We start from the raw sequence: 67,210 nt of genomic DNA, 5'->3' as shown, positions 1-67,210 counted from the left end.
CAAGGAATCTACTTTGTCAAGTGAAGAAGTCCCTATATCCTATAGTACCCTCAAATTGAAGCTTGAACGTAAATCTTAACCTCGTCACTGAAACATAAAATATAGATCAAAGTGACCAACTGGCGTGGCTGCTGACCTACTCTTCAAACCAAATTACAGGCAAGCGTAGAAGTCCCCACACCTAAAGTATCCTTAGACAAGCGCTAGGACATTAAAGTTTTACCTTCTCACTGAAGCATAAAAAGTAGGTCACAGTCACCTTCTTTAACCTGGATTCTTGATCTCATATATGCATCTGAATAGAGTTTCTAAAGAAGCTTTGACATGAACTTCAACCTGGTCACTGATGCATAAAATCGAGGTCAAAATGACCTTCTTTTGCTTGAATGCTCACCTACTCAACGACGCAAATTCATGCAAGATTAGAAGACCTACATCATATGGCATATTATCTAGAGGCTCATACAAGCATGTAATGACAACTAGTACGAACAAGATTTCACGATCACAACTGATGGTCGTACTACTAGGCAAGCTGGAGCTTGAAGCTCAGATAACATCCATCTACTTTTTACTTTTTCACGCTATATTTTTTCCGCAGGTTGACTGGTACACAACTAAAAAACCAAACCGTGTCCAAAATAATAATAATAAAAAAGACAACACAAACGAAGGTTCACAAAACAACACAAAAAACAAAAAATTGAGTGACACGAATTCCACCACTAGTAGCACGATTTCAGTCTGAAACGGTCATTTTGGTCTGATCACATCTTGATTGACTGGATTTACCGCTAGAGGAAATCGTCGAGACTTTTTAGACCGTTTAAGACTCCGTTACGATCGATAGTCACATCAGGTAAATCAGTCCGTTAAGGCATGTCAAGATTATCAAGACTGAATCTCCTAGCGAGCTGTTCAGATCCGTTACGACAGTGTCAGACCGAAACAGACCATGGATACAAAATTACGTTAAGATGTTGTCAGACCGTGTTTAGTCGTGTTCAGATTTTATTAATTTGGACAGAAAACGGGTAAAACTTTCCCAGTGTTTATCAGGGGTTGCTCCCCTTTTAAGAATAAAATTAAAATTAAAAAGAAGACGGTTTATGTTAACTGAAAGTCTGCCATGTTTTAATTAAATAAAGAAAATAATCAATTCTAATTCATACCTCTTCCTATTTAATTATTTAACATTTTCTATATTAAAAAAAACCATAAGTGGTTCAAAGTCATACTGCTGCGCAAACCGTGGTGAATTGAGTTTAAAATCAACAGATTGCCGAAATTATATTTAATAATTATTCATTGCATATACACATCAAAAACTTTATATTTAATGGTTTACAAGTGATTGTAAATAAATATTTATGCAATTACAGACTGGTGCCGTGGGGGAAAATGTGTCAACTTGACGTTACAGATAATTTGTATACCCTTAAAAATTACGGATGTAGGGATTAACACTTGAAAACGTAATCTAAATATGTTTATCTAAATATGTTTAATTTATCAAATTGTTGATGTTACTTTTCTTTAATATTGTAAATAATATGCATTATCATTTAACTTTTCATGTTTTCTATATAAATTTCATTTAAGTTATTGTAAACTTAAGACAGGGAAAAACTATAACAGTACTATGTATGTCTTTTGTCGTTTTCTGTTTATTGTCATAGCATTGTCCGTTCATTTTTGTCAGACTTGTGCGTTTGATTTCCATATTTTTTTTATTGTGTCTATAATCCAAAAACCATTTATAACTTTCTTTCATACCAGATTTAGAGGCGTTCGTTAAAAAATAAAGGTTAAATATTATTGCAAAAGTCAGTGAATTATTGAAAATATGACGTTCCGAAAACACAAGTCGCTATATTAAATGCTTGTAAATCTCCATTACACGTGGTGCGCTTTTATTCAAATACCTTTCTGTTACATAAAAAAAGTGTAAAAACAGTTATTGAAATCCAGCTGAAAAAAAGGGAAAACGAATAGTGTCTATCTAACTTATTTTTCAAATCTATCGAATTCACAAATAAATCTCTAACCATCAACGCTTGCAATTTGTTTTTACTGACAGGTATCTGCTGGCATTCGATTGGATATCAGTTTTATGTAGGCGTAACAATTCATCACACTTATCCAATCAGCTGTCTTGTGTGCGATCTCATAAGGTCCACATAGTTTAGTTTTTTATACATGTAATGGTAGCGATAAAAAATATTCGTGCAGAATATACATATACTATGAAACAAACAATATCCTGTCCAAAAATGACTTACGTGACACCATATTATACCAAATAACTATTTAAAAACTGAGACAGCATACATACATGTATAAACTATTATCATTCATAACAATTACTATTTAAAAGTGAAATATTTTACTATTATTATCATGGTCCTAGCAATTTAAAAAAAAATATTATAAAAGGACGTTGTTGCAATGGTGTGACAGGGACTTTACGGTGCGTCTAAAAACAACCTTGGCCGCCGTGGTGCACTAAGGTCTCGAAACTGCACTAAGACCATGATGGAACACTATAGCGAACTTATATACTTATGAAATGACCATGTGTGGAAAAGAGATCTTACTATACACTGTACGGACATTTAGACTTATTCACTAGCTGTGATATACAGCAAAAGATTTAGCAAGGATAGCAAGGATACAAAAATTACGATTTTAATAATGCTAGAAATTAAAAGGAAAGTGTACGGAATTCGCAAAAAAAAAACGTATTTTAGAATCACGAAATAATTGAAATCGAATTTAGATCAGATGTGTGATCGTTGGAATCTATTAAGTCTGTTTAAAATATCGATCTCTTTATAATTATCTTGTTTAGATCGAAATTAATGAGGTTCATAATATCATATATATATGTAAGTATATATTAGTATTGAATTGGTCTATACTCATGCAAATAACCCTTTCAATAAAAATACTTATAAACTGATTTTAAAGTAATCAAACGGAACACATACTACAGGAGATGTGGGATATATTTCAATTTGACAGCAACCAAACGACAAAAAAACATAGATGAATCAAGAGCGCATGTTTAGTCTTCAACAAGAAACAGGTGTCTATGCAAAAGGTCACGGTCTGAATGATCAATCGTCATAAGTTTGTATAAAATTTGTAAATACAATAAATAAAAACAATTATATGAAATAGTCTTAACAACTTAATATCCATTATTTATTTACACAAGTTCGAATGATCTAAATAATCTACATTGTTTTTATCGTTAGAGACACGTTTGTAAAGCTCATTTTCTGTTCTCTTAATTTTTTTTACGGTCTTCTCTTTTTTCATTTATAACCCACAAAAGTTGATCAACCTTTCATTCTGACAGCGTGAAAGACCAGAACCAAGGTAACACACTAATATAAGTTTTCACAAACCGGTAATTTCTTCGCCCAGGGATATGAATTTGACATTTAAAGTCCCTCAACAGCTTTACAATACCCGGCCGTGTCACTTCCGCGTATATTGTAGATGGAACGGATAATATACACAATGAATTTCATACACCAGAAATACTAATACAGGGGAATTTTACCTTTTTGGAGGACTCCGAAGAGGTGGTGCATTGCATGTGCGCTAATTTTGAACAAAAATTCAAATTTTTATTTGGGCTACGTCTAAACACCGGTAATGACCTCCTTCGTGCACTCAGGACATACAATGTGCACTCAGGATTCTTCATATTCATCCTATTTGCACACGGGACGGGATGGGTGAATATATTCATTACACGCTGCTTATTTAAGAGTATAATAGATTTTTTTTTATATAAGATGACCGATAGTGCTGTCTCAATTCAGAGATTGAACATTAAAAAACATGATTAAGTATGTATATAGTACAGAATAGTATAGAACGTGAAAGCGAATCGTTTGATATAAAATTTGCAGCAATTATCCAGTATAAAATGTCTGTCTATCTATAGCTACATCCAACGCTTTACATGTCATGATATAATGATATTCGTCAACTCTCAATCATTTTTTACAGCCTTTTTTATCATAATATAACTTCTATAATAACTTTATGGAATTATATAAAAGGGAATTTAACGTATGAATTTTTCAAATTGTTGAAGGCCGTACGTGACTATATATGTTAATTTCTGTTTCAGTAAAGTTAATCTCTTTTCGTGCTTTTAGAGAGTTGTCTCTTTGGCAATCGTACCATATCTCGATTTTTTTTTTATTTTTTTTTTATATATTTAAAGTTAGACTTCAACCCCCCCCCCCCCCCCCCCCCCCCCCATTTTTCATGAAACTCTTCATAGATTTATAATAGATAGCTTACATATAACATATGTTTCGATAGCTAATATAGATCTTATTTTAGTTTAAAAACTTTACGAATGCTCAGATTAAACGTGTTGCCGCATGATTCGAAGTGATCAGACTATCGCTAGGCCATTTCACCTCAAAATATATAAAAATATCGTTGCATCGCTAAAACTTTGAATCTTTTTTGACAAAACTATTAGAATTTAAGGCTGCCCTGCTTTTATAATAACTGTTATCTTGTTATCATTTCAATGAATATCAAGTAATATTTGTCGATGAACGGTTGTTGAGTTAATGCACGGTATTGTGATTTTTTTCACAATTGAATTTATAGAACCTTTTGTTAAGATTCATTGTCCTATGTATCAAATTAAAATAGCTTTCTATTATCAGTTCTTTGGCGTTGCAACACCACTGCATGGTCATCCAATGAAAAAAGGAAAGTCATAATATTTATTTTATTAATAATATAATCTTTTATTCGTAAGCAATACAACTTACAGAAAATAATTATTACAAATATTCAATTACATCAGTGAAATATATTTTATAAGTAAGTATACCCATTTATATAACAGTACAGCAAAGTATAATCAAATATAACACATTTTCAAATGAATTTAATTTTGTGCCTTCACAGTCAAAAATCAAAATTTCCCTTTAATTGTTAAGTTGCTTTACATAATGAACAGATACTGGTGAGCACCCAGCCACTTTAAAAGGGGTCACAACCGAGCATCAAAAAAAGGGACGAACTATATGTCCCTATTCAAATGCATTGATCGTCTAAAAAGTCTAAGATTCGACGGTTTTCTTCAACAATATGGTTTGATAAATTTCTTTCGAAAACTCATTATACTTTTCACATACTAAAATAAAATGATATTCATCTCCAAATACTTGTTTATCACACATATTACAAAATTTTTGATATCTCTCAATATTATAAAATCGACAAGTTTCTATATTCAAACGGTGAGCAGATGTATGCGGTATTTTCAAATAAATGATTCTATAAATATAATTTTAATACAGCATGATCTAAATAAAATTGTTGGGGTCAAATACATCTATGCAACAAACATTTAGGCGAGTCTTCAAAAAATTAGTTCATTTCACTATTAAAGCTACCGTTTAATCTATCTTTGAATTCAATTAATAACAAATTCACATTTTTTACACCCTGATGTAACCGTACTTTTAAAGCGTAGTCATCCGTATCAATAAATTGTTTAATATCAAAATTGAAGTGCATGAGTATTATTAACGTCTGGGATGAGTGTGAGAAATCTCTGTTGATGGGAATAAACAAAATTTAACTGAATTTGTATTATTCAAATTAATGAAAAGGCAAGCTAGTGTGTGTTTAAAATGATATTGTTGGAATGGATTTATAACATGAAAAATGTGTGTAACCGATTTAACGTTGACTTGGACTGCGAATTTGAAAATAATATATTTGTGAAATCACATTCTACAAGATGACATATTTTGTAAGTACTTTAAAATTTGATTCTAATAATTCTAATACTAGTATCTTTGACATGCATTTTATAGCTGACTATGCGGTATGGGCTTTGCTCAATGTTGACGGCCGTACGGTGACATATAGTTGTAAATGTCTGTGTCATTTTGGTCTCTTGTGGACAGTTGTCTCATTCGCAATCATACCACATCTTCTCTTTTATATTTATATAGCTATTACTTAAAACTGTCATATATGTACATGTTCCAGGCTCGTGCCGCTGAAAGAGGTCTCCTTTCAAGTTTGAAAATATGTTAATAGGTCGGAAAAACTATCAGAAATATATATGATAAAAAAAAATCAGTAAAGTTCCCAATTCTCTTTTTGTGAACTTTCTTGCTATTCCCGAGTGTGTTTTAATCGAAGAATTTTCTCTCTAATGACACTATGGTTATGTTAACCAGGATTGCAATTTAATATTTACGGAAGACTTGCGTTTCGTCTTAAAAAAAAGGCTCATTAGAATAGTGCGCTCGAATAAAAAAAATTAAAAAAAGGCAAAATAAAGTACGAAGTTGAAGAGAATTGAGGACCAACATACCTAAAAGTTTTCCCAATTTCATCCTCCGTAAGGTTATCTATTCCTGAGATAAAAAGCCTTAGTGTTTCAAAAATACAAAATTTTGTTAACTATAAATTTATAATTATGAACATATCAATGATAACTCTTCCATCCTTCAATAGCAAACCACATAAAACCTAAACAATTCAAGTGCACTTATAAATTAAATGATGAAATGATGTAAAGCAAGACTTTAGTTAGCGTGCTTGCTTTGGTTTTTTTTTATTGTACAATCATTATGATAACACCAAATTTAATTCAAATATAATAATTATATAAATACAGGTTAAACTATGCCGATACATATTGTTTAAAGATGTCAATCTTATTAACAAAATTTGTATAAACAATTATACAAACAAAGCAAGCAAGTAAACCAAAGTTTTGCTTTACATGCATTAGGAAACTAGCTGTAACGCCTTAATTTAGCCGACTTGCTCAAACAATAGATAAAGTAAGAGACGGATTTGATAAAATTTAACATATGGAGGAAAGTTTGGGTTTAAAACACTCTAAATAAATTCAAAAGAAATTTCATTTATTTCAAATGTATTCCATTTAATTTCTTATAAATCGTATAGGGATCTTTATCCTTGTTTTTTTATCCATTTCGATATCCTTGTATTTTTTTTATCCATTTCCATGACACTTCACCACTAATTACGTACATCTTGATATAGATTGAATCGTTGGTTTTCCCGTTAAAAGGTTTTACACTGGGGCCCTTTATAACTTGCTGTTCGGTGTCAGCCAAGACTCCATGTTGAAGACCGTATTTTGACTTATTTTTATTATATACTATTATAAATTGTGACTCGGATGGAGAGTTGTCTCATTGTCACATACGACATCTTATCTATCTATGGCTCAAACCGAAACAAAACGGGACAAAAAGGGATAAAAACACACTTTTTTGATATATTTATAATGGGCTTAATATGAGTCAGAAAAGAGTAGAATAGTGAGTCGCGTTGGGGTATAAGCGTGACGCTGAATTGCCGATTGTTTTTGTAAGCGTGACACGTGAAAGTTAAATGATTATGTCGTGAAAACGAGAAATAAAGTATAGCAGGACACGGAAAATTTCAAAAAATCAGAACTGCATAGTGTAAGCGGGATACGGGAATCTGACAAAGCAGTAAGCGGGATCAGGTATCAGACCCCCCCCCCCCCCCCCCCAATGATACCCCAGAATAAGATATTTATTTATCTTCATCATATTGTTACAGTCATGCCTTCAATAACAAATGTATCCCATGCATGCATTTTCATATTTTTGGTCTTCAAATTTATAGACAAAAATCCTTATGGATATTTGGGGTTCTCTGACATGCTGAATCTAACCGTGTATCCAGTTTAGGGATCTTTTGCCAAGTTACCGAAATAGCCCACATAGAGGTCCAAAGGGTCTAAGATCATCAAACATGAATTGTAGCATGCATGTCGTTTACAATTACCCAAATGTGCATTGTTTGACCTCTGTGGTACTGAGTATCTACTCGCGGATTTAGAAATTTTCATAAGTAGGGCCCAATAACTGCCTAAGAGGGGGCCCGCTCCAGTGATTCTATAAAAGTAACCAAATGTTTTCCCAAAAAGGGGGCAACCCCCTGCCTCCCTAAATCCCCCCGTCGAAATTTACGAACATATATGCTTTTCAAGTGTGAAAACCATCAACAAAATTTATACATAATCGGGAATGTCTTTAACAGAATAGTCTCACACCGTAACTATATCGGGCCCAACTATATATAATACTTTAGCTATTTGACCAACAATGTATAAAAAAAAGAACGAATTTAATGTCATCTTTCCCTATTGTTTAATGTTATAAGTCTGTTTCAACTGGCAAGAATACCCATAAAGCGGACAAGCAGTTTGTTCTTTAAATTGCTGTCATTTAATATCAAGAAAGAAAATAAATCCCGAAATTGATTTGAAACTTTGATACTCTATAGTTTTCCTGGAAAATATTCACATCCCTTAGGGATTATTAGTGTACGTCTAGTTGCGTACATATAACATGTATGTCGGAACAATTGTGATGATGACGAATTTCTTCCTTTATTCGAGAACAATCTAATTGATATATAAATGTCCATAAATGAGCCAAAGAAAGTTTTATATCGACCTGTATTTAAATCTCTTCTTCTTTTGGTATACAATAGTCTTTCGACATTTGATGATTACATACTGTTGGCATACGTGGACTAGTCTACTACATGTAACAAAACTTTTACCCCAATTCACACAAAATGTATGTTTCTTTCTTATGTACAATGTATACATGTATATATTTGAATTTGCGCTATAGTTCCGTAACATTTTATCCTGGCGTATATACGAATGGTCGACAAGTGCGTACATTTTTTTTAATCAAAATTTCTGGTATAATCTGATCTGTCCTTCACCATTGACAAAAAAATATGTATATAGATTTTTATTTCATCAAATCTGTTGTTTATTTTTAGGTATTATCTATATTTTTATAAATAATTTTCTTTACATCAGAAATGTTATTCATAAACAAGCGTATGAGTTTAGTAATGACTAGTATATATAATATCACTTTCGGACACACAAGATAGAGATACATTTATACGAATGTAGGAAAAAAAGTCACAGGAAAAAAAGTCACGGAAAAAAGTCACAATATATATTTTTTTGCATGAAATAGTCATAGGGTCTGCACATACATGTATTAACAGGAGAAACATTCCCAATTTGTATTTTTTTTCTTATGGAAATGGTCATAAGGCCGCACATATATATGGATACATTAGCGAAACATTCCCAATAGATATTTGTTTGGAAATAGACATTTGTTAATTCATTTTATACGACTAGCTTTGGAAATTTAGATATAAATTGCAAATCATTTAAATGGAACATGTTCATGCTGGTGTACTAGATTGATACATGTTTTCAAGGATTTGTTGTAATAATTTTTGTTTTATATCTCTTAGAGATGTGAGTTTAACAGCAACAATTTCCCTTTAATGAAAATTCCCAATCATCACAATAAAAAGGGTGAAACAGCTTGTATACTTTGAGCTTTCGAACTAAACGGTAACCCCAACCCCCAACATAGAATGGTTCAAATTTTGAGTTGGAGCCGTTAGACTGCTCTATAATTTGATATAATTTGTCTCGGTGGATCCAGGGGGGTTCCGGGGGTTGGACCCCCTTTTTTTGGCCGATCAATGCATTTGAATAGAGCATATACTTGGACCCCCCCCCCTTTTACTCTGGGTTGGGACCCCCTTTTTTAAAATGGCTGAATCCGCGCCTGATTGCAGTACACTGCACTGTGAGTATTTGTTAGATAATCACGCGCGATTTTATCATTTAAAGGAAATGCTTCACGAAATAACTAAGATCAGTTTTTGTGTAGTAACACAAAGAAGAAAAGATTGGGCTGCCTCTCTTCAATTGTGTCTAGTTACCAAAGTAAAATCAAAATCATAATTCTCTGACAATGCACCTGGTGATATATTGTATATGTCATTCCAACACTTACACTTGTTCTTTTATTTGTGTGGTTATTTAATGAACATTTTAATTCAAAGCTTGGTCAGTTGGATGTGCATCCTTCATTTTCCAGTACTCCAGAATTTCTACATACATATCACAGTAAGTAATTAAAGTTGTGTGTTTAACGTCAATGCGAAAGCAAAAAATCCATAATTTTTTTTAGAGGGCACATATGTTTCTTTCGTCTGACAGCAGGTATACACCACAGTTATCGTAAATTATAAAAACATATATAAAAAAAATCGAAAAGAAACCATTATTTTTTTTAACACAAAACAGAGAAAAGAACTGATAAGTGCGGGGAATCCATGCGCCTTTCCTCCCTGATGTTTCGATATTTTAAAAAATATTTATTCTTTTATCCATGTTAACACGTGAAAACTACACCAGTGAGTTCCATATATGTCATAAACTTACAGCTGGTCCTGAATATGCATGAAATATTTGCCACTGGACTTTAAACAACCAACAATCAATCACACTACAACTTATAGTATATATAGTTGTGAAATACAAAATGTATATTATAATTATACAATTAGCCAAATAAATAGAATACAATGATACACACTACTTTATATACTAAGTAACTGACATAATTTAAAGGAATAATCTCTAAACTATACAAGTAGAGAAGCGAAAAGTTTCTTTTGAATAGTAAACAAACTTCCGAACAGTAGATGTTTTTTAATGATTTTCCCTACGGCGCTCAAATATTTTGCATGGTCTTTTAGTGTTTAGACATATGACATTGTAAGAACCTTTAACGTATAATAGATTCAAATTCGTTATTTTGTTCAATATAAGAAAAACAAAGACATGTATATTAAAAACTGACGGTCAGACATCACTATTTAAATACGTGTATACACATATTCATTAGTTCTTTATTAACGTTTAGCCCTACGACACCTTTTAATTAATAATGATGATGAGAGTAATTGTAAAATATAATAGGCATGTCATTTCTTACGTTATGGATCATTGATTTTGTTACCTGTTGACCCGGTTGATTACTAGCACGTGCCATTGAACTCGACCATTTTAACTAACACAGATTTTTTTTCAAAATTAACGCCATACATATATACTAAGTTCTATATACATAGTATATGAATTAGAAAATAAATTTTATAAGGATACAACATTGTTTGAATGAACCATTTTATACGGTGATACTTTAACACGGTACCGACAGAGACTGAATGGAGTATCGTGATCAGCTTTCGGGATCCGGAAAGTCTTTTTTTTTTGAATTTCCGGATGTCGAGAATATTTTTTTTCCAAGTTTAATAGAGTAATTCGCACGAAAAAAACATAAAAAAGCAACAGCTTCCGCGGTAAACTATGACATATATCAACAAATAACGAATTAAAGCAACTGTAATACATAAAACAAAAATATGCATGTGTTAATTTGCCTCCGTTGCATTTCTGTGGATTGTCTCAATGGCAATCATACCCCATTTCCTTAACTTTTTAAGGTAACGTTTAGGATTTTCCGTTACTTTTTAATCTTCAAATACGAAACACATTTTCACCGGTGTTCACATTTTAAGGTTAAATTAATGGCATACATTTTGGTGTGTATACAATAAACATACGTCCTTGCATTTAATTATCAATATATATATATTCATATAAACTAACATTTATTAAAAAATAAACAATTATATAGACGAATAATTTAGTAGTTCCTCAACAAAACAAGAAAAGAAATAAAGAATCAACAGAAGATTTAATCTTTATTTATCTTTTTAATTAACCAAAATATACTTCAAATTATAATATTAAAATACATATATATATATTAATCTAAATGCATTATCGAGTAGAAGGGGCGCAACTCGTGGTATCAAACCGATATACTGAACGGATCTAAACAGGGTCTGAAAATTTTGAACGTAATTTTGTATCCATGGTCTGTTTTGGTCTGACACTGTCTTAACGGGTCTAAACAGCCCGCTAGACGATTCAGTCTTTTCCGTCTGGACATGCCTTAATGAACTGATTTACCTGATGCGGCTATCGATCGTAACACAGTCTTAACGGTCTAAAAAGTCTCGAAGATTTCCTCTAGCGGTAAATCCAGTCAATCAAGATGTGATCAGACCAAAATGACCGTTTCAGACTGAAATCGTGCTACTAGTGTACTCATACCAAGTCAATAAGTATACATTTTATTTATTGGTACCTCTTACTATGATAAATAGTTGACATCTCTTTTTGGGACAGTCCATTATTACATGTACTTCACGACCAGATTTGTTTTCATTTTGTTGTCCGTGGAAATAATAAGAAAGATTTCATCGGAAATATAACAGAAAATGTAATAATAATTGACGAAGGTCTGAAACATTTTCCTTAAAATTCCTGAATAGTATATGTTATTCAGGTCTCAAACAGGGAATATACTGTGACATTCCCGGCTTAGAGTTTATATCCCCTGAGACGAAGGGGATATAAGCCCGAAGCCGGAAATGGCACAGTATATACCCTGTCTGAGACCTGAATTACACATATATTACGGTTTACCCCTGACCTGTTATTTTCCAGTGTAGGTATTTGTTGAACATTCACAATGCAACATGTACATGCATTACCTGTTTATTGTTTCTTTAATATGTTGAGTAATCCATTTAAATGCACCTTTTATATCTTGATAAATTTTTTCCCGTTAATTAATAGTTTCAATAAAGTTTTTAGATATCATATGTTGTGTTTGTATGTGTGTGTGGCTTTGTTTTTTTACAACACATATATTGAAAAACCCAACCTTATATGTTTGGCATACGTGAAGGATTTTCAAATCTGCTGCAAATTTTTTTTTTATAGAGTATGTTATCATTTATAATAACACTTTTAACATTAAATTTAAGTATTAAAGGTGTAAGTTAAGTGATTTTGTATTTAAAATGTACTATTGACTGAAGCAAGTCATTAGTTTGCCTCTGTGAGGCTCTGACATTCCTTAGCGTTCCGTACAGCTTTTGACTACGTTAACCGGAAAATCAAATTTGTTATCTATTCTTTTATTCACAATAGATATGTGGTTTTTGACTCTAATTCTGATAAAGATAGTCTATTCTCATAAAACCATGCAAGTACAAAGGTTACAGAGAAGTTGAAAAATAATATACATATAAAACAAATTATGCATTTAAAATACACTCAAGTGAACATGGTGTATTTATTGACTTTTAAGAAACTGTTTTACTTAACATTAAACATTTAATTCAATAACGGTCAAACTAAACGAGAAAAGATGTTATCTGATGATACAATTGATGTTTGATACTATCTGCACTACATTTGTAACATAATTGATGTGGTATACTCATATCAATAATACTAATGATGAAACAATTACAAAACAGAAAAAAGTAAAACAGTTAAAAGTAAAAGTAATGATAATAGGTATATACAGAATCAATAATAATAGGTATACAGAATCAGTAATAATAGGTATACAGAATCAGTAATAATAGGTATACAGAATCTATAATAATAGGTATACAGAATCTATAATAATAGGTATAAAGAATCAATAATAATAGGTATACAGAATCAATACACAAATTGCATTAACTGAGAATATAAGAAGATACAGTGTGCTTGTGACCTTAAGCGATGAAATCAGAATCGGTTAATGCCATAAACGACTCCGTTTATATAGTGTCTGATCAATAACACATTGTGTAACGTATTTATCTTCGACTATCTTCACATAGTTGAATTTAGACGTTGTTATAATGATTTAAATGAAGCATTGACGTAATCCTTTGTTTCTGATGGACATCTCTAGCTTAAAATTAAGAATCTAATTATACAAAAAAATCAAAATGCCTCCTATAGCAATTTTATGTCATAGATCCTTGATTTCACAACTTTCGACACGAAGCTTTCTTTTAATGATAAAACATATTGATGATTTAACTTTTTGATAAACAACTATGTTTTAACTTATCTTGAAATACTAGTTAATATATCAAACACATTCTGCAGTTATATGAGCTTGTCCTAGGTCAGTAACCTATTGTTCGATGGATGTGGTTTGTTGGTTTGGTTCATATGTGTTTCTCTGTTATAAGACCTCGGTTGTCCTGTATGAATGGTTTTACACTATAATTTATAGTTTGCTGATTGGTGTGCGCCGCGGCTTCATACTTTGACCTATAGTTAACTTTTATAACATTGGGACTCGAATGGACAGTTTTTAAACCACATCTTCTTGTTTATATTTATTGTTTACCATTGACTTCTTTGTCAATTTAATTAGTAAATTATAGTTTGAGTAGATCCTTACATTTTTCCATTATGCCAATTTTTCACATATTCAATATTCAATATCCCATTGACCGCAAATGGTGAATACAAAAATGAGTTAACAAATATCGTTCAAAGCATCAGATACCACACTATCGACAACTGCATGAATCTTTTCTATCTTTTCTATCAATCCTGAAAAATTTAAAAGAAATTCCGTCAAAAAATCATTTGTAAAACGTGTTTGCATCCGATACTGAGATAACATAATGTACCTAATTAGAGCAACAATCGTTTACCTTAATATGAAGAATAACTTAGTTGTGTTCGCTTTATCCAGATGATGTGTTGTATGTATTATTATTCATTTTAATTTTGAATTGATGATGCAGACTTGGTTTAAGTATTTGTTTGATTTTTCCGGATGTTGTCATATTTTGTATGCATCTAAATGATGTTGAACTACAGTTAAATCGTATACATAATATACATGTCTGAAGCATATTTATGTCGAAAGATACAATACAATAATTCAAAATATGTGAAATGGATCAACAAGGTATAAAACACAAGTCGTAAATATCAATTTGTTTTCACTTTGACATTTTTAAGTTTAAATATATTTAATAGCTGTTTAAGAACATTTGTTTCGATTAGGAGGTAATGTAATGGACACCTTCTACGCATATTATACAAAACGTCACAAAAACGACAAGCACATCATGCATACAAATGGTTAGGTGTTCTCAATTCGGGGTTGATATATTTGGTTTTGTATACTTGCATTCCTATTTTTCTTTTCTCTATAAAAGCAAGCATTTTTCTAATAGTTTTGGAAAAGTATTATATCATCTGACGAGATTTGTTAATTAAAAGTTGTAGTTTATCTACCTTTATTAACAAGGAAATGTAAACAGGATAAACTTTTGTATTCACCTTTTCCGATCGTAATCGTCAATAGCCGAGAACAAAGGGGAACGTTTTATTGATGGCTTCAAAGCATTGGTTTTACTGTTTCGTGTAGTAATATTTTACTGTTGTACTCTTTTCCATCGATTTCTATTTGAGCGTGGTGCTATCTGTCTTTCAAGATTTAGGATTTGTTCCTGTACTTCAAACATGAAAAAGATATCACTTAAGTTACCTGCTTTCATTCGTTCTTTTATCTCTTCAAAACTCCTTGTCTCTAATTCCATTTTCCTGATTTCGTCTAATCGTTTTACGTAAGATTCACCTGCTGGATTGTTATGCTGATCAAATCTAGTTAGCATATCATGAACTATAGTGATTAGTGTTTGGTATCGTGTGTCATCTAATGCAAAGACAGAAGAATGCAGCATTTCATTTCTGATCACACGTATCCGTTGAATGTCGTCACCAATAGCATCTTCATTGGTAGAAATCTGGTCAACCTCTTCTATTTTCCTAAAGCCTTTACTTGGAAAGTTTATTTTTAAAGCACAATATTTCTTACACATTTCTGTTATGTCCAACTTTTTACGATCAAGTATTTCTCCAGTCTTTGTATCTAAGAATAAGCGATCGTATAAAACGCCTGATAATACCTCTAGAACTATCTTTGACATTCTGACGTAATTCTGTTCCTCACTACTTAATCTACCGGGAGCCTATAATATCAATGAAATATGTAATGATACAAACTAATGCTATATAATTGCAATCTATTAACAGGTAGTTAGACATACAAATATGGTCAAGGCATACACCGGTACAGTGAAAAGGGATAGAACACAGAATTAATGATAGACAGAAAATTCAATGTGACATCAGAATATTCAAAATTATGTCAAATTTATTTGAATAATTAAAAAACTATAAAAAAGATATACATATATATCATTGCAAGCATGCGAGATTTGTACAAAGCATGACAAAATGTTCTTAAAGATATACTATTTCCATTCAACAATAATTTTACAGTCAAGCATTTTTTTTTTAAATGAGCTAGCTACGTTACGTAGTATGTTGTTCGACAAAGATAGATATTTAGGACATAGGGGCTATTTGAGCTGATATGATATGCAACGCAACCAAGTAACATGGCGTTCTTTTCAATTAATTGAAGATGCATTATTACATGCATTGCATTACTTCTGCCTTGAACATACATAAAACAACTCAGAATATAATAGCAACATACCGGTCAGTAACATTTCTTTATTTTTCATATAGCATAGTATGATATGATCATAAACAAGTAAAAAAGGATGGATAATTTGCTTAAAAATCATATTAATATTTTCGTTATACAGCGTTAATCCTGTAGACGATCACATTAATTTTAGGAAAGCACTTAACATGCTTAAAAAGGAGGCACTTAAACAAGTTGTCAGGTGTGGGCGTGAAGCCTGAAGGCTGGCTGTAAATCATCGGAAAGTTCATTTAAATAGATATAACTCAACTGTTTTACTTTCGCTTTTCGTGATATTTTTCGTGTCACGTTATTTGTTTTTCAACCAGGAACAGAAATATGAATCGATGAAGACCCTATTTTTTTCGCACAAATTGTTCTTTGATCTATGAAAAGCTATTTATATATTTACAATGCAACCTTTATTTCATATGAAGGTCCCACAAAAAAAGGTAAAAAGTGTGTATGTGTTTTAGCTTCTCTCATGCGATACCTTTTTGGTCACTTTTTATGTGTTGCGTCTGAATATGAATTATAACCCTCAATAGTGAATGAACAAATTGAACAAATTCTTCTGAACAAACAGAAAAAGAAGACACATAAGAACAACACAAGACTTTTTAATATTCAAGTTCTGTCTCTGATCAGAATACAGTTAGGTGAGCTTCAAATTATAAGTTATAGTGTGGATTAAGCAAATGTTTGAAGTTGGTCGGGTTTTGCGTATATTTCCTGTAAAACAAAAGTCTTGTTGTTTTCCTCTTATATTTGATGTGTTTATCTCAGTTTGAGTTTGTAACACGGATCTGTTTTCTCTCAATAGATCTATGACTTTCGAACAGTGGTATACTACTGTTGCCTTTATTTGACACATTTAAAAAAATAAGGTTTTCTTATCCCAGGCATAGATGACCTTAGTCATATTTGGCACAACTTTTTGGACTTTTGGATCCTTAATGCTCTTCTACTTTGTACTTGTTTGGCTTTATATATATTTTGACATGAGCGTCACTGATGAGTCTTAAGTAGACGAAACACGCGTCTGGCGTACTAAATTGTCATCCTGGTACTTTTGATAACTTATTAGACAAAGTCGATCTTAAAAACTTAACTATCTTTTCTGATACAAAATGACAAGCGTTTAATTTACAAAACAACACGTGCATTTATGTGAAGAAAACAAAATCACGCGCGATTTTGTAAATGGAACTAATAGTAGATCCTTACGTGGTACAGTCGCGCATATCAATGGCGAATGGACCCAGTACTTTTTTTTTTATCAAAACCAGTCCACACTGATACTGACATAAGCAACGAGTACACATCAAAGGAATAAATATAAAAATTACCAATAATTGGATTTCATCGTGTCATTATGCCCACTAAATAAAAATAATCTAAACCAAATAGAAACATTACCTTTGATTTCTCACCAGACCAATAGTCTTTATATTTATGAGTTGTCGCATGTTCTTCGCAATAATATTTTTTCCCATCATGTACTTGATCAAATTCAAAGAATCCTGTGTCAAAGGAGAAACTGGTAGTCTCACACTTCCATTTTTTCTCGAAAGATACCGTTTTCAACTTGTATCGCGTGTTGATAATTCTGTTGATTTCTCTTTCGACAATTTTTAAAACAGCTTGGTTAATCTTTGTATCTACTTCATTCCATTGCCATACTTGCAGCTGAATCATATGACTACACTTTGCTAATACAAATTTTGCACAGCCAGTTCTGTCAATATTGAATACACAACAATCCTTGAAGAGACCTAGCTCGCCCTTTACCACTGCTAAAGGATACTCTCGTAGACAAGAGACAATCAGATTGCTGATTAGATACGGCGGTAAAAAACTAAAGACAAAACACAAACATGTAGATTTGCTAGCATTTGGAACGTTAAACAATACATCAATATCCTTAATTTTTAATGTTTGAAGCATGCATGGAACGTAAAAACTATGCTCCCTTTGTACATTTCCACTTTCCGTCAGTAGCAATGGATAGATGATAATGTCAAACTTTTCGATTACTTCCAGTATATGTTCTTTATGAATTCTCATGTCTGCTGTTTGTTTCTTGAATATTTCTTCTAATAGCTTAGGATCCATCTTTCCTGTTTGTTTGAAGTTGTCCCATTGTAAGTGTGGTAATTCCAGTTGAAACTGCTGGGCTGTAACAATGCATGTAAAGGCATTTGCTAACCATTGGGGATCAAGTATGATGTATGACGGAATGTCTTCAAAAAATATCACGTTACCAATTTCATGTTGATACCTGAGAAAGAGATGAAGCTCCTTGTCATCAGTTATCGGAAGTGGTATTTTCTCACCTAGTTCTTTTAATCTTTTAAAAGAAATTATTTGTTTTCCGATCGTAAGTTCAGAGTTGATGGCCTTTTCCATCTGAATAAATTTAACAGGGTATTCTCGATTCCAATTTGCGCTACTCTTTGCTGTGGAAAATATATCATTCCTCAATTTTGCAAAAGCATCTTCTTCATCCTCTGTGTTGGATATCAGGTGAATTGATCTCAGGTGAAGCTTGGAATCTTTAAATATTTTATCAGTGTAGGATTCGAGACGTTTTCTGCATTGTTCTTCGTCCTTTCGCAAAAACAAAAACAGTATTATTGTATTATTTCATTATCATTTAACTTAAACAGTCTTAGATACATGATTTCTTATGAGATGTTTGTGGCTGTCAGTAACTATTACTATTCTCATATCTGTACTTTTCTGTGTCTTTTTTCTAGAGCGGATGTATAAATACTCTGGCTTTCGTAAATTGTTATGATATAAGTTAGGCTGTTAGTTTTCGCATTGAATTGTTTCATATGTTTCCAATCGGGATGTTTTAAGCCGGCTATATGGTACGGGTTTTTCATCAGCATCTGTTAACCCACACAGGGCATCTGAGAATAATCCCCGTTTTTCAGAGGGGTTTATGTTGCTCAGTTTTAATTTGCCTATGAACATTGTGTTCTGTATAATGTTGGGTTTTTAATGAAAGTTTTTATTTTCTATATTCATAAAGAATAATGAGTGATAATAGTTATCAAAAACACTACTTATTGAAATTAGCAGACACAAACACATGCTAAGAAAAAAAGTGTATACAGTGGGAAAGCCACGGATCGATTCTGCGCCTCCTTCCATATGACGTAAAGACCAGAAAATCAAGGGCGACAATCGCGATTTTTCATAGAGGGTGACAGTATCGCGCCATCGCGGCAATTTGTTTACATCGTGTACGTGTATTTTTTCGAGAAATTTATCATTAAAGACAATTAAACTTGTGTCATTTAATCATCAATTAGTGATATAGGTAAGTTTTACAGGTGACCATGCCATTTTTTCTTTTTAGAAGATTTTATTTTACAAGAAACGAACATCTGAAAGTGGCAAGTGACGTTGTTAATTTGGGAGATAAAAATATGGCGGGTGTTTTCCCCTTCTGAAAATAGCTGACACATTTGCATCCTATTGGCTATTTAAATATAAAATGACCAAAAATAGTATCTATGATGATAGGAGTCCCTAAATATTTGCATAAATACCCATCACTCCGTGTCAGTTTGTAACTGAGGCAGCGAAAAGGAAGCACACAAATCGACGCCATTTTTCAACAGATTAAGGTTTCTGAGCTCACGAAATCCTAGTATTATTACTTTTAATGGTTAGTAGAACGATATTAATACTACCCATAACATAATTTATTGATCTGATTGGGTTATGGCTACATTTTTGCCTCTTTTCGATTCTTAAATCCAGTAAATTTCCGTAGACCACATGTAAATAAACGCCCCTTTTCCAGCGTGAGACTTCAATTTGAATAAAACTTCAATTTTGGCAGGTCAATGTTAGCATTTGAATTTTAATTAAAGTTTTGCAGTTGTGTAATGCATATGTGCTGATTTGTTTGGTTGTCTCGAATAGTAAAAAGGTGAATATTTTTATTTTTGAACCCAAAAAGTGTGACAAAAACACACAAAAAACAAACAAAATAAAAATATATGAAAAAAATAACTACCCCAGGACAAAGGGGGGTTCTAACTATATGTCCCCATTCAAATGCATTGATCGTCCCCAAAAAGGGAGATTCCAATCCCTGGAACCCTATCCCTGGATCTGCCACTGGGAACTATGATTATCAAAATGTATAAAGAATTAGAGAATTATTACTATAGGAACAAGAATAGAGAAAATTTACCATAAAATAAGTAAAAAATAGAGCAAATGACATGCTAGTCCAATTTATTATGAAGTCTGACAAGACTACTTTTTTTCTGGGACGACTTCCTATGCATCCCAGAAAAAAATCTAAATATTCTTAGCAGCAAGCCTTAGGTCTGGTCATAATCATTTTGAACTACTGTAAATTCAGAAATTATTGCTTGCACTTATTATTGCGATTTTGTCATTTTAAACTTGAATGCAATTTTAATTTTTACGATTTTGAGAAAAGTCATGCTTAATTCATTTAAAATATTACAAAATGCAAGTTTTAATTATTGCGTTTATAACTCTGTCGCATTTTTTGCAATAATAAAAAACCTCGCAATAATTTCTGAATTTACAGTATTGATGTGCTAATTTATATATTGAGGCAGGAACATATATATTAACGTTAGATATACTGTTCCCAGATTGAGGAAAGAGAAATTATGGACAAAAAGTATAAAAAAAATAGAGACCAATGAACTAAAAGATTAAATGATAAAGAAATGCAGAACACCCCATCCAGACCCTTGTCTATGTGAACAACAGTACTATTATTTTTGCTGAATAGTGCATATGGGCATGTAAAATATCTTTTAAAAGATTTCAGGTATATGAAATATTCACCAGTAGGAAAGTATAAATTCTGTCCCTCCTTCCATGCTAAATAAAAATTATGTGATTTATTGTTGAATTTTATTGCCACCTTCAGTATTGGCTTGGTGTTGTGGCCAGGTTTTATTGGCGTTGGATACATTTATTATCAATTACTGGTATGAAGAATTAAAGATATGAATGATTGAATGAAAAGTTATCTTTTAAATAACAGATACCTGTAAGATAATTTAATGTTGCATATTACGTTATACTTTATTAAAACATTTTTTATATCTTTTAAAAAGGTTAATATGTTATCATGGTGATGAATTTTAAATACTAAGTAAATGAATTTATAAGTAGAAAACTTTTCCAAACATCTGTTGGTGTGTATAAGTATTACCTTTTCTAGAGAACCTTTTTCGGGACGTCTGGATTGGGTAATTTTATAGCTCAGGATTTCGAGATTGATCCTTCGGATTCCAGTATTTCCTTTCAACATTTTTTTTTAATTGGGATCTCAGAAGATCATGTTTTTGCCAGTAGACAATTAAAATATATTATAATTTACCGATCATATAGCAAATCTAGAGAAGTTTGAAATTATATTCATTTGATAATATCATCTGCATAAATTATATATTTTCAGATAACAATAGGAATAAGAAGAGCAGGATTTCTATATTGAGGATTTACATGTATGGGACAGAGGACTATTTGACTTGATTTTACTTTAAAAAACTTTTTAATTTTAACAATAGTTCTTCTTAAATGTTTAAAATACTTTTTACATATTTTTCATTTTAACATTATTTTTATGACTTCGTATTTATTCATCATTTAATAAACTTTTATTTCTAAACAATTTTTATATTTTCAAATATACATACAATGTGAAACACTCCACCATTTTATATTGATAACGTGGGTTAAATGTACATGAGACACTATACTGTTGCAATACAATATTACTTAATGTCATTGAAAAACCTGAGATTCATTGATGCAAAGCTAGCATATTCATAGGGCCGCCCTTTCATAGGAAATAAAATTGGTTGGTTAAATAGGGAATCACTGGAGCAGGTCCCTCCTAAGTTAGTCAGCAGCAGCAACCCCTTACCCCCCCCCCCCCCCCCCCGAAAAAAAATTAGAAAAAGTTCTGGATCGGTCACTGGTATCAGAAATATACATGTATGTACTGTAGTATTTGAGACATAAGAAAAAAAAAGATATAAAAAGTCAAAATGATGGTCTTTTATTCTTTATCAGGTTTGAATGACTTAAATGGAAAGTTTCTAGAATTGTTCACTTCTCCTAGACATAGTGAGGTCTCTCAAGTAGCCTATCATGACATGACTTTTCACTGTTTTGCTTCCATGTAGATTTCAAAGTGTGGTAACCCCTGCACCTAAATAAATCATTTTCAGTAGATACATATCACTTTTTTCAGACTTTTTGATGAAAAGTTTAAACTAATATACAAATTAGAAAAAAGAAAACTGATCAACTTGAACCCACAACATATAATTGATTTAATGTGCTCTGGAAGAATAAGCAGATCCTGCTACTTGTGTAGTATTATGAATGAGATGTCTATGTACCCTTTTCCTAGATATGTAAACACATGATTTTGCAAATTATTGCAATTGTGTGCTTTTAGAATGGAGTAAAATGTGTGAAAAGGTATTATATTGCAGAAAAATCAGCACACAGATATAGGAATGGTATGTTTCTTAATAAAGAATAGATCCTGTGTCCAAGATTTGTTTTCTTGTAAACTGGTGTAAAATAAAAATATGGGTCAAGCAGTTATATCAATGCAACAAAACAGGATCACCAAAATCAGAGTGAGACATTCATATACCAGACCTTGGAAGTGATATAGCATTTTGTTAATGCTTTAAATGGTCATATACATGTAGCTCTAACATGTATTAAGAATTTGATGTACTAGGCATTGGGCATTCCTATTGAATGTTAATCTCAAGTTCTCAAGAGTTAAATATGCCCTAGGGCCCAGAAACACTCAAACATGAATAGTTAGTCACAGTGTACATCAGGTTGCTTGATAAGCATAATAAGGACAGACATTTATAAACATGTGTGAGTGTTTAGGCAGGCAATTCTTGTTGATTGGTACATGTACTTTTTAAAATTGACAAGTTGAAACATTTCAGATTTATAATAATTTACAGAATCAAAGAATGACTGTAACCATTACCCTAAAAATTGGCTTAAAACAAAGACTAGCTGAGTGCCTACACTTTGCACTTTTGCATGCTTATTCAGACAACAACTTTTGACTAACTGAAATTTTTTTTGTTGAAAAAAGGGGGGTAGGTCTACTTCCAGACAATGGAAGTTATTTGTATGGACAAATTCGTTCCTAGATTAAATCAGTTTCAATGTAATACATAAATCTCGCCCATAAATCTGTTATACATCAGCAGCATAATTAAATAACTACAGAAAATGTGATACGAGGAGTTTGAGCAAATTGTAAACATCAACAAATGACGTTGTAAAGCCTTCAACCACTCAACGTTTTAAGAAAAATATATTCAAAATCCTGAAAACATCATCACCCTTCGTTGTCTCAATCAATTTTGTGCTTAAAATCTGTAAAATATGACAAAATTTGCTTGAATTTGCACCGAAATAACTCCCAAAACGTCTGAAAAATGTTGAATTTTGACCTCCGCTTGAAGTATTTATTATGTAAACAAGACTCAGAGTGACGGGGAATCCTGTACATAGTCATGTGCCCATATGTTTCTAGGTCACATTTATTTATATCTCGACCAATGAAAAGCTTTAGGATGCATTTGTGTCAGTTGTTTGTAGTCGTGGGGATTACCCGCGGTTTTTTGGAAATCAACGGAGGTAGTCTTTTGGATTATCATATTTAAGTAACGGAGCACTTATTTGAATACCGAATTTGGCAGTCGTGTGACAAAATCCATTCTAATGAAAAATTAAACTCAAATACTGATGGATGATAAGTTGTTTTAATAGATTTATTGTCTGAAGCACAGGCTACGTTTTTGTTTACACGCTGGTTACAGCGCCACCTCAAAATTTTTAGATTATGTCCCCTTTCCCGCGGGACTACCGGAAGTAGCTCTTCAATGTCACTGGCTTTCCCACTGTATATATTAATTGTAAAAATCAAATTGATGGTGAACATAAATCTTTTCTGTCTAGTGACTTGAATAATCATAATTTTGACAAATAAGGAAATGTTGATAAACCTGTCAATACCAAAGGAAACTATAATCGTGACATCCGTAAAAAATGTCTTTATAGTTAGACTAGAGACTAAAACTACTAATACAAAGTTGATACAATTTTTTCATATTAAATGTCAAATTATTTGCAATATTATTGACTTGTTAAACACTAGTTTTCTTTACTATGTGTCAATTTATAGACAATAGAAACTTTCGAGTTTAAATGAAATATTTGGATCAGTTCTCTAAAATTTTTAAAGGTAATATCGAGTGATTGAAACGTCTCCGGAAGCTACTACATAACAGAAGACCATTCATTCAAATATAGACTATGACTCATCGAACTCATCGAAGTTTAGATATGGTTATTATGGTCATGACCCCAACATCGTTCTAGACCGTGAGGTTATAAATTTTCTGACAAAAGGACCAAAATATCGTCCACGGTCGAAAATTAATTGAGAACAGTGTCCTCAGGCTATTAAAGATGCTCTTTAATCCTATTTTAAAAAATGTTGAAAACGGAAGAAATCTTACAAAAAGTCACTTGATTTAAATATATGTATGAATATTGTTTATATTTCCAAATCACCCTTCGAAAAGTTTTTTAAAAGAAATAAAAGAGTAGGTAATACGCCCCTTTTCTTGGACCAAAAAAAAATGTTTAAGTTCTATCAAAGCGTTTTGTGTTCGTATTAGTCGAAAAAGCAGACAGCAATGTGGTGGTGGTATGAAGTAAATATTGCACGGATGTCGTTAAGAATGACATTTTGCCTTCAACTTCATTCAAGGCCGAACGCTCCAAATAGAGTCATATACTAAATAACTATGTCACTACCACAGCACAGCTTAAGGCCTCCTCGAGACATTTGAAGGTTCCCACTATGTATTGGTTACCTAAACTACAAAAAAATGGTAAAATATCGTTTCATTTCGGCCTCTTGTAAGTGATCTACTACTAATCTTTCTGACGAGTTCCTTAACTATTATCAAAGAACGTTTCGTTCATTTTTGTAAAATCATATGAAAACAGTGGAGGAATTGACCATTTTAGAGTGTAAAATATACTTCAGATGTTTTAGATAAATTACGTGCTTTTGGTGGTCCTATTGATTTGGTTGCCAGTTTTGACTTTTTCTCTCTTTATACTAGTACTACACTTCCACACAATCTTATCAAACAAAAGTTTTCCTATCTATTGAAATGGTCCTTTGATAAATTATGTTGCAAATGTATTTGCTGCAACTCACATAAAGCCCTTTTCTCTAATGAGAAAGGTTAATATGCTAGATATACTTACTATAGTTGTGATGAGATTATTAAAGCACTAAAGTGTGTCCTGTTACACATTTATGTACGTTACGGCAATAAAGTGTATCGACAAATTAAAGGCATTTCTATTGGCACCAATTGTGCCTGTTTAATAGCAGACTCTACACAACAATTTACTACAAAAGGGATAGTTTTTCTTTCCCTATTATTACTTTTCCCTTTTTGGATCGTGATGTTCAATGTGCACCATCTTATGCTCGTGCTAGTAGTGATGGTTTGGATTTAAATGAGCGTAATCTAGTAAATTATCATTCAGTAATGTGTTACCACTAATTACTTATTGTATATAGGTCTTTGCATCAGTGTAGATTGGGTGTGAGAGTATTTTTTAATCAATGCTCATTTTACTTATATGTTGAAACCACAACATCATTTGTTTCACAGACCGCTTATAACGTCTTTATACTAAATCCAAAAGATGTGAACTGATTGATACTTTAGTCGGGGAGAACATGATTTATTCAATAGTTGTAACTGGCTTTGAAATAACTTTCAGTAACTATAGATCAGAGCTTTGAGTCTCTTGTTTTTATGCTGATTGGTTTGTGCTTCGTACCGATTCAATGGGGAGGGTTGCGTGTTCACAAACATGCTTAAATCCACAACATTCTTAATGTGTCTATGTGTCTGTCCGACGTCAGTAGCCTGTAATTCAGTGGTTGCCGTTGATTCAAGCATGTCTGTCAATGTTTTATTTAATAAATTGTACCGCTATAAATAAGGCCATTAGTTTTCCGTTTGAATTGTTTCAAATTTTTCATTTCGCGGACTATACGGTGTGTATTATTCTCGTTGTTGTACGGTTACCTACATTGTATGAGTGCTTATCATTCTTATCTGGTCGGTAGTTGTCTCATTGTCAATCATACCACATCTCCTTATTTGCATACACTGTTATAGCAATAACATCTTCGAGTAGTGTGGGTAAAAATAAAAACATTTTTTAAACTTGGACTGTTTGTATTTGAGTTGATATATATTTGCTTTTTAGCTTTCAATATAGCTTAGGGCTACTAGTTAGTTCAATCAATACTTTTCTAAGATCAGTATGAAAACGTCTTTACAACATTTTCTTTTCTTCACGTCAATGTTGCAGTATCAATCAATGTTTAGCAAAGTCCAGTTAGTTATTTGTAAATATGAGAAATTAAATAATGTATTGATAGGTTTAACATTAGCCGAAACTATAGACGTTATTTTTTCGTTAGCAATACAATTGCAGGTTAAAAATAGATTTATTGAATGATGACCGTTTTCGAGCTTCCATCAAATCAGCGGCGGTCGATATATCTGAGAAATGTCTTCGATGATGAATGAACATAGTAATATGTTAATACTTTTCTTTTATCAAAGAAAACCCCAGTACTTCTAGCATCATCTCATTCACACTTCACTCACAAAAATGTCCTTGAGATGTAAAATCATCAATTAGAAAGATCAAGCACAACATTAAAAACAAAAACGACATCAGCATTGACGAGCATGACCGTCAGGACAGAAAGAGATATACATTGTTATCAATATGACAAGGTACATATTCGTACAGTAAAATGAAATAGATATTATACAATCTAGACTGAAAAAATTTCCATAGTTTCTATTTAAACTGCGCTCTAACGTAACATTGAATCAGCGACGCATAAAAAAACTAAATTAAAATGTTACTCCATTGTTACTTTGATATAAATACCTGAAATTTGTCCTTGTGTGTACCAATTGCAATAACTGGTGGATCTAGAAGGTTGTGAGCTCCTTCGAGCAATACAGCTTCAGTTTTGTCGTTTATGCTTCCATAACAATGTATTGTATCCATCCAGAAATTGAATGTGCCTGCGATTAAAGACAAATTGATATTTAAATATTTCGGTGGATGACTGCACTTGAAATGTGTCTTAAGAATATAATAACGTCATTCAATAAAAAATATATAATGATTTATCCTGCAGAACGTTATAATATTGCAAGTAAAAAATATAATTATCTAAATCAGTATTTAAAAAGAGGCCAAAGTTACACACGGGCGAATCAACATTCATCAGTCAAAAAGAAAGCGATAACGATCGGGCAAATAAAAAAAAAGAATAGACAAACAAAAGAAAGCGATAACGAATGGGCAGATTAAACACCCCAAAGAATAGACAACAACAGAACGCGATAACGATCGGGCAGATAAAAAAACCCAAAGAATAGACAACAAAAGAAAGCGATAACGATCGGGCAGATAAAAAAAAAACTAAAGAATAGACAAACAAAAGTATGCACAACATTATATAGAACACAATCGAGAGAACAAAATGAACCTTGCATAAATCAGGGTTGAATCGAGGTGCTCAAGAAGGGTACGCAGATCCTATATCACATTCCGCACCCGTCTTGTTGTTTGTGGTAAGTACAAATCGGCGATGAGTCTCACTTGTACGTCAGAGTCGACGCAAAATAGAACGATAATGTGGTAACTACAAATGGAACATGCCGATGGTAATCTGATAATAAAGCCAATTTAATGATGGAGTCCATAAATTTTCCATTTACAGAAAGCAACATGCTTTACATTAATAAAACACATTGCTAGGCGCAGCTTGATACGAGCGGAGAGGTCGAACCCTAAACAATTTGGGCGAAAATTGACACTTCATCCATGCAAGCTTGATGCAGATCTGAATTTGGATTCCGATAAAATATTTGACACATATATAAAGCTTTCAAAGAATTAATTTTTACAAAATTATAAACAAACCTACCATGAAGTTCTGCATAGTTAGATTAAGCATATAAAAAACATAATTGAATTCAAATGTTGTTAAAATCAAACTAAATTTAATTTGGACCCATAGGACCTCAATGTGGATCATTTAAACCCAAAAAAATCCAAAATCTAAAGATAAGGTTACATTTAGCATAATAAAGAATCCACCGTGTTCTAGCCTTTGAATTAAATCCCATTGAATATGGTCAAGAAATGAACAATTGATACATTTGTATTAGAAAAGTTTTGTTTTTGTTCCGTTTTTCATAACAGTTCAGACCATTGACCCAAAAATCAATCCCAACCTTCATTTTTTTATATGAAACCTTGTGGTAACATTTCATCAAGATCCAATCACTAATATGTAAGCTATTGTTTGGAAATCAAATGTCTTCGTACAACGCAAGATATTTGCGGTCGTATAACAAAGGATTTTTGTATGAGATAAAAAAGAAATCAACATTTGTGGTGAGATCTTTTTAAGCAAGATATAAAATAGGTTAGCTACAAGTCTATTACACAATTTTACGTGTAAAAGAGAGGGGAAAGATATCAAAGGAACATTTATAATCATGAGATGAAAATAAACTGACAAAGACATGACAAAGAACGCCAAAGACTAAAACGACAATCAAAAATATTCAAAACACAACGTAGAAAACTTAAGACTAAGCAACTGAAAACCCAACCAAAAACCGGGGGTGATTTCATACACTCACGGAAGATTCTACTCTACACGTGCACCCGTGGTGTTGTTCGTGTATTTTAGAACCTGGTGATAAGTATAATTCGGTAGGTTACATACGAGACAAATAGTTATCAAAGGTACCAGGATTATAATTTAGTACGCCAGACGCGCATTTCGTCTACATAAGACTCATCAGTGACGCTCATATCGAAATAGTTATAAACCAAACAAATACAAAGTTGAAGAGCATTAATGATCCAAAATTCCAAAAAGTTGTGCCAAATACGGCTAAGGTAATCTATGCCTGGGATAAGAAAATCCTTAGTTTTTCGAAAATTTCAAAGTTTTGTAAACAGGAAATTTATAAAAATAACCACATAATTGATATTCATGTCAACACCGAAGTGCTGACTACTGGGCTGGTGATACCCTCGGGGACGAAACGTCCACCAGCAGAGGCATCGACCCAGTGGTGTAAATAGTTATCAAAGGTACCAGGATTATAATTTAGTACGCCAGACGCGCGTTTCGTCTACATAAGACTCATCAGTGACGCTCATATCGAAATAGTTATAAACCAAACAAATACAAAGTTGAAGAGCATTAAGGATCCAAAATTCCAAAAAGTTGTGCCAAATACGGCTAAGGTAATGTATGAGTGGACGTGAATGTAGTAACGACTTTTGGAACATATCCGTCATCATCTTTAAAACAGATATTCAATGACGTTAAACCAATTATTGATGGCGTCTGTGATTTTTTAGAAGGGATAATTTCAACTGCACCTCTTTGACACTTGTCTTGATAACTTTTTTGTGAGCAGCAACCTTCTTATAAGGACACCATGATATGAAATACAAGTCCTAGAATATTGTATCAATTTGGAGAAATATACTTCATGGAAAGACACTGCTAGAATGTTGCTACATAGAAAATGAAAGAACAATTGGGAAGCTGAAGTCATCTCTTTTGTCACAAACTTTTGTGTTCATCCGATCTTCATTGTCAATTTCTAGATGCAAGTCAAGATAGTAAATGGTTATATTAAATGAAACACGAAAAGTAGTGTCGTTTAGAGCAAATAATAAAATCATTTAACAAAAAAGCCACGTATTAAAATTTGCTGCCTTAAATGTTAAGTTTCATTGTTTTTATATGAACTGAACATCAAGAATAATTTGTATCTACGTTTAATACAATTATATCTTTAAATTTGATAAGGAAGCACAAATTGACTTTACAAACCGTAGGATACTGTGTCATCTGTATCATGTAAATTTGCTACGACAAGAAAAATTGCTTCTGAATTCAAAAACGTTTGATGTGTGTTGTAATACTCAATGTCACCAGCAAAATCCCACACTGTTAAATTTGCATAGCCGTCTTCGTCTTGTAAGTCTACAGCAGATCCGATTATGCTTAACAGCTCATCCTTTGCCAGTTTAGACAACGGCGATTCTGTAATTTCCGGATAAGCAAACTGATAGTTCATTTTAGGTTGAGGTTCTTCGTCTTTTTCAATATTTTTTGTGATTGTGCCCTTATTATCATCTGTTGATATCTGATCTGATGAAGATATCTCCAATATGTCATGCTTTGGTTTTTCTTTTTCTTGATGCCACTCTTTGACAATTGACTGCAATATTCTATTGTTGATACTTGCTTCTTTCACTAATCTTGTATCTACAAAAAAAATATTAAAAAGTGTTCATAGTATAGGAGAAATCTATGGAAGTTATGATTAAACTTCACCGATTTCATATATTATACAATAAAGAAACAATAAAGAAAACCACGTCCACCCCTTTCTCAGAATCTAAACTCATAAACAATTATATGTTAAGGCAACAGGTCATTATCAAGAAAAAAGTAAATTAACAAAAATACCGAACTCTGAGGAAAATTCAAATGGCAAAATCAAAGCTCAAACACATTAAACGAATAAGGGTATCTGCATTTAAAAAATATAGATATCAATAAAATATTATTTTCATATCAAAAAATTTACAGTCACAACTATCGCAGTAATTGAAATAATAAAATTACAGTAGACATAAAGTATTTGCTAAAGTATTAAATTGCCAAAGGGTTTATACAACACTCAATCCAGACATCCATCTGATTAGACATCCATCTGATTACACATCCATCTGATTAGACATACATCTGATTATACATCCATCTGATTCGACATCTATCTGATTAGACATCCATCTGATTAGACATGCATCTGATTAGACATCTATCTGATTAGACATCCATCTGATTAGACATCCATCTGATTTAACATCCATCTGATTAGACATCCATCTGATTACACATCCATCTGATTAGACATTCATCTGATTAGACATCCATTTGATTAGACATTCATCTGATTAGACATCCATCTGATTATACATCCATCTGATTAGGCATCCATCTGATTATACATCTGATTAGACATCCATCTGATTATACATCTGATTAGACATCCATCTGATTAGACATCTGATTAGACATCCATCTGATTAGACATCTGATTAGACATCAATCTGATTAGTCATCCATCTGATTAGACATCCATCTGATTAGACATCCATCTGATTAGACATCCATCTGATTAGAAATCTGATTAGACATCCATCTGATTAGAAATCTGATTAGACATCCATCTGATTAGACATCCATCTGATTAGACATCCATCTGATAAGACATCCATCTGATTAGACATACATCTGATTAGACATCCATCTGATTAGACATCCATCTGATAAGACATCCATCTGATTAGACATCCATCTGATTAAACATCCATCTGATTAGACATCCATCTGATTAAACATCCATCTGATTAGACATCCATCTGATTAGACATCCATCTGATTAGACATCCATCTGATTAGACATCCATCTGATTACACATCCATCTGATTAGACATCCATCTGATTAGACATCTGATTAGACATCCATCTGATTAGACATCCATCTGATTAGACATCCATCTGATAAAACATCCATCTGATTAGACATCCATCTGATTAGACATCCATCTGATTAGACATCCATCTGATTAAACATCCATCTAATTAGACATCCATCTGATTACACATCCATCGGATTACACATCCATCGGATTATACATCCGTCGGATTTGACAGCCATCTGATTAGACATCCATCTGATTAAACATCCATCTGATTAGACATCCATCGGACATTTAATAAGACGTTGAAGACATATAAACATGAAATGCAGGCACTAAAAATGTATTAAAAAAAATCTAATTACACAGCTTTTTAAGTCTCCAGTATAAAAGAGTACTCTAGAAAACAGTATAATTATAAAAGAAAACAAACATTTTTACATATAATAAAACGGATGTGAGGATAAGTTTACATAAGCATAGTCATGTTTGCGAATAAAAGTATTTTGCGATAATGTAGTAGAGATCATAAGTCTGTATTTTAGTTTAAAATACATCCAACATGCCTATCTTTAATTCCATTAATTGAATATTGAATATTCATATAAGGTCTGCGACATATGGTTCATACTAGGGTCTATCAAAAATGTCTTTCCAAAAATTGAAAAATAAAAAAAAGTGTAGATACATAAATACAGCATACACAGAACTTAAAAAAAAATTAAAATTATGTTTACTATGTTTTAGTTTTTTCTATGATAACTTTGCAATAAATAAAACATGTAAAACGAGAGTGAGAAAAAAATCGCATATTTACCTAACAATTTATTCCATTCCCAGTTACTTAGATTTATTCGACATCTCCGCCGATGAATTTCTATACCATTTGTGCTTTTAACGCTTTGTAACTCCTCCCCGAATAATCTTCGAACTAAGGAAGTCTTTCCAACAGATTTCTTTCCAACAATTATTAAATTTATATCCCGTCTTCGTTCTGAACCCGATTCAAGGGCGTTCAAATAAATGGCAATCGACTCATGATCCATCTTTTTTATTTGTTCTGGTATTTTGTTGTCTGAAATGTAAATAAATAAATGTTTATCCTAAAAAGTCATTAGTAAGAGGTCATACTCGTCTACCGATTTATACATATTAGGTCTGAGACATACAGTTCATATTAGGGCCTTCTCAATCGATTTATGAATTTCCAACAGTGGTATCCTACTGTTACCTTTATGATTATGTTGACGTCACATGCCTTGTGACAGCAACTAGTAAGAATGATTTTAACGGCACATGTCTTGTGAGAGGAACTAATCAGAATGATTATCCAAAATATATTCAGCACGTTGAGGAAAGTATAAATTAGATGAGAATGATTTTAAAGTTAATGTGATCATGGTGATCTGTAATCAATCAATCTGCATTAAAAGCCTACTTCACTTTTCCCATCAATTTGTTGGTTTTTTTCATCATTTTTCATTATAACATTATACGCAGATATCAATGTTTCTGTATATTGGAAACAGGTCATTATAAATCATTTCAGCCGGTATCTGAATAATTAACATTAGATGATTACCTTCAACTACTGGTGCTGCAGGTTCCTGTAAACGGGTGTCAGGAGTTACTTCTGGGGATGTCTTTGACATGACAGTCTACAAAAAAAAATATGCTATAAACTATCATGCCCCATGTGAAAACTTGTCAAATAGTTTAATACATATATATTTTAATACCTGCCACTACAATGTAGGTTTAAAGGACAATAACTCTATATTTTACAGGAAGTTGAAATTTCCCTTGTTTAAAACTATAAATTTCATGTTTCTTTACTTAATGATTTACATGATGCATATTTGTGAAATTGAATAGATATTAGTATTTTGAATTCATTGGTTAAAGATATTCATTTATATTCTAAAGATCAGTATTTGCATTGTCACAAATCATTTATAACCTCCTTTGACAGACTGAAACCTATACATTTTATATTACTGGTTTGGTGTAATTGCATTGAATTGTCTGGTGTCTGAAGTATACAGTCCAACCAATGAAAGCTGTAAATAAAGGCAACAGTAGTATACCGCTGTTCAAAACTCATAAATCCATGGACAAAAAACTAAATCGGGGTAACAAACCAAAACCGAGCGAAACGCATTAAATATAAGAGGAGAACAACGACACAACACCGAAACGCAACACACACAGAAACTGACCAATCATCAGACAAAACACCACGAGAATAACAAATATAACATGAAAACCAAATACATGAATTTGGGATAGACAAGTACCGTGCCACGTCTTATCTCAATATCTCAAAAATAAGAGAAAACACAAATGACTCAACGTTAAAATGCAACACACAGAGAAACGAACAATAATATAACAATGACCATCTTCATGACTTGGTACAGGACACTTTTAAAGGGGAATAAAAGTGGTGGGTTAAAATCTTCCTTTAATTTATTGGTTTTCAATTGCTTAGATATGAGAACCCCGCCCCCAATTTTTTAGTTTTTAAATTGAAATTTTGATCAATTTTGAAGAAAATAATATGACCCCCCCCCCCCCTCCATCCCCAAAAGAAGCGAAAATACAAAATCCCCCACCCCCATTTTTGTTCTTAATTTGAAATTAAACCAGGTGCTCCGCAGGGCGCAGCTTTATACGACCGCAGAGGTCGAACCCTGAACAGTTTGGGCAAGTATGGACACAACATTTAAGCTTGATACAGCTCTGAATTTGGATTGTGGTTAAATAGTTGACACAACATAGATTTTTTACACAGAATGAATGTGGTCTCAGAACTTAAACTTAAAAACTTTAAATTTGGCATTTACCTATTATGGTCTAATATCCAAAATCTAAATACATGGTTAGATTCAGCATATCATAGAACCCCAATAATTCATTTTTTGATGAAATCAAATAATGTTCATTTTAGACCCTTTAGACCTCAATGTGGACCAATTTGATAGCCGGGTCCAACTATTAAAAATCTAAATACATGGTTAGATTCAGCACATTGAAGAACCCCATATATTCAATTTTTGTTGAAATAAAAAAAAAAAAAATTTTGGACCCCGATTTGGACCAACTTGAAACTGGGCCCATAATCAAAAATCTAAGTAAATGTTTAGATTCAGCATATCAAAGAACCCCTGACTGTTGAACCGATTCATTTTTTGTTAAAATCAACCTTAGTTTAATTTTGGACTCTTTGGACCTTAACGTAGACCAATTTGAAAACAGGACCAAAATTTAAGAATCTAAATACATGGTTAGATTTGGCATATCAAAGAACCCAAAGACTTTTGGACCCTTGTTGACCCCTAATTCCCAAACTGTTGGCACCAAAACTTCCAAAATCAATCCCAACCTTCCTTTTATGGTCATAAACCTTGTGTTTAAATTTCATAGATTTATATTAACTTATACTAAAGTTATAGTGCAAAAACCAAAAGTCTTCGGACGCCGACGACGACGACTACAGACGACGACGCCAAGGTGATACCAATATACGACCAAACAAATTTCAATTTTTGCGGTTGTATAAAAAGTGGACCAACACGGACACATTATATTTTCGTATGAAAAAGGCAGTTGTTTGTAAAACAAAAGACTATCAAGTTTTTCCCCAATTAATTATATCTTTAATGTTTTAACAATGTTTTAGTTTTACTTCACATCGTTTTGGTAACTTCGATCTTTTTGGTAATAAGAAGGACCGGAGATTATGTTTCATCAGACGATTCATATGCACCGCGTTGGTATTAATTTCTGATTATTCAAAACTTCGTAAATCTGGATAAAGACCAGTATCTATCCAAAGGATGTCAAGATGATTCCAATTAATACTTTCTTAATGGTTGTTAAGTTGAAATGGTAAGAAAGGCTGACATTATTTAGGAGAACTATTTTGTCTAGCGATTGCAGATCATTGGTGTGTGAAAAGTCCAGAACCATGTCAAAACGGATCTTTTTGTTTATAACGTACATAAAAGCGAAAGCTTCAATAAATATGAAAAAATTAACAAAGGGAAAGCTCAAGATACCATTGTGGTAACAATAAACATATATGAACAGGTCAGCATGTTTTATTCTGTAAATAACGTATGTACACTGGTTCCCGGTTGATAACTTCACAATAATGATAATGCAAGCAGATTCCAGTTTGTATGTAAAATAATAAATACGAAACCAAGCGCGGTAGGCGGAGAAATGTAATGGAAAGTAAATACGAACCAAGCGCGGGAGGCAGAGAAATGTAATGAAAGTTCAGGTCATTAGTACCAGAAATTTAACATGCCGCTGAAAAGCGTCATTTTCCAAAAATTAAATACTGTTTTCTCAGGCGTGCAAGAACATACAATCAAATATTTTGTTTTATTTTGCTCTAATTGTAGATGACTGTTTGAAAAACCAACTTTCATTGGTTTATTTTGATATAAACAAAATTAAGTAAAAAGGCTAATTTTAAAGGCCCATCTTTGTCAATGAAAATAATGATTTTTAGAATAAGTTCAAATTTGCCCTTAATTTGCACATAATGTTTGGAAAATGCATATAAGATCAAGAAATACATACGTCAGACACATTATTATTTATAGAGAAGTTGGGAATACATATTTTCAAGTTGTTGGTTTGACCAGGCTGATGATACAACCCACACTAACTGGCACTTGAGTTTTGTGATGGTGACTTCGGTCATAAATCCTAATACCCAAATAATGGACGACAAACAATATTTTACTAATGATTTGAAATGTGATGTCCTTTTTCAAATAATTTATATATTTTTTTCAGAAGCAGTTATTGCCAGGTTCGAAAACAATAGTGTTATCAACCATATATTGGTGATTTTGAATCTGTTCAAAGTTTTGATTTTTCTACCCTGTATACCACATTGCCTCACATTCTCATTAAGAAAAAATTCACACATCTAATTAAATGGGCATTCAAAAAATCAGAATGTGAATATATATGTTCAAACTCTTTTAGGTCATTTTTTAGTAGCAATAAACAAAAAAACTATGTTAATTGGACATGCTTTGATACTATATATGCCCTTGAATTTTTACTAGATAACATTTTTGTTCGCTTTGGGGATTCCGTATATCGTCAGATTATCGGAATTCCAATGGGGACTAACTGTGCACCACTTATTGCGGACCTCTTTTTGTATTGTTACGAGTTACAATTTATGACAAAAATAAGCAAAGACCCATCAAAACAACATCTGATAAACAAATTTAATAATACTTTTAGATATTTGGATGATATTTTGGCTCTCAATAATGACGACTTCAGTATGTACATTAATGAAATTTATCCTGGTGAACTCACTTTAAATAAAGCTAATACTAACAATGACCACTGCCCTTTCCTCGATCTTGATATCTTTATCACTAACGGAAAGCTGAATACTAAAATTTATGATAAAAGGGATGATTTTTCATTTCCTATCGTTAATTATCCGTTTTTAGATGGTGACGTTCCCTTGTCACCATCTTACGGTGTTTATATATCTCAACTTGTACGATTCGCTCGTGTATGTAACAATGTTTTAGATTTTAACGAGAGAAATTTATGTATTACTGAAAAATTATTACACCATGGTTTTCGATATCACAAACTAGTCAAAACATTTACTAAATTTTATCATCGGTATAAAGACATCATTCGTAAATATAGCTCAACATGCAGACTTTTTATACGTTCAGGTATTTCACATCCAATTTTTTATGGAAATATTCTTTATAAAGCACAAAGGTGTCAGTATTCACCTCATAAACTTACAAAACCTTTGAATAGACTTATTAAGAAGGGATATAATTACGATACTGTTGTCAAGTCATTAAAGATTGCATATTTTGGCGTTAATATTGAGTCACTGATAAGGTCTTTGCGTCGGAACTAAACACATTTATTCTAAAAACAGTTGTTGGCATGACACGGGTTATGTTCTTCTCATATATGTTATGATGGTATGATACTAAACCCCTTACGGGAAGGATTGTGCCTGATGTTCATATGATGAAATCATAATCTTTCAGTCAGTTTAATTGAAGTCTGGAGCTGGCATGTCAGTTAACTGCTAGTAGTCTGTTGTTATTTATGTATTATTGTCATTTTGTTTATTTTCTTTGGTTACATCTTCTGACATCAGACTCGGACTTCTCTTGAACTGAATTTTAATGTGCGTATTGTTATGCTTTTACTTTTCTACACTGGTTAGAGGTATAGGGGGAGGGTTGAGATCTCACAAACATGTTTAACCCCACCGCATTTTTGCGCCTGTCCCAAGTCAGGAGCCTCTGGCCTTTGTTAGTCTTGTGTTATTTAAATTTTAGTTTCTTGTGTACAATTTGGAAATTAGTATGGCGTTCATTATCACTGAACTAGTATATATTTGTTTAGGGGCCAGCTGAAGGACGCCTCCGGGTGCGGGAATTTCTCGCTACATTGAAGACCTGTTGGTGACCTTCTGCTGTTGTGTTTTTTTATTTTGGTCGGGTTGTTGTCTCTTTGACACATTCCCCATTTCCATTCTCAATTTTATCATAATAGAGAAAATGCATCATTTCTTAAAGTATGTTTTATTTCTCCCATTGTTTAATTGAAAGAAAATAGAGCATATTCAGGTTTTCAGGTTTTAGGCTCCAATCTGGCATTATGTGTTGAAATGCATGTAATGTAGCTACTTTTATTTGAAAAATCAGTTTAGAAAAAAATAGTTTTCTGATTTTTTGTGATTCACCGTTTTTTGCTTTAAAGGTGTCAGACCACCAATTCAAAATCCCTACCTATTCCAACAATTTTTTCATTTTTCAAATGTCACAGCTTTCTAAATTTTTTTACCTAAGTATAACTTCATACAAAGCAGGTATATCCTAAAATGTACACGTATCACCTTTCTATCTGCCAATTTTTAATCCATGTTTAATGTTTTCACTTGTAGTAAAATACCAACGGTCTGAAGGTAACTATTAAACATCATGAACATAGCCCCTGATTTTTTTGGAAATCTTAAATAAATATAGTATGGAGCGCATTAATTCTAAATTTGTAATGCAAACTCATGAGCAAGTAAATTATGTTTAAAAATGGTTTAAATATATTTCTTTCACTAAAAGTTTCATTTCTGCAAATTTTTTGGTTATTATAAGTAAACAATGACATCAATAGCACTATCTATTTTTTAGGGAAGGACTACTTTAATATAGAACTTTACATTCTAAATAGGAGTGAGTGAATTGGTGGTCTGACATCTTTATCACTATGCCATATCTCACTAGACGGCCTAGCCAAGATCAGATGTGCATTTCATAGTGGGTCTATGTTATAGGCTTGTAAAGACAAGAAGATAATGTTTACATAAGTAATACATGTTTGAACTGAAGGAGAGAATGTAGGGCTTCACAATGAATATCAAATATCATGTATAGGTGTTACCGTTTTTAAATAAAACACTAAAATACACACAGAAAATGGGCAAAATTTCACGTTATGTTGTTTCATTTAAAATTTCGCTGTTTTCAACAATTGATAGTTAATAAGTGAAATTAATTTGAACTACATTATTGGTTCACTGTTATAGACAATTTATTCATCTTTCTTTTACTGGTTGTTGCAACAAAAAATCTCCAGTGGTTACAAAGTTATGATCAAAAGTTGAATACTATGCGTTTGTTATGAAATTTTGTACTTTTGTTTTTAGCTTGCTCAGTGTAGTGATATAAGAGAAAAATGAATCAAATTTATGCTATTATGTGTTTTGTTTTCTCTTTTAGTATATACTTTATCAAAGACTACCTCGTTTATCAAAATTGCAGTACCCTGGCTGCAGATATATGCCATCAAAGTTGGATATACAAATAAAGTGAAAATTTGTCTTGTCCGTAGACATGCATTCCCTAGTAAACTGGAAGTATAATAACATTAATGTTGCATTGCTAAGTTCCTGTTCTTTTGTAGATATGAAAATACTACTAACATTTTTTTCTACCATCTATTAATAGAGGAAAAATTTCAAAAATATGTCAGAATGTCTTGACCGTAGACACATGTCTTGTCCGTAGACATGTCTTTTTATCAATATTGCTAGGCTGTATGGGTCTAAATTAGTCCTATGTGTTGTTTAAACTTCAACATATCTTACTTTTAATAAATAAATGGTAATTTAAGTGTTCTCAATATTTGTAAAATTACTTTACAGGAGTGGATTTTAAAAAGTGGCAGATCATCAGTCATAAAAAGCATACCTTATTTTACTTCAATATTGTTTATTCCAGTTGCTGCATACCTTGAAAGGTTAACTAAATCAAATTAAGGAAAATTATTTCTCTCTCTCTCTTACTTTATCTTTTGTATTTCAGTATTAACAGCAGATGAGGAAGTGTCTACGGACAAGACACTTGTACATAACAAGTATTAAATTCAATTATTTGTCTGCTATGGAACTTAAATCTTATTTTTAGGTGAAGAAAGTTATCTATTCAAATTAAGACTCAGTATTTTAAACATTAATATAGTCACAATTCATTCTAACAGATTTTTTTTTTAACTGAAATTGTCTTGTCCGTAGACATTACCACAATATATTTTAGCCAATTTCCTGGAGTGCAGCCTAATTTGATAGGTAACATGTATGTTATTTTTTCAAGAGAACACATTCAACTATGTCAAAATTGAGTTATAATAAAAGTTTGATTGTTGTAAACAGTCAGATATATGGATTTCAGTTAAAAAAAATGTGTCTTCATTTTAGCTCAATCAATAAATTTTTGAGATGTGTAAAGAATTAGGGGTACATTTTTATATTTTCCATCTTTGAAAGCATTAATTGAATATCAATAAAATGTCTTGTCCGTAGACATTATCAAAATGTATTTGTTTCCATTTTCCTCCCAGTCAAGCTAAGTTTGATAGATAAACCTGATAAAATGTATGTGTTTTTTTTTCTCAAGAGAACACTTTCAGCTATATCAGAATTAGGTTTTAATAATGCATTTCATTAAATATAAATACAATGTCTTGTCCGTAGACAAAATATATAAATTGTATTGCTATGTTTATTGTAAGAATATGCATCAAGTTATTTTAAGGTTCAATACACCAAAAGAAAGGTTTTTTTGGAAGTTTTGTTATTTATAGATAAGTTTAGATACAGTTTTATCAGATAAGATAAATAATCAAAGAAAGCTACTGTTGCTTGAAAAAACTGTGAGTTAAACATGTTCTTGTCATTTTTTTTCTCAATTAAAATGTTTGATATTCAATAATTCTAAACATATTTTGTTGTCTTTGTCATTGACCAAAAATCTGACACTGGTGACCATGTCTTGAAGGCAAACATTAAAGAGAATTATACAGTTTTAAAACACCATTTATTTCATAAAAATATGAAATATTTCTAACAAAAACTGCATGTATTATATAAATGCTTCCAGTGTTAGCCTAACGATGGCAATTTTTCATAATTTAAACCATTTTTGAACCAAAATACTAAAAGAGTTTTGTCCTGAGGTGATACTCATTTTTGACTTCATGTGAAACACAAAATGCACATCTGATCTTGGCTAGGCCGTAGAGTAAACTTTACCGCACACTGCTTATTTAATGATGATGTGATTTATTTGTTTTGTATGTAATTTACAAAGGTTGTGCTGGAAAGTTAACGTTACTGAGTTTACTAATTTCATAGAGGTTTTATCTATGTAGGTGGCTTTGTCTATCCGCTAAATACTGAAAGGTTTAAACTTGATACACAGGTTGACAGCATACTTAACATTTTGTAAAGATGTGCTTTTTGTTTTAATATATGATTATAACATATAAGCAAAAACATGTAAATCAACTTTTCCGCACAGAGGTATGCATTATATATACATCAAATGAGATGATGTGACGTATATACCTAGGATATAGCAAGCTGATGACACATACAAGGAGATGATGTGATGTATATACCTAGGAGATAGCAAACTGATGACACATACAAGGAGATGATGTGATGTATATACCTAGGAGATAGTGAGCTGATGACACATAAAAGGAGAAAATGTGATGTATATACCTAGGAGACAGCAAGCTGATGAAACGTAAAAGGAGATGATGTGATGTATATGCCTAGGAAATAACAAGCTGCTGACACATAAAAGGAGATGATCGTATGTATATACCTATGCGATAGCAAGCTGATGACACATAAAAGGCAATGATGTGATGTATATGTTACGGACCATATGAGTATAATACTCGTTTGGTTATTAACGGGCCGGACCATATGAGTATTTGGACCATATAGGTATATGTTTTTTCAAATTACATTATAAACGTTTCAATAATACAAAAAGTTGATCTAAAAAACAGTGATGGTTTAAAACATGACATTTTTTTAATTTTATAATTAAAAAAACTACGTAAAAATATAATATTGTTGCCATAGTTAGTTTTGATCGCTAGTTATATTCATGCATGTAGGCTTGGATAACATTCACTTCCACGCGGTATCATAGATTTTTTGCATTTGCAAGAAATTTGTGCACGATCTTTTTCATTTACACATTTTGTTTACGAGTGAAATACAAGCCTTTTTGCAGCTGCGTACAGTGATACCGAGGTCTTTGGCAATTCTGATGTCTATACGGTGTTTTTAAGAAGATCTCAAATATCGTAAAATGACTGAAATACACCATCTTCACAACACCACTTAAATAAACTAATAGTATGCTACTTTCCAGTGACTTCTAATATAACAGTTCATTAAGAAATTTTTGGAATTTAATTTTTTAGTCGACATATTGCCATTTAATCGTAATAACAATTCGGTAACGACCATCGGTAATGGCGATCGGTATAAAATGTGTTTACTTTAAATTTGACAATTAAGTAAAATTAAATATGTGAAACTTCATATTTTTATTTAGCTTATCTTTTTATTATAATATAATGATAAATTTACCTATATGATATCGTCTTTTGAATGAACAGTCATACCATATGAAGTGTTTAGAAGTATTAAAAGTAAACTGTAACAGAGTGTTAATTACCCCGACCATACGCGTATGGTCCGACCATACGCGTATGGTCCGACCATACGCGACCCCGACCATACGCGTATGGTCCGACCATACGCGTATGGTCGGACCATATGAGTATATACCCATATGGTCATGACCATACGCGTATGGTCCAAATACTCATATGGTCCGGAACATATATACATAGGAGACAGCAAGCTGTTGACACATAAAATGAGATGATGTGATGTATATACCTAGGAGATAGCAAACTGATGACACATACAAGGAGATGATGTGATGTATATACCTAGGAAATAACAAGCTGCTGACACATAAAAGGAGATGATGTGATGTATATACCTATGAGATAGCAAGCTGATGACACATACAAGGACATTATGTGATGTATATACCTAGGAGATACCAAGCCGATGACACAAAAAATAGAGACATCCAACAGATGAGAACACAGATTTCAAACATTTGTCTTTCACATATATAAATATGCCAACATGTATATTAGGCAACAAGCTTGGAATTATCAACTTACATTGTTAACTGACAACAAATACTACAATGACATTGAAAACTACAGGCAACCGTTTTATTGTAATTTAATTGTACCAAGTCTGTTTTGTCTCTTATAATCTGTGAATATCTTTTCAAGTAAGACAAGACTATTTACCTTAAGGAAGTCTATCACTTCTTTCTTCTTCTTTTCAGTACAAAACCTTGATGTTGTTACCAGATCATAAGGAGTCTCACCCTGAAATACAATCAAATAATCTTTCATTAATTATACACATATATATTTTTTATTTCAAAAACTGTAAAACATTAGATAATAGGTAACTGTTGCATTAATTTTACCTATACAATGCAGAATGTTGTCTTATTTATATATACTTGAAATAAAAACCAGTGAACCTCAACCAACAACAAATATGAAGTAACATTATAAAGAGATCAATGAATAATATTTGAGATTTTGCTGTTAAAGAAATTATTGAATGATTGGTGTAGGGTGTGTGGGTGAAATGTGATAAGATGGTAGTTATATGTGTTGCTGGAGTATAATCAAATGGTAGTTTTGTTAATAGTGTATGATTGGTGTAAGATGTGTTGCTGGAGTATAATTAAATGGTAGTTTTGTTAGTAGTGTATGATTGGTGTAAAATGTGTTGCCAGAGTATGCTTAGATGGTAGTTTTGATAAAAGTGTATGATTGGTGTAGGGTGTGTTGGTGGAATGTGATTAGATGGTAGTAAAGTGTGTTGTTGGAGTATGATTAGATGGTAGTTTTGTTAATCGTGTATAATTGGTGTAAGGTGTATTGGTAGAATGAGATTATATGGTACTTTTGTAAACAGTGTATGATTGGTGTAAGATCTGTTGGTGAAATGTGATTAGATGGTAGTAAAGTGTGTTGTTGGAGTATGATTAGATGGTAGTTTTGTTAAATAGTGTATGATTGGTGTGAGGTGCATTAGTGGAATGTGATTAGATGGAAGTAAGATGTGTTGCTGGAGTATGATTAGATGGTAGTTTTGTAAGTAGTTTAGGATTCGTGTTAGGTGTGTTGGTGGAGCATGATGAGATGGCAGTTGTGTCAGTAATGTAAGATTGGTGTTAGGTGTGTTGGTGGAGTATGATGAGATGGTAGTTGTGTCAGTAATGTAGGATTGGTGTTAGGTGTGTTGGTGGAGTATGATGAGATGGTAAATGTGTCAGTAATGTAGCATTGGTGTTAGGTGAGTTGGTGGAGTATGATGAGATGGTAGATGTGTCAGTAATATAGGATTGGTGTTAGGTGTGTTGGTGGAGTATGAAGAGATGGTAGTTGTGTCAGTAGTGTAAGGTTGGTGTTAGTTGTGTTGGTGGAGTATGATGAGATGGTAGTTGTGTCAGTAATGTAGGATTGGTGTTAGGTGAGTTGGTGGATAATGATGAGATGGTAGTTGTGTCAGTAGTGTATGATTGGTGTTAAGTGTGTTTGTGGAGTATGATGAGATGGTAGTTGTGTCAGTAATGTAGGATTGGTGTCAGGTGTGTTGGTGCAGTATGATGAGATGGTAGTTGTGCCAGTAATGTAGGATTGGAGTTAGGTGTGTTGGTGGAGTATGCTGAGATGGTAGTTGTATCAGTAGTGTAGGATTGGTTTAGGGTGTGTTGATAAAGTATGATGAGATGGTAGTTGTGTCAGTAGTGTAGGATTGGTGTTAGGTGTGTTGGTGGAGTATGATGAGATGGTAGTTGTGTCAGTAGTGTAAGATTAGTGTTAGGTGTGTTGGTGGAGTATGATGAGATGGTAGTTGTGTCAGTAATGTAGGATTAGTGTTAGGTGTGTTGGTGGAGAATGATGAGATGGTAGTTGTGTCAGTAATGTAGGATTGGTTTAAGGTGTGTTGGTGATGTATGATGAGATGGTTGTTGTATCAGTAGTGTAGGATTGGTGTAGGGTGTATTAGTAGAGTATGATGAGATGGTTGTAGTGTCAGTAATGTAGGATTGGTGTGAGATGTGTTGGCAGAGTATGATGAGATGGTAGTTGTGTCACTAATGTAGGATTCGTGTTAGGTGAGTTGGTAGAGTATCATGAGTATGATGAGATGGTAGTTGTGTCAGTAATGTAGGATTTGTGTTAGGTGTGTTGGTGGAGTATGATGAGATGATAGTTGTGTCAGTAGTATATGATTGATGTAGGGTGTGTTGGTAGAGTATCATGAGATGGTTGTTGTGTCAGTAGTGTGGGATTGGTGTTAGTTGTCTTTGTGGAGTATTCAGGGATGATTCCAGTTGTTTTCAAATGGGTCCCTTGACCATCAAAATTGTGAATTTTCTCCATATTGGGAATTTTTTTCCGCATAAATTCTATGATGAAATACTTTTATTTTACTGTAAAAACGTAAATTGTATCAAGTTTCATCTGTTCCATAATGTGTGGATATACTATTTAATCATAAATGATCTATCAACATGTACATTGTACAATGATGTATTTTCAAAAATGCTCAGACAGACGGACTCAGTGGCAGATCCAGAAATGTTCATAAGTGGGGGCCCACTTACTGACCTAATAGGGGACCCGCTCCAGTTAAGCTTCAGTGATTCCCTATACAAGCAACCAAATTTTTACCCAAAAAGGGGGGGGGGGGCGGCCCCCCTAAATCCCCCTCTCTGGGACTTTTGATTTGAGAGCAAGGCAGAAATATTGATTTATATTTTTTATAAACATATTATAGGTTCTGTTGAGAGATCTGAATTTACGAGATTGGCGCCCATTAAATTTATAAGTTTTACTCCCTGTTGAGGTCCGCTTTCACGTGACACATTTTGACAAAAAGCCTCTATTATCGATATACTTTAACGAGATCAAATACTTCCATAGCATTTTCTTCAATTTAATTAAAGAAAATGCTATTGGAGTATTTGATCTCGTAAAAGCATATTTCATTTAAAGGTCTGCTTTTACGAGAAATAAGGTATTGACAAACGTCTCAGATAACCACATAATTATGATAACATACCTTATCTTAGCAATCTTTTGTTTACATCATTCTTATTCGGAATTTAAAACACTTTGAAGACAAATGGGGAAAATTGTAATTGCCTAAATCCATGAAATGCGTGACGGAAACAGTTCCAGAAAAAAAAATGTTTTTAAAAAAAATTCTGAATTGGGAATTTATTTTCACACAATTGTTTGGGGCTGCTGGCGGAATTGAGGGCCGCTCAGCGGCCCTAAACTATATAGTAGAATCATCCCTGAGTATGATGAGATGGTAGTGGTGTCAGTAATGTAGGATTGGTGTTAGGTGTGTTGATGGAGTGTGATGAGATGGTAGTTGTATTAGTGGTATATGATTGATGTAGGGTGTGTTGGTAGAGTATCATGAGATGGTTGTTGTGTCAGTAGTGTGGGATTGGTGTTAGGTGTGTTGTTGGAGTATGATGAGATGGTAGTTGTGTCAGTAGTGTAGGATTGGTGTTAGGTGTGTTGGTGGAGTATAATGAGATGGTAGTTGTGTCAGTAATGTAGGATAGGTGTTAGGTGTGTTGGCGGAGTATGATGAGATAGTAGTTGTATCAGTAATGTAGGATTGGTGTTAGGTGTTTTGGTGGAGTATGATGAGATGGTAGTTGTGTCAGTAATGTAGGATTGGTGTTAAGTGTGTTGGTGATGTATGATGAGATGGTTGTTGTATCAGTAGTGTAGGATTGGTGTAGGGTGTGCTGGTAGAGTATGATGAGATGATAGTTGTGTCAGTAATGTAGGATTGGTGTTAGATGTGTTTGTAGAGTATGACATGGTAGTTGTGTCAGTAGTGTATGATTAATGTAAGGTGTGTTGGCAGAGTATGATGAGATGGTAGTTGTGTCAGTAATGTAGGATTGGTGTAAGTTGAGTTGGTAGAGTATGATGAGATGGTAGTTGTGTCAGTAATGTAGGATTTGTGTTAGGTTTTTTGGTGGAGTATGATGAGATGGTAGTTGTGTCAGTAATGTAGGATTGGTGTTAGGTGTGTTGGTGGAGTATGATGAGATGGTAGTTGTGTCAGTAGTTTAGGATTCGTGTTAGGTGTGTTGGTGGAGTATGATGAGATGGCAGTTGTGTCAGTAGTGTATGATTGGTGTAAGTTGAGTTGGTAGAGTATGATGAGATGGTAGTTGTGTCAGTAGTGTAGGATTGGTGTTAGGTGTGTTGGTGATGTATGATGAGATGGTAGTTGTGTCAGTAGTGTAGGATTGGTGTTAGGTGTGTTGGTGGAGTATGATGAGATGGTAGTTGTGTCAGTAGTGTAGGATTGGTGTTAGGTGTGTTGGTGGAGTGTGATGAGATGGTAGTTGTGTCAGTAGTGTAGGATTAGTGTACGGTGAATAGGCAAAGTATGATGAGATGGTAGTTGTGTCAGTAATGTAGGATTGGTGTAAGTTGAGTTGGTAAAGTATGATGAGATAGTAGTTGTGTCAGTAATGTAGGATTTGTGTTATGTTTTTTGGTGGAGTATGATGAGATGGTGGTTGTGTCAGTAATGTAGGATTTGTGTTAGGTTTTTTGGTAGAGTATGATGAGATGGTAGTTGTGTCAGTAGTGTAGGATTGGTGTTAGGTGTGTTGGTGGAGTATAATGAGATGGTAGTTGTGTCAGTAATGTAGGATTGGTGTTAGGTGTGTTGGCGGAGTATGATGAGATGGTAGTTGTAACAGTAATGTAGGATTGGTGTTAGGTGTTTTGGTGGAGTATGATGAGATGGTAGTTGTGTCAGAAATGTAGGATTGGTGTTATGTGTGATGGTGATGTATGATGAGATTGTTGTTGTATCAGTAGTGTAGGATTGGTGTAGGGTGTGTTGGTAGAGTATGATGAGATGATAGTTGTGTCAGTAATGTAGGATTGGTGTTAGATGTGTTTGTAGAGTATGAGATGGTAGTTGTGTCAGTAATGTAGGATTGGTGTTTGATGTGTTGGTAGAGTATGATGAGATGGTTGTAGTGTCAGTAATGTAGGATTGGTGTTAGGTGTGTTGGTGATGTGTGATGAGATGGTAGTTGTATCAGTAGTGTAGGATTGGTTTTAGGTGTGTTGGTGGAGTATGATGAGATGGTAGTTGTGTCAGTAGTGTAGGATTGGTGTTAGGTGTGTTGGTGGAGTGTGATGAAATGGTCATTATTGAACTTGACCTATATTTTGTCATCAGTAACAACATATAAAAATTTCAAAAGCTTTGGTTGAATGGTTCATGAGAAAATGCACGGACACCACTGGAAACACCATTTTTCAATCTTTCAAGAACCATAACTCCTGAACGGTAAAAGTCAAAATCGTCATAATTAAACTTGACCTCCATTTTGTCATCAGTAACAACATATTAAAATTTGGGAAGCTTTGGAAGAACAGTTCATGCGTAAATGCACGGACATGACTGGAAACTCCATTTTTCAATCTTTCAAGAACCATAACTCCTGAACGGTAAAAGTAAAAATCGTCATTATTGAACTTGACATCCATTTTGTCATCAGTAATAACATATTAAAATTTGGGAAGCTTTGGTAGAACAGTTCATGCGTAAATGCACGGACACGACTGGAAACTCCATTTTTTAATCTTTCAAGAACCATTACTCCTGAACGGTAAAAGTCAAAATCGTCAGTATTGAACTTGACCTCCATTTTGTCATCAGTACATATTAAAATTTGGGAAGCTTTCGTAGAACAGTTCATGCGTAAATGCACGGACAAGACTGGAAACTCCATTTTTCAATCTTTCAAGAACCATAACTCCTGAACGGTAAAAGTCAAAATCGCCATTATTGAACTTGACCTTAATTTAGTTGTCAGTAACAACATATTAAAATTTTAAAAGCTTTGGTTGAAAGGTTCATGAGTTAATGCATGGACAACATTTGATTGCAGCCCGCCCACCCGACTGCCCAACCACCCGCCCGCCGTACATCCCCAAATCAATAACCGACATTTTTGTCACAAAAATCCGGTTTAAAATGGCATTTTTGCACCAATGGCAGATAATTTGGAGCTTTATCAATAATATCTACATTTTAAAAGTCACCTGAGGCCAACAAGAATTGATTTTTTTGAATGATTCTTGTACCATAATGATAAAGTAATAACTACTTAAGGTAATAAATGAAATTTGTAATGAAAAATTATTGTTTAATTTTTTTCTGAAAATCTTATACCCGTGAGCCTCCTTAAGAAAACTGTGTTCATTCATTAAGTGTAATAACAAAAAGGTTAGTCCCTCCATGTAAAAGTAACGCACAGACTGATTTCTTCATATTTAGTTTAACCTGTTTATTATACAGGTATTTCATCATAAACTTAAAAGTTGTACTTTATTATATTTTATCTGCAGCTGTTTACCCTCAACTATCATGACTATTGTATTTGTATTTATATTGTAATTGTACTTTCTCTGTTGACTTGTATTTAGTTTTTAGAGAATAAAATATCTATCTATCTAATAAGAATAAAACTGAATGTTACCTGTTTTGATTTCACCCAAGGACTGCATCCTTGATCTATTAAACATTTTGTTACATCAATCTGTCCATTCACAGCAGCATAATGTAAAGCTGTTCGTCCAAACTATAACAATATAAAAATATAAACATGTTAATGGTGTGTGATAACAAAATCATGAGAGGAGTCAAACAATTTACCAAATGTAAGAAATATAAACATCGGGTAAGAAAATATCCAATTATATCAGTGTATAAACTATTAAATGGTATATTAAGATATATAAATTCAATGTATATTTTTTCTGATTCAGTGAAACAAAACAGGTAAAAAAATAATAAACTCTTAATTATATAAGTGTAACAAGTCAAATAATAGCAACCCTCACTTTATATAAGTCAAACAACTATTTGTTGTCCATTTAACATGTATGATTAACAACATGATTTTATGTTGATTCAGTAGAATGATCAAAGTTGAAAAAAAAACTTTTTTCAAGAAACATTAAAACGAGTAATATTTTCTGATTCAGTAGGAAGAGACAAGAAAAATAAGACCCCACTTTATATAATTCTGTCAAGTATTTGTTATTATTAAAAGATGTTTTACATGAGATCTGTAGAATTAATATTATTTGACTAAAGATGTTAACACAACTTTTTCTCATCAACTTCTCATTAAAATCAGATGTTAACAAAATAATTTTTTGTCAAGAAACAAAATAAAACCTTAACTATCTGATTCAGTTCTGTGTTACGAATAAAATGAGACCCCATTTTATATAATTCTAACAAATATGTGTTGTCCATTAAACCTGTCTGATTAACAACATGATTTTGTGTAGATTCTGTATAAAGTGATGTTTGGTCAGAGTAAGGTGATTATATCTATCATTACCCAGCGGTCTTTGACGTCTAACTGACTGCCGTGAGTGACCAGGTAAATCACCACCTCCAGGTGTCCTCCCCCAGCCGCCAACATTAATGGTGTCTGTCCATACTGTAATATCAACATATAACAGACATCAAAACTTGTGTCATAAACTGGACAATGTTGTGTAATAAATATAAACAAAATATATATCACATGAATCAGTGGTCAAAACTGAATAAAATGACCAGTCACACTTTTATTTATATTCTACATAAACAACAAATAAACAAAATGTTTTATTGTGAGATGTCAGAACTTCCATCAGAAATGTCAGGTTAAAAAAAAACTTTTTTCTAGAAACATAAACAATATTTATATCAATGGACTCAGCTGGACAAGACATTTAAAATGAGACCCCACTTTATATAATTCTATCAAATATTTGTTGTCCATTAAATCTGTCTGATTAACAATGATTACATAGAATGATCAACAGTTTTTAAAAAAAAAAAAAAATTCAAGAAACATTAAAATGAGTTATATTTTCTGATTTAGTACGAAGAGACGAGAAAAATAAGACCCCACTTTATATAATTCTGTCGAGTATTTGTTATTTTTAAAAGATGTTTTACATTAGATCTGTAGAATTAATATTATCTTATTATCTGACTACAGAAGTTATTACAACTTTTTCTCATCAACTTCTTATTAAAATCAAATGTTTACAAAATAATTTTTCATCAGGAAACAAAATAAAACCTAAACTATCTGATTCAGTTCTGTGTTACGAATAAAATGAGACCCCACTTTATATAATTCTAACAAATATTTGTTGTCCATTAAACCTGTCTGATTAACAACATGATTTTGTGTAGATTCTGTATAAAATGATGTTTGGTCAGAGTAAGGTGATTATATCTATCATTACCACGGTGGATGTAGCGTCTAACTGACTGCCGTGAGTGGCCAGGTAAGTCACTATCTCCAGGTGTCCTACCCCAGCCGCCCATATTAATGGTGTCCTTCCATCCTGTAATATCAACATATAACAGACATCAAAACTTGTGTCATAAACTGGACAATGTTGTGTAATAAATATAAACAAAATATATATCACATGAATCAGTGGTCAAAACTGAATAAAATGACCAGTCACACTTTTATTTATATTCTACATAAACAACAAATAAACAACATGTTTTATTGTGAGATGTCAGAACTTCCATCAGAAATGTCAGGTTAAAAAAAAACTTTTTTCTAAAAACATAAACAATATTTATATCAATGGACTCAGCTGGACAAGACAATTAAAATGAGACCCCACTTTATATAATTCTGTCAAATATTTGTTGTCCATTAAATCTGTCTGATTAACAATGATTAAGAAGAATGACAAAAGTGAGAAAAAAAAACTTTTTTTCAAGAAACATTAAAACGAGTTATATTTTCTGATTCAGTACGAAGAGACAAGAAAAATAAGACCCCACTTTATATAATTCTGTCACGTATTTGTTATTTTTAAAAGATGTTTTACATAAGATCTGTAGAATTAACATTATCTGACTAAAGATGTTAACACAACTTTTTCTCATCAACTTCTCATTAAAATCAGATGTTTACAAAATATTTGTTTGTCAAGAAACAAAATAAAACCTTAACTATCTGATTCAGTTCTGTGTTACGAATAAAATGAGACCCTACTTTATATAATTCTAACAAATATGTGTTGTCCATTAAACCTGTCTGATTAACAGTATTTTGTGTCTTTTCAAAATAATGATCAAAGCTTAGAAAATATTTAGTGGTATTTCCGTGTAAAATGTTGGGTGTCTACCAGCTGCTTCATATCATATGAGTTGTTGTGTATAAGGGTAATATAGCAATGGTGTATAAGGGTAATATAGCAATGGTGTATGTTTGTGATGAGTATAAGGGTAATATAGCAATGGTGTATGTTTGTGGTGAGTATAAGGGTAATATAGCAATGGTGTATGTTTGTGGTGAGTATAAGGGTAATATAGCAATGGTGTATGTTTGTGGTGAGTATAAGGGTAATATAGCAATGGTGTATGTTTGTGGTGAGTATAAGGGTAATATAGCAATGGTGTATGTTTGTGGTGAGTATAAGGGTGATATAGCAATGGTGTATGTTTGTGGTGAGTATAAGGGTAATATAGCAATGGTGAATGTTTGTGGTGAGTATAAGGGTAATATAGCAATGGTGTATGTTTGTGGTGAGTATAAGGGTAATATAGCAATGGTGTATGTTTGTGGTGAGTATAAGGGTAATATAGCAATGGTGTATGTTTGTGTTGTGTATAAGGGTAATATAGCAATGGTGTATGTGTGTGGTGAGTAAAAGGGTTATATAGCAATGGTGTATGTTTGTGGTGAGTATAAGGGTAATATAGCAATGGTGTATGTTTGTGGTGAGTATAAGGGTAATATATCAATGGTGTATGTTTGTGGTGAGTATAAGGGTAATATAGCAATGGTGTATGTTTGTGGTGAGTATAAGGGTAATATAGCCATGGTGTATGTTTGTGGTGAGTATAAGGGTAATATATCAATGGTGAATGTTTGTGGTGAGTATAAGGGTAATATAGCAATGGTGTATGTTTGTGGTGAGTATAAGGGTTATATAGCAATGGTGTATGTTTGTGGTGAGTATAAGGGTAATATAGCAATGGTTTATGTTTGTGGTGAGTAAAAGGGTTATATAGCAATGGTGTATGTTTGTGGTGAGTATAAGGGTAATATAGCAATGGTGTATGTGTGTGGTGAGTATAAGGGTAATATAGCAATGGTGTATGTGTGTTGTGAGTATAAGGGTGATATAGCAATGGTGTATGTTTGTGGTGAGTATAAGGGTAATATAGCAATGGTGTATGTTTGTGGTGAGTATAAGGGTAATATAGCAATGGTGTATGTGTGTTGTGAGTATAAGGGTGATATAGCAATGGTGTATGTTTGTGGTGAGTATAAGGGTAATATAGCAATGGTGTATGTGTGTGGTGAGTATAAGGGTAATATAGCAATGGTGTATGTGTTGTTGTGAGTATAAGGGTAATATAGCAATGGTGTATGTGTGTGGTGAGTATAAGGGTAATATAGCAATGGCGTATGTTTGTGGTGAGTATAAGATTAATATAGCAATGGTGTATGTTTGTGGTGAGTTTAAGGGTAATATAGCAACGGTGTATGTTTGTGGTTAGTTTAAGTGAAGAACTGCAGTAAGCCAAGTTTGTATTTTTCAAGTTTGCGTTGCCTATAAGTGTGATCTGTCACTTGTTTGTGATGAGTGTAATAATGTCATTGTTATGTCACATGCTGGTGTTGAGTATAAGAATGGCATTGCTATGTCACATGTTGGTGTTGACTATAAGAGTGTCATTGCTATGTCACATGTTGGTATTGAGTATAAGAGTGTCATTGTATGTCACATGTTGGTGTTGAGTATAAGAGTGTCATTACTATGTCACATGTTGGTGTTGAGGTAAAGAGTGTCATTGCTATGTCACATGTTGGTGTTGAGTATAAGATGTCATTGCTATGTCACATGTTAGTGTTGACTATAAGAGTGTCATTGCTATGTCACATGTTGGTGTTGACTATAAGAGTGTCATTGCTATGTCACATGTTGGTGTTGAGGTAAAGAGTGTCATTGTTATGTCACACGTTGGTGTTGAGTATAAGATGTCATTGCTATGTCACATGTTGGTGTTGAATATAAGAGTGTCACTGTTATGTCACATGCTGGTGTTGAGTATAAGAGTGTCATTGCTAAGTGACATGTTGGTGTTGAGTATAAGAGTGTCGTTGCTATGTCATATGTTGGTGTTGACTATAAGAGTGTCATTGCTAAGTGACATGTTGGTGTTGAGTATAAGAGTGTCATTGCTATGTCACATGTTGGTGTTGACTATAAGAGTGTCATTGCTATGTCACATGTTGGTGTTGAGTATTAGAGTGTCATTGCTATGTCACATGTTGGTGTTGACTATTAGAGTGTCATTGCTGTCACATGTTGGTGTTGACTATAATAGTGTCATTGATATGTCACATGTCAGTGTTAACTATAAGAGTGACATGTTGGTGTTGACTATAAGAGTGTCATTGATATGTCACATGTTGGTGTTGAGCATATGATTGTCATTGCTATGTCACATGTTGGTGTTGACTATCATAGTGTCATTGCTATGTCAAATGTTGGTGTTGATTATAAGAGTGTCATTGCTATGTCACATGTTGGTGTTGAGGTAAAGAGTGTCATTGCTATGTCACATGTTGGTGTTGAGTATAAGATGTCATTGCTAAGTCACATGTTAGTGTTGACTAAAAGAGTGTAATTGCTATGTCACATGTTGGTGTTGACTATAAGAGTGTCATTGCTATGTCACATGTTGGTGTTGAGGTAAAGAGTGTCATTGCTATGTCACATGTTGGTGTTGACTATAATAGTGTCATTGATATGTCACATGTCAGTGTTAACTATAAGAGTGACATGTTGGTGTTGACTATAAGAGTGTCATTGATATGTCACATGTTGGTGTTGAGCATATGATTGTCATTGCTATGTCACATGTTGGTGTTGACTATCATAGTGTCATTGCTATGTCAAATGTTGGTGTTGATTATAAGAGTGTCATTGCTATGTCACATGTTGGTGTTGAGGTAAAGAGTGTCATTGCTATGTCACATGTTGGTTTTGAGTATAAGATGTCATTGCTAAGTCACATGTTAGTGTTGACTAAAAGAGTGTAATTGCTATGTCACATGTTGGTGTTGACTATAAGAGTGTCATTGCTATGTCACATGTTGGTGTTGAGGTAAAGAGTGTCATTGCTATGTCACATGTTGGTGTTGACTATAAGAGTGTCATTGCTATGTCACATGTTGGTGTTGACTATAAGAGTGTCATTGATATGTCACATGTCAGTGTTTACTATAAGAGTGACATGTTGGTGTTGACTATAAGAGTGTCATTGATATGTCACATGTTGGTGTTGAGCATATGATTGTCATTGCTATGTCACATGTTGGAGTTGACTATCATAGTGTCATTGCTACGTCACATGGTGGTGTTGATTATAAGAGTGTCATTGCTATGTCACATGTTGGTGTTGACTATAAGAGTGTTATTGCTATGTCACATGTTGGTGTTGAGGTAAAAAGTGTCATTGCTATGTCACATGGTGGTGTTGAACATATGAGTGTCATTGCTTTGTCACATGTTAGTGTTGACTATAAGAGTGGCATTGCTATTTCAAATGTTGGTGTTGACTATAAGAGTGTCATTGCTATGTCAAATGTTGGTGTTGACTATAAGAGTGTCATTGCTATGTCACATGTTAGTGTTGACTATAAGAATGGCATTGCTAAATGACATGTTGGTGTTGACTTTAAGAGTGTCATTGCTATGTCACATGTTGGTGTTGAGTATAAGAGTGTCATTGCTATGTCACATGTTGGTGTTGAGTATAAGAGTGTCATTGCTATGTCACATGTTGGTGTTGACTATAAAAGTGTTATTGCTATGTCACATGTTGGTGTTGACTATAAGAGTGTCATTGATATGTCACATGGTGGTGTTGATTATAATAGTGCCATTGCTATGTCACATGTTGGTGTTGAGGTAAAAAGTTTCATTGCTATGTCACATGTTGGTGTTGAGGTGATGAGTGTCATTGCTCTGTCACATGTTAGTGTTGACTATACGAGTTTCATTGCTATTTCAAATGTTGGTGTTGACTATAAGAGTGTCATTGCTATGTCAAATGTTGGTGTTGACTATAAGAGTGTCATTGCTATGTCACATGTTAGTGTTGACAATAAGAGTGTCATTGCTAAGTGACATGTTGGTATTGACTATAAGAGTGTTATTGCTATGTCACATGTTGGTGTTGAGTATAAGAGTGTCATTGCTATGTCACATGTTAGTGTTGACTATAAAAGTGTCTTGCTAAGTGACATGTTGGTGTTGACTATAAGAGTGTCATTGCCATGTCACATGTTGGTGTTGACTATAAGAGTGTCATTGATATGTCAAATGTTGGTGTTGACTATAAGAGTGTCATTGCTATGTCACAAGTTGGTGTTGAGGTAAAGAGTGTCATTGCTATGCCACATGTTGGTGTTGATCATATGAGTGTCATTGAAATGTCACAAGTTGGTGTTGAGTATAATAGTGTCATTGCTATGTCACATGTTGGTGTTGACTATAAGAGTGTCATTGAAATGTCACAAGTTGGTGTTGACTATAAGAGTGCCATTGCTATGTCACATGTTGGTGTTGACTATAAGAGTGTCATTGCTATGTCACATGTTGGTGTTGAGTATAAGGATGTCACTGCTATGTCACATGTTGTTGTAGAGTATAATAGTGTCATTGCTATGTCACATGTTGGTGCTGAGCATATGAGTGTCATTGCTATGTCACATGTTAGTGTTGACTATAAAAGTGTCTTGCTAAGTGACATGTTGGTGTTGACTATAAGAGTGTCATTGCTATGTCACATGTTGGTGTTCAGGTAAACAGTGCCATTGCTATGTCAAATGTTGATGTTGAGCATATGAGTGTCATTGCTATGTCACATGTTGGTGTTGGAGTAAAGAGTGTCATTGCTATGTCACATGTTGGTTTTGACTATAAGAGTATCATTGCTATGTCACATGTTGGTGTTCAGGTAAACAGTGCCATTGCTATGTCAAATGTTGATGTTGAGGTAGAGTGTCATTGGTATGTCACATGTTGGTGTTCAGGTAAATAGTGTCATTGCTATGTCACATGTTGGTGTTGACTATAAGAGTGTCATTGTTATGTCACATTTTGGTGTTGACTATCAGAGTGTCATTGCTTTGTCAAAAGTTGGTTTTGATTATAAGAATGTATAAAAAAAGAAGATGTGGTATGATTGCCAATGAGACAACTATCCACAAAAGACCAAAATGACACAAACATTAACAATTATAGATCACCGTACGGCCTTCAACAATGAGGAAAGCCCATACTGCATATAGTCAGCTATAAAAGGCCCCGATAAGACAATGTAAAACAATTCAAGCGAGAAAACTAACGGCCTTATTTATGTAAAAAAATGAACGAAAAACAAATATGTAACACATAAACAAAAGACAACCACTGAATTACAGGCTCCTGAATTGGGACAGGCACGTCATTACTATGCTACATGTTGGTGTTGAGGTAAAGAGTGTCATTGCTATGTCAAATGTTGGTGTTGAGGTAGAGTGTCATTGGTATGTAACATGTTGGTGTTGAGGTAAAGAGTGTCATTGCTATGTCACATGTTGATGTTGACTATAAGAGTGTCATTGCTATGTCAAATGTTGGTGTTGACTATACGAGTGTCATTGTTCAGTCACATGTTGGTGTTGACTATAAGAGTGTCATTGCTATGTCACATGTTGGTGTTGAGCATAAGAGTGTCATTGCTATGTCACATGTTGTATGATCAGGTGTCACATGTCATGTTCAGTACAGGAGTAGTAAATGCATGTTGTATGATCAGGTGTCACATGTCATGTTCAGTACAGGAGTGGTAAATGAATGTTGTATGATGTGGTGTCACATGTCATGTTCAGTACAGGAGTGGTAAATGAATGTTGTATAATCAGGTGTCACATGTCATGTTAAGTACAAGAGTGGTAAATGAAAGTTGTATGGTCAGGTGTCACATGTCATGTTCAGTACAGGAGTGGTAAATGCATGGTGTATGATCAGGTGTCACATGTCATGTTTAGTACTGGAGTGGTAAATGTATGTTGTATGATCAGGTCTCACATGTCATGTTTAGTACAAGAATGGTAAATGAATGTTGTATAATCAGGTGTTACATGTCATGTTCAGTACTGGAGTGGTAAATGTATGTTGTATGATCAGGTCTCACATGTCATGTTCAGTACAAGAGTGGTAAATGAAAGTTGTATAATCAGGTGTTACATGTCATGTTCAGTACAGGAGTGGTATATGAATGTTGTATAATCAGGTGTTACATGTCATGTTCAGTACAAGAGTGGTAAATGAAAGTTGTATAATCAGGTGTTACATGTCATGTTCAGTACAAGAGTGGTAAATGAAAGTTGTATAATCAGGTGTCACATGTCATGTTCAGTACAAGAGTGATAAATGAATGTTGTATGATCAGGTGTTACATGTCATGTTCAGAACAAGAGTGGTAAATGAATGTTGTATAATCAGGTGTCACATGTCATGTTCAGTACAAGAGTGGTAAATGAATGTTGTATAATCAGGTGTCACATGTCATGTTCAGTACAAGAGTGGTAAATGTATGTTGTATAATCATGTGTTACATGTCATGTTCAGTACTGGAGTGGTAAATGTATGTTGTATGATCAGGTGTCACATGTCATGTTCAGTACTGGAGTGGTAAATGTTTGTTGTATAATCAGGTGTTACATGTCATGTTTAGTACTGGAGTGGTAAATGTATGTTGTATGATCAGGTGTCACATGTCATGTTCAGTACTGGAGTGGTAAATGTATGTTGTATAATCAGGTGTTACATGTCATGTTTAGTACTTGAGTGGTAAATGAATGTTGTATAATCAGGTGTTACATGTCATGTTCAGTACAAGAGTGGTAAATGAAAGTTGTATAATCAGGTGTCACATGTCGTGTTCAGTACAAGAGTGGTAAATGTATGTTGTATAATCATGTGTTACATGTCATGTTCAGTACTGGAGTGGTAAATGTATGTTGTATGATCAGGTGTCACATGTCATGTTCAGTACTGGAGTGGTAAATGTATGTTGTATAATCAGGTGTTACATGTCATGTTTAGTACTGGAGTGGTAAATGTATGTTGTATAATCAGGTGTTACATATCAGGTTTAGTACAAGAGTGGTAAATGTATGTTGTATAATCAGGTGTTACATGTCATGTTCAGTACTGGAGTGGTAAATGTATGTTGTATGATCAGGTGTCACATGTCATGTTTAGTACAATAGTGGTAAATGAATGTTGTAAAATCAGGTGTCACATGTCAATGTTTAGTACTGGAGTAGTAAATGAATGTTGTATGATCAGGTGGCACATGTCATATTCAGTACAGGAGAGGTATATGCAGGTTTTATCATCAGGTGTCACATGTCATGTTCAGTACAAGAGTGGTAAATGCAGGTTTTATGATCAGGTGTCACATGTTATGTTCAGTACAAGAGTGGTAAATGAATGTTGTATAATCAGGTGTCACATGTCATGTTTAGTACAATAGTGGTAAATGTATGTTGTATGATCAGGTGTCACATGTCATGTTTAGTACAATAGTGGTAAATGAATGTTGTATAATCAGGTGTCACATGTCAATGTTTAGTACTGGAGTAGTAAATGAATGTTGTATGATCAGGTGGCACATGTCATATTCAGTACAGGAGTGGTAAATGCAGGTTTTATGATCAGGTGTCACATGTCATGTTCAGTACTGGAGTGGTAAATGTATGTTGTATGATCAGGTGTCACATGTCATGTTCAGTACTGGAGTGGTAAATGTATGTTGTATAATCAGGTGTTACATGTCATGTTTAGTACTGGAGTGGTAAATGTATGTTGTATAATCAGGTGTTACATGTCATGTTCAGTACTGGAGTGGTAAATGTATGTTGTATAATCAGGTGTTACATGTCATGTTTAGTACTGGAGTGGTAAATGTATGTTGTATGATCAGGTGTCACATGTCATGTTCAGTACTGGAGTGGTAAATGTATGTTGTATAATCAGGTGTTACATGTCATGTTTAGTACTTGAGTGGTAAATGAATGTTGTATAATCAGGTGTTACATGTCATGTTCAGTACAAGAGTGGTAAATGAAAGTTGTATAATCAGGTGTCACATGTCGTGTTCAGTACAATAGTGGTAAATGTATGTTGTATAATCATGTGTTACATGTCATGTTCAGTACTGGAGTGGTAAATATATGTTGTATGATCAGGTGTCACATGTCATGTTCAGTACTGGAGTGGTAAATGTATGTTGTATAATCAGGTGTTACATGTCATGTTTAGTACTGGAGTGGTAAATGTATGTTGTATAATCAGGTGTTACATATCAGGTTTAGTACAAGAGTGGTAAATGTATGTTGTATAATCAGGTGTTACATGTCATGTTCAGTACTGGAGTGGTAAATGTATGTTGTATGATCAGGTGTCACATGTCATGTTTAGTACAATAGTGGTAAATGAATGTTGTAAAATCAGGTGTCACATGTCAATGTTTAGTACTGGAGTAGTAAATGAATGTTGTATGATCAGGTGGCACATGTCATATTCAGTACAGGAGAGGTATATGCAGGTTTTATCATCAGGTGTCACATGTCATGTTCAGTACAAGAGTGGTAAATGCAGGTTTTATGATCAGGTGTCACATGTTATGTTCAGTACAAGAGTGGTAAATGAATGTTGTATAATCAGGTGTCATACATCATGTTTAGTACAGGAGTGGTAAATGTATGTTGTATGATCAGGTGTCACATGTCATGTTTAGTACAATAGTGGTAAATGAATGTTGTATAATCAGGTGTCACATGTCAATGTTTAGTACTGGAGTAGTAAATGAATGTTGTATGATCAGGTGGCACATGTCATATTCAGTACAGGAGAGGTATATGGGTGGAATCAGAAAAAATGAGGCAAAAGTGTGACGAGCATGGTCAAAAATAAACATATTTTTTGGGGTTCAGGATTTGTCTCACCACCTTCACCATATCATTTATTTTATGAAACTTAAGTGTCCAGACAAAGCATTAAGACATTAAGAATAATTTTAACTTTTAATAACTAACAAAATCAGTAATTTGAACAAATACAACTAAACATATACACATGATTTACATCAATTAAGAATACATTAAAAGCATAAACATATTTCCTATTAATGCCAGGTTGATTAAGGAACATTTGGATACCAAATTCTCTATACATTATCGCCATCAATTTGAAAAAAATCCTGTTTTAGCACTTTATGTATGGCAGATTATGAATGACCTGGTTATAAAAGTTTAAATACAGAAACAAATTACTTAAGAATATTAACAAAAACACCTTTCCATTAAAGACGCAACTTTTGGTAACAATCAGCAAAAAAAAAATATACCAATATAGGCTACAATTTTAAAGTAATCATCTTTTTAGAAAAGCATCCATTTCTGGGATTTTGTCACACTCCTGACATATTTGACACATATCATATATATCAAAAAATATATAATATGAATGCATTTATCACATGTTGGAAGAAAAGTATCAAAAACCAGAAGGCAATTCTATCAAAATTTCATGAAATTATTGAATATATAGAATATGTTCTCTTTTTTTTTTAATCAACATAAGGGTGGAATCAGAAAAAAATAAGATTTTAACATATTGGGGCATATTGTTTCCCCCATTATATTTAGGAAAGTAAATTAAATGTCAAACCAACAAGTTCAATACCAGCTAACTTGCAGCCAAATTTCATTTAGATATCTTGTACCAGCCAAAAGTTTTATTAAAAAAACATGTCAAATTTGTCAGGAGTGTGACGCTTTTTGTGTGACAGGATTTTTTTTTAATAATTTACATGTTGAGTAAAAATTATTATGATGAATGCATGTATATGAAGATGGTTTATAATCATTCTTCAATACTAGGTTTTGTAGATTATAGATTGGTGTTATCATTGCACAAATATTATGTAAATAAATATACATTGTGAAAAGGTATGTACCAAAAATTAATATTGGCAAAATTTGATAATTTCTAAATTAAAGTGTTATGGTTGTATTTTAAAGGAGTATTTGTGTGTAAAACTGGTAAGTATTTATTGTATACATGTAAAAGCTATCCATAAAAGGCTATACAGACATCCTGAGGTGCATAATTCACATATTGGATTAACTTCTATACAAGCACCCAAAAATGTCAGGAGTGTGACAACTGTCAAATTTATATAATGCTTTTCATCTTACATTGTTATTTATTTTTCAGAAGCACCTGTTCCATAGAGAAGAAAAACATTTAGTGCAGCTGTGATAATCTATATGTTGAATCTACACACTTGATTTTTAGATGTCAGGAGTGTGACACTTTTTTTATACATTCAATGACATATATTGTTTAAATTTTGTATTTACTAACCTTCTTCTATCAAAATTTTGACACCAAGTAACAATGGATCATTTTTTTTAATATGTAATTAAAATTTAAACAATGTCATTGAATGTATAAAAAAAGTGTCACACTCCTGACATCTAAAAATCAAGTGTGTAGATTCAACATATAGATTATCACAGCTGCAATAAATGTTTTTCTTCTCTATGGAACAGGTGCTTCTGAAAAATAAATAACAATGTAAGATGAAAAGCATTATATAAATTTGGTACATGTTTAAAGACAGTTGTCACACTCCTGACATTTTTGGGTGCTTGTATAGAAGTTAATCCAATATGTGAATTATGCACCTCAGGATGTCTGTATAGCCTTTTATGGATAGCTTATATGTATACAATAAATACTTACCAGTTTTACACACAAATACTCCTTTAAAATACAACCATAACACTTTAATTTAGAAATTATCAAATTTTGCCAATATTAATTTTTGGTACATACCTTTTCATAATGTATATTTATTTACATAATATTTGTGCAATGATAACACCAATCTATAATCTACAAAACCTAGTATTGAAGAATGATTATAAACCATCTTCATATACATGCATTCATCATAATAATTTTTACTCAACATGTAAATTATTAAAAAAAAATCCTGTCACACAAAAAGCGTCACACTCCTGACAAATTTGACATGTTTTTTTAATAAAACTTTTGGCTGGTACAAGATATCTAAATGAAATTTGGCTGCAAGTTAGCTGGTATTGAACTTGTTGGTTTGACATTTAATTTACTTTCCTAATTATAATGGGGCAAACAATATGCCCCAATATGTTAAAATCTTCATTTTTTCTGATTCCACCCATATGCAGGTTTTATCATCAGGTGTCACATGTCATGTTCAGTACAAGAGTGGTAAATGCAGGTTTTATGATCAGGTGTCACATGTTATGTTCAGTACATAAGTGGTTTATGAATGTTGTAGAATCAGGTGTCACATTGCATGTTTAGAACAGGAGTGGTCAATGAAAGTTGTATGATCAGGTGTCATGTCTCAAGTCATGGTCATGCAAGATTTTTTTGGAACCAAAGTAATGTTTTTTGTGTAGAATACGTGTAATCAAGTAAATCACAATATTTCAGTTATATACAGTTATGAAGTATCAGACAGCAACTCTATGACATACAAACTGGAGTGGTATTCATCAGTGTAATAAAGTTAATCACAATATTTCAGTTGTATGCAGATATGAAGTATCATGAAATTCTGTTGTGTGGTTTGAGAGGAGTTGCAAAGACAAACTGTTGCAGTAGTACATTAAAGTAAATAAGTTCAAAGGGGCGTAACTCTTAGAAAAAAATTGAATCGCAATTTCCTGTCGATATGCACAACTACATAGTATGTACTTAATATCTGAAAAGGTTTCGTGAAATTCTGTTGTGTGGTTTGAGAGGAGTTGCGATGACAAACTGTTGCAGTAGTACATTAAAGTAAATAAGTTCAAAGGGGCGTAACTCCTAGATTTTTTTTTTACTGACAGACGGACGGGTCAAAAACATTATACCCTCTGCAACCCGTTGCATGGGGTATAATAAATAGAATGTTCACTGAATCACTGAACACTTACAAGGGCAGTGTTTAACTGATCCACATTATGTGTACTATATATTAAATATCTGTAAATGTGTTAAACATTTTACTTTACTTACAAATCCTCTACATTCCAAGTTAGCTCTGTTCTTTACACATAATTCCACCTCTTTTATATTCCCCTCAAATGCAGCTGTAAGAAGTTTCTGTAAGCAAAACAGTACAGCCTTCAACAATGATCAAAGCCCATATGGCATAGTCAGCTATAAAAGGCCCTGAAATGACTAATGTAGACTGTTGAAATTTGATTGTTTTTCATTTTTTTTCCATGGCGTTGTCAGATTCTCTTTGACCTAAAGAGTTGTGAATGTCCTTCAATATCTTACGTTTCTTTTTTTTTTTGTCTCCTGGAATTTTGTATATTGAAATTTTGTTCACTGTAGTCATTTTGATTTCTCCTGTTCTCCCCCTGAGAATACTGCACGCCTGTATCTTTATGTACAGTTTATAGACAACATAGATCACATGACATAGGTCACATGACACTGACTGACTCTGAGAATACTGCACGCCTGTATCTTTATGTACAGTTTATAGACAACATGGGACACATGAAATAGGTCACATGTCAATGACTTTTAAGAAGAAAAACTTACCTCATCCCAACTTGCCATTATATCCTGTAAAAGAAAATGAAATAATTGTATATTTATAAAAATAAGAAGATATGATTACCAATGAGACAACTATCAACTTAAGTTCAAATGAAGTGGATGTAAGCAATTATAGGCAACGGTACGGCCTTCAACAATAAGAACAAGAGGCTGTCAAGTGACAGCAAACTGGATTTTCCTGCATAGGTCGAACCCTGAACAGTTGAACAAGTATGGACACAACATTTGAGCTTAAAACAGCTCTGAATTTGGATTCTGATTGAATATTTATAATAGATTATTTTCTAATTAAGAGGGAATGCCAGGAACCATCAAGTTTCCTCCCTAAAATTTATTGAAAGTACATTTTTAATTAATAATGAAAATGATATTTGCAAATCTGAAACACAAACAGGATCATGTAAAAAAATAAAAAATAACACACACATCAAAAATGAATTACCACATAACAACTGTGACATCTCAGGGATGATTCCATGGGTCCCTTGAACATCAAATTGGGAATTTTATCCCAATTGGGATTTTTTTATGCATACAATCTAAAACGAAATAATATCATTTTCCTGACCTGTAAAAACGGAAAATGTATATTAAGTTTCACCTGTTCACCGATTGAAGAAGTTATTCGATTCACACCAGGCAAGTTGTAATACATGAATAGCATTGCACATGATGCACTATCACTTAACTTTGGTAAACAAGGCATGTATACCAGCTAACATATACCTATGGCACTTAAGCAGTTTAGCTATTTTTTGAATTTCAAATTATCTCAAATTATCTCATAATATAAAATATATCTTATATAACAGATTAGATTTTTATAAGATATCTCATTTAATATATGAGATATCTTATATAATTTATTTTTTAAAGCTATCTTATATATTATATGAGATATCTTATAATATATGAGATATCTTATATATTTAATAACTTTATAAGATATCTAATATACTTTATACTTAGATATCTTATATACTTATAAGATATCTTTTATACTTTATAAGATATCTTCTAAAGTTTATAAGACATCTAAGATATCTCATTAAGTATATGAAATATCTTATAAATATTTTTTATACAAGATATCTTATATAGTTTATTGGATATCATCTTAAGAAAATTATTTAAGATATATTATATGAATTATCTTATAATTTCTATACGATGTCTCTAATTGTATTTCTTATATGGTATATAGATTCTACCACTGCATCGAGTATAATACGATATGTATCCACTCGAGACAGTTAAATTTTCAAATTTAAAACACAAGGCTTGCCCGAGCGTTTTAAATATTTAAAATTTAACTGTCGGGAGTGAATAAATATCGTATTACACGAGGTTTGGTGGTGGAATCTGTTTCTCTAATGATTTTCTAACATTATGCAGGCAAACTTATTCCTTCTTTTCGAATGATCTGCAAAAAGATGTGCTCTTTCTATGTGACGTCATCAGGCATGGTCGAATTTTTTCATGCCGTCACAATAGGAAATTCAGAGGAAAGCAAGAACATTCGACGTCATAATTGTATTTTAACCAATGAAGTACTGAGATCAAACGAACCACACGTTGATTAAAAAAAAATTATACAATGGGTGCAGAAAGGGATAAATTGACGAAGAATTAGAGAAATAAGATATCTAAAATAATCTTTTTTATAAGATATCTTATAGAAATAGATATCTTATAAATAAACTTCATATAAGATATCTTATACATGTATATAGTTTATAAGATATATCATATTGTTTATAAGATATCTTATACAATTCATAAGATATCTGATAAAGAAAACTATATGAGATATCTTATAAACTATAAAAGATATTTCACAAATTTTATAACA

The 67,210-nt window shown here is 32.9% G+C and overlaps 1 protein-coding gene across 1 annotated transcript; it reads right to left on the bottom strand.

Annotated features, from left to right (window-relative positions):
* Positions 1–13,000: 13,000 nt before the first annotated feature.
* Positions 13,001–65,358, bottom strand: LOC134718380 (death-associated protein kinase 1-like). Its single transcript, XM_063580878.1, has 13 exons — positions 65,341–65,358; positions 64,804–64,890; positions 51,892–51,993; positions 50,988–51,089; positions 50,115–50,216; positions 43,795–43,875; positions 33,659–33,734; positions 32,894–33,151; positions 30,415–30,852; positions 27,426–27,565; positions 17,772–18,962; positions 15,345–15,828; positions 13,001–14,395 (listed from the first exon to the last, which is right to left on the bottom strand). The coding sequence occupies exons 1-13, from the start codon at positions 65,356–65,358 to the stop codon at positions 14,319–14,321; spliced, it is 3,156 nt and encodes a 1,051-aa protein (XP_063436948.1). The 3' UTR covers positions 13,001–14,318.
* Positions 65,359–67,210: the final 1,852 nt, after the last annotated feature.

This window comes from Mytilus trossulus, chromosome 5 (genome assembly GCF_036588685.1).
Source record: "Mytilus trossulus isolate FHL-02 chromosome 5, PNRI_Mtr1.1.1.hap1, whole genome shotgun sequence".
Taxonomy (NCBI): Eukaryota; Metazoa; Mollusca; class Bivalvia; order Mytilida; family Mytilidae; genus Mytilus; species Mytilus trossulus.
The sequence above is the reverse complement of the archived record's forward strand: the minus strand, read 5'-3'. Positions and strand labels throughout refer to the sequence as shown.

Bases quoted from the DNA above. Each gene is read 5' to 3' on its own strand.
- LOC134718380 (XM_063580878.1), bottom strand. The intron at 43,876-50,114 runs GTAACATTCAGT...ATTGTATTTCAG, and splicing joins CTTGGGTGAAATCAAAACAG to GGTGAGACTCCTTATGATCT. The intron at 14,396-15,344 runs GTAACTTAAGTG...TAAATTTTTCAG, and splicing joins AAAAGAACGAATGAAAGCAG to GATTGATAGAAAAGATAGAA.